Genomic DNA, 72,089 nt, shown 5'->3' on the forward strand with positions numbered 1-72,089 from the left:
ACTGGGCGCTCGAGCGGAGTCTTGTGTCTCAAGCTCGAGCGGGCGTTGAGCGTTCGTCGAGCGGAGATTCCACCCATCCAGCACTTTTGACTGTTTTTGCAGAACGCTCGAGCGGGTAATTCTACGCTCGAGCGGGTACCTTTGCCTGCATGTCCGCTCGAGCGGAGTGACCTACGCTCGAGCGTGACCCCTGTTTTCTGAAAAATTCGAAAATGCTTTTAAAAGTACATCTTTGCATCCTCATCCCATTCTAGGCATTCTTAGGCCTAGTTTAAGGCATATTGTTGAGGAGATAGATGTAGAACACACCGAGGCATTAGGGATTAAATTATGATATTTCCCAGCTGTGAAACTTAGAGTGTGTTCAATCTGTTAACTGTATAGGGTTGGCATTTCGAGGAGACGCTCTAGCCTACTGTAGCCCAGAACTCTGTGAGTAACAATTGTGTAAAGATATGTTCAACTGATTACCTTTGAATACTGAACTGAACTGTTTACTGAACTGGTATTACTGAATGAATGTATGTCCTTTATTTCTGAACTGTACTGTGGCATCCTTAGCACCTACTGTTTACTGTTACTGTTACAGAGATCTCTGTCGGTTCCCTCGTGGAGCCACTACTGTTTACTAACTGATGGCCATCATTACTGTTCGGTCTTTTAAGACCTACTGTTACTGATATGCTAATGGATGTACCACATATGACTGTTTACTGTACTGAGCAACTGAAATACTGATTGAAATGAACTGTTTTCATTACTGTAAGGACATTCATTCTAAACCCCTTTATGCTTTATGTTATTCACTGGGCTTTACTGCTCATATATATATGTAGGTGTACAGGCACCGGATCAAAGCTAGAGGCGTCAGGGTTATTCCAGTTTTGTCAAGCCAACCACCGTGCCTCACTGCGAGGTTCCGAGTTCGCCATGCTATGGCTTGGGGTGTCTTTTCCCCCGCTGGTCCCTGTTACTGTTTTGTATTACTGTATAGACTGTTGTTCACTGAACTGTACTGTTATCAAGGGATTAGATCCCTGTACTGAATGTCTGTAAATGCTTGTGTAGCCTGTACTGTTGTGACTATATGAATGCATAAGAAAAATCTTTTTGGCATACAGACTGTCACAGCTCAATGGACATTATTTATTTACTGTATTGGCTTCCGCCAGGCCCTGTACTCTGTTTTACTGTACTACTGTTCTGTAGGCCTTCGGTAATCTCGGATTACTGGCCGGTTACGGTGCTAAACCCATAGGGCCGGGTTTGGGTCGTGACAGAGTGGTATCAGAGCGATACTTAATCACGAGTTATACCACACACACGTGTCCAAATGAGCTATAGGGTGTCCTAGAAAAGTAATTAGGGCATCTCATGAGCATGATAAGAGTGTGATATGACTGACTGAATATATGCTAATGTGGTAAACTGTTAAACAAATGACTACTTATGTTTAAAACTGTTATAACTGTTTATAGCGAAATGGATAATGCAAACACTGCAAACGAAACTGAAACCTCATCCTCTGAGGCCAGAATGGCCAGACTCGAACACATGATGGAACTGATAACTGCAAGACTGGACCAACAACTGAATCAACAGCCCCCACCTCCTCCTCCGGTTGTACCGGAACAAAATGTGAATGTGAATGCTAATGATGGGGATATAATTGCTCTGACCCAGAAGTTCAGCAAAATGAAACCGCCATCCTTTTAGGGAGGCCTTGAACCGTTAAAAGCTGAAGCTTGGGTTCTGGAAACCGAAAAATTATTTGAGGTTTTTCCGTGCTCTGAAGCACATAAGGTACTGTTGGCCACCTTCACATTGCAAGAAGAAGCTAGAAAGTGGTGGATGCTCATCCGTAATGAAAATACCGTTCTGACTTGGGCTCAATTCAAGGGAGCCTTCTTTGAAAAATACTTCCCTCAGTGTGTTAGGGACAGGAAAGTAACTGAGTTTGAACAGCTGAGATAAGGAGCAATGTCTGTGGCTGAATATGAGACGAAATTCACCGAGCTTGCTAGATATGCACCGCATATGGTGGATACTGAGTATAAGAAGGCCAGAAAATTTGAAGGCGGCCTTAATGTTGCAATTCTTGACCGAATAAATGTTCTGAAACTACCGAACTATGTGAATGTCCTTGACCGAGCCTTGATGGCTGAATCGAACATTGAAGCACTGAAAACTGAAACACCATTGTCTGAATGACGGGGTAAAAGGCAGAGTTTCAAGTTTAAGAAAGGAAAGCATAGTCCATTGAACAAGAAACAGAATACGGGGTCAACGACTACGTCTAGTCAAGGAAACCGTACAATACCGCCCTGTTCTGAATGTGGTAAAAATCACAAGGGAGTCTGTTACAAGATATTAGGAGCCTGTTACAGGTGTGGCAAGGTGGGCCACATGGTTAAGGACTGCCCCTCTACTCCACAAGCTAGTAGTGAAGCTACACCAAGCGTAGCGGCATCAACTGTTACACCAAAACCGAACCCCAAAGCTACCGGGAAAGAGCCTATGAGGCAGGGCCGAGTGTTCGCCCTAGTACCGGGAGACGTCCAGAATACCGAGACCGTTGTGTCAGGTATTCTCTCTATTTGTACTCAAAATGCTTATGTACTGATTGATTCGGGGTCTATGCATTCTTATGTGTCGCATGCCTTTTCTCGAAAATTGAATAGACCCTTAGAACCTATGAATTATCTGTTAGCTGTATCATCACCCGTTGGGGGATCTATGACCTGTGCATACATGTACCCTGCTTGTGAAATCATTGTTGGAGATGCACATCTGTTTATTGATTTACTGCCATTGAATATTGATCATTTTGATGTTATATTGGGGATAGACTGGTTAACGAAATATCATGCCACCATAGACTGTGTAACAAAACAAGTAGTCTTCCGTCCACCTGGTTTGCCTGAATTTGTATTTAATGGGGTTGGAGTAGTACCTCCCCCGTATCTGATTTCATCTGTGAAAGATGTTAAACTGATTAGAAAGGGCTGTAAGGGATATCTGTGTTCTGTACTGACTGTATCTACTGATGATAATGCTAATGTGAACTGTATTCCTATAGTCAGAGAATTCCCAGATGTCTTTCCAGACAATTTGCCAGGAGATTTGATTGACAGGGAGATTGAGTTTACTGTTGATGTGGTTCCCGGAACACAGCCGGTTTCTAAAGCTCCGTACCGAATGGCTCCAACTGAATTGAAAGAACTGAAAGTGAAACTGCAAGAACTGTTAGACAAAAAGTTCATCAGACCCAGTACCTCACCATGGGGTGCGCCTGTTTTGTTTGTAAAGAAAAAAGACGGCTCACTGAGATTGTGCATTGACTATCGTGAACTGAATAAGGTAACTGTAAAGAATAAATACCCATTATCGCGTATTGATGACCTGTTTGATCAGTTACAGGGTGCTAAAGTATTTTCGAAGATTGATCTCAGATCTGGATACCATCAGTTGAAAGTTAAATCAGATGACATTAATAAAACTGCTTTTAGAACGAGGTATGGACATTACGAATTTTTAGTTATGCCTTTCGGAGTCACGAACACACCAACTGCATTTATGGACCTCATGAACAGAATTTTTAAACCATACCTTGACAATTTTATTGTTGTATTTATTGATGACATATTGATTTAGTCCAAGAATATAGAAGAACATGAACATCATCTGAGACTTGCCCTACAAACCTTAAGAGAACAGAAACTGTATGCTAAACTGTCTAAATGTGAATTTTGGCTTGACCATGTTATGTTTTTGGGGCATGTTGTTAGCAAAGATGGAATTTCTGTTGATCCACAGAAAATTGAAGCTGTAGTGAACTGGCCTAGACCGACAAACGTGACTAAAGTCCGAAACTTTTTGGGTTTGGCTGGATATTACAGAAGATTTGTCAGAGATTTCTCCAAAATTGCTTTACCGTTGACTCAACTGACTCAAAAGGGGATATCATTTGACTAGACTGACCAAAGAGAATCTGCTTTTCAGGAGTTAAAAACTCGATTAGTGACTGCACCTGTTCTGACCTTACCTTCAGGTATGGATGGTTATGCTGTCTTTAGTGATGCTTCTCAAAAGGGTTTGGGATGTGTTTTAATGCAGAATGGGAGAGTAATTGCTTATGCTTCCCGACAACTGAGACCGCATGAAAAGAACTACCCGACCTATGATCTGGAACTTGCTGTAGTGGTATTTGCCTTGAAAATTTGGTGTCACTATCTGTACGGGGTGACATGTGAAGTATATACCGACCACAAGAGTTTGAAATATTTCTTCACACAGAAAGAACTGAACATGAGACAGCGGAGATGGCTAGAACTGATTAAAGACTATGACCTGCAGATTTTGTACCATCCGGGAAAAGCCAATACCGTTGCCGATGCATTGAGTCGGAAATCAATTGGAAACTTAGCCTGTTTACTCACTGGACAGAAAGAGCTGCTTTGTGACCTTGAAAAATCTAAAATTGAAATTGTTTTGCGAGAACAAGGCGGAACCTTAGCTGCTATTTCTGCTCAACCAGCACTGATCGAAGAAATTAAAGAGAAACAACAACTGGATGACTTCTTGAAGAAGATCATCGAAGAAAGGGAAACTAAACCTAGACCGGGTTTCAAGGTTGAGAATGATGTATTGAAATTTCAAGAAAGACTGTGTGTACCGAACGATACTGAATTGAGAAGAAGAGTTCTGCAAGAGGGCCACAATTCAAAACTGTCTATCCATCCGGGGAATACGAAAATGTACCAAGATCTGAAATAGAATTTCTGGTGGCCGGGAATGAAGAAAGAAATCGCAGAATTTGTATCGAAATGTCTTCATTGCCAATAAGTTAAAGTCGAACATCAACGACCCGCAGGCTTATTGCAGCCCTTACCCATACCAGAGTGGAAATTGGAGCATATCACTATGGATTTTATTGTGGGATTGCCTCGCTCCAGTAAAGGTATGGACTCGATTTGGGTTATTGTTGATAGACTGACTAAATCTGCTCACTTCTTACCTGTTAAGACAATTTATAATGCGGACAAATTGACTATACTCTATATTGACGAAATTGTTAGACTGCATGGAGTGCCTGTGTCCATTGTTTCTGACAGGGATTCGAAGTTTACATCGAGATTTTGGCAAAGCCTACAGACTGCATTGGGTACTGAACTGAGACTGAGTAGTGCCTACCATCCTCAGACAGATGGCCAGTCAGAAAGGACCATCTAGACTCTGGAGGATTTACTGAGAATGTGTGTCCTTGATTTTCAGGGAAACTGGGAAAGCCATTTACCATTGGCTGAATTCGCCTACAACAACAGCTACCATTCGAGTATTGGTATGGCGCCTTTCGAGGCATTATATGGCAGAAAATATAGATCTCCGATTTGCTGGGCAGAAGTTGGAGATGGGCCTTTACTTGGGCCCGAAATTGTATATGAAACGACTGAGAAAGTGAAACTGATACAACAGAGACTGAGAACTGCGCAGAGCAGACAGAAGAGTTATGCTGATGTCAGAAGACGAGATAGAGAGTATGAAGTGGGTGATCACGTATTTGTGAAAGTGACACCAATGAAGGGCCAGACTCGTTTTGAAGTCAAAGGCAAGTTAGCACCGAGATACGTCGGACCATATGAGATTATTGAGAAAATCAATCCGGTGGCGTATCAAGTTGCGCTCCCTCCTGAAATGGAGCATATGCATAACGTCTTCCACTTTTCTATGTTGAGAGACTATCTCCGGGATCCTTTCCATGTAATAGAGCCCACTCGTGTAGTGCTGAGTAATGACTACACTTATGAGGAACGGCCTATACAGATTGTAAATAGACGGATCAAGAAGTTGAGAAGCAAAGAGATCCCGCTAGTGAAAGTTGACTGGCAGAACCATGGTGGCGTGTATGCCACTTGGGAAAGGGAAGATGACATGGCTAAAAGATATCCTGAACTGTTTCCACTGAATCTTGTCTTCTTCCAGAATGAAGGTAACTCGAGTTTAGAGGACTAAACTCTTTATAAGGAGGGGAGACTGTAACAACCCTCATACTGTTTACCGATTAATGACTGACTGATTACCGATAAACATTGATTACCGTTAAACTGAACTGATTATGACTGATAATTGGATCGGTTAAAGTACTGAACTGACTGACTGAAAACTGGAACTGAATTGACTGAGTGTGTATATTAAATTGTATTCTATCTGTTTGATTGATTATTTGCACTGTTTGTGTTTTATGTTTAAACTGCTAATTGAAGGCCTTATCGGCGGCCGAATCCGGAATTGATTGAAGTTTTATGATCATCATAATTTGTGTGATTTTATGGTGTAATTATCTGAAAACTGATTAGGTATGATTAAATTAGATTAAACATTGATCAATTGCAAACTTTGACTTATTTACCAAACTTGCCACTAAATGGGCCACTATCTCACACATTGAGCCTTACACTTGATCATAACATAATTCCCTCAACCCTTTTCTTGAGCCTTGCCGACCTAGAGAGTAGAGAGGGAGAGATATTGGATTTTTCACCTTGAATTGCTTGGAAACTTGAAGAATTGCTTGGTAATTGAAGTGTAGATTGCTAAATTGAACCTCTAGACTTGCATTCAAGGAACCTAGGTAAGGATTTCATCTTCTCATTCTTGTGGTTGAGCTAAGTCTTGCATGGTCCATGATAAATTGTAGAGCTAAGCCATGTTTTGGTTCATACATGTTGACATAGAGCATAATTCATGCATGCATGTTTGAATTGTTGGATTTTGAGTTGAGTTCATGGCAAATTGTTGCATGCATGTCCATGTTTTGAGTGTAGGCCATGATTTCATCATGTTTTGGAAATAATTGGCTCTTTAGAGCATCAAATTGAAGCTTTAAATTGGTTTGAATTCATGCTTGTTTGCATGTTCATCTTGTTCTTGAAATTGATTTGAAATTGAGTTTGAACTAAACACCCTTGGGCTTTGATTCCTCAAATTGAGCTTTGAACCATGTTATTCTATGTGTTTATAAAGGTTTTCCAGAAAAATGGGCCCAAGAGGATTGGTTTTGATGCATTTGAACTTGAGTTTGAGCTTGGAGGTGCAATCTGGGATTTTCAGATTTTGCACTCCCGCTCGAGCGGGGTAAGTGGCGCTCGAGCGGGGAATTCGAGCATCCAGCATCTCTGTACTGTTTTACTATCCGCTCGAGCGGAGGACTGGGCGCTCGAGCGGAGTCTTGTGTCTCAAGCTCGAGCGGGCGTTGAGCGTTCGTCGAGCGGAGATTCCACCCATCCAGCACTTTTGACTGTTTTTGCAGAACGCTCGAGCGGGTAATTCTACGCTCGAGCGGGTACCTTTGCCTGCATGTCCGCTCGAGCGGAGTGACCTACGCTCGAGCGTGACCCCTGTTTTCTGAAAAATTCGAAAATGCTTTTAAAAGTACATCTTTGCATCCTCATCCCATTCTAGGCATTCTTAGGCCTAGTTTAAGGCATATTGTTGAGGAGATAGATGTAGAACACACCGAGGCATTAGGGATTAAATTATGATATTTCCCAGCTGTGAAACTTAGAGTGTGTTCAATCTGTTAACTGTATAGGGTTGGCATTTCGAGGAGACGCTCTAGCCTACTGTAGCCCAGAACTCTGTGAGTAACAATTGTGTAAAGATATGTTCAACTGATTACCTTTGAATACTGAACTGAACTGTTTACTGAACTGGTATTACTGAATGAATGTATGTCCTTTATTTCTGAACTGTACTGTGGCATCCTTAGCACCTACTGTTTACTGTTACTGTTACAGAGATCTCTGTCGGTTCCCTCGTGGAGCCACTACTGTTTACTAACTGATGGCCATCATTACTGTTCGGTCTTTTAAGACCTACTGTTACTGATATGCTAATGGATGTACCACATATGACTGTTTACTGTACTGAGCAACTGAAATACTGATTGAAATGAACTGTTTTCATTACTGTAAGGACATTCATTCTAAACCCCTTTATGCTTTATGTTATTCACTGGGCTTTACTGCTCATATATATATGTAGGTGTACAGGCACCGGATCAAAGCTAGAGGCGTCAGGGTTATTCCAGTTTTGTCAAGCCAACCACCGTGCCTCACTGCGAGGTTCCGAGTTCGCCATGCTATGGCTTGGGGTGTCTTTTCCCCCGCTGGTCCCTGTTACTGTTTTGTATTACTGTATAGACTGTTGTTCACTGAACTGTACTGTTATCAAGGGATTAGATCCCTGTACTGAATGTCTGTAAATGCTTGTGTAGCCTGTACTGTTGTGACTATATGAATGCATAAGAAACATCTTTTTGGCATACAGACTGTCACAGCTCAATGGACATTATTTATTTACTGTATTGGCTTCCGCCAGGCCCTGTACTCTGTTTTACTGTACTACTGTTCTGTAGGCCTTCGGTAATCTCGGATTACTGGCCGGTTACGGTGCTAAACCCATAGGGTCGGGTTTGGGTCGTGACAGTAACTCCTGCATTAATGGGGTTTGTAACTCCTGCCTTTATTGCAGAGGTTAATGGTGCATTTATAACCAGCCATAAAGGCTGGAGGCTTCTCCTCTCTCCCCTATACGTGTATAAATTGAGACCCTCCTGTCAAGTCTCCAACACAGAAATTGTTTCTTCTATTTTTTAGTCAGTTTGTTAGAAATTTCTACTGTGAGAGAGTGTTGCCACTGTTTTTGTTCGCTAAGCTAGACAGAGAGTGCTTCTGCCGTAGCTGGTTTTTGACTGTCATATCCTGGGAGATAGATGCCGGGATTCCTCAAGCACTCGACCCGTGAGGTGGCGAAATCTGTTTTAAGGAAACTGCTACCGTGCAGGCTTCGGTTTGGTTTCTTTATCATTTTATTGTTTTGTGTATTTCTGTTGAATTTTAGTTGTAATTATCAGCATATGTTCTTAGTATATAATTTTGATTTCTTCATAAATCTATTTCTTTAATTTCACAAAGAAGAACAACAGATCCACCACCGAAGTCAGATATGAAGGAAGGAGATGAAGATGAGGAAGAACAAGGGAAGACAACTATAGAGAAAGAGGAGGAGGAGACGACTATGGGGAAAATAGCAAATGTTTCACCAAATTGATTGCAATTGGTGAATGAATCTAAACCATTTATTAATTGAGCTCATCAAATCCATTCATGAATGGCTCCACAACAACCCAATCTCTCTCCTCAAACAGAACCACAACCAAAAATTCATGCCAAAATGAAACTTTCTCTAGCAATCTCAGCAATGTAAAGAGAATCTATGAACATGTAATAAAGTTCTTGATCTGAACAAGTAAGGACTATTGAATCTCAAATGAAATCAATCAAAACCCCAATACTCAACAAAATGGAAATCCGAAACTCATCGAGGTGTCGATCAAAGAGAGTAGTAGTGTCTCTCTGTTTGAACACCCAATCACTGTTGGCAAAGTGTGTCTAGAGATTGTTGTTTTCATGGAATTGACTTGGGGGTTTTCATATTAGGCAGGTAGTGAAACCCTACGCTTTGCACTGAATTGTATGAACACAGTTGCCAGTCGACCAGCTGGAGCCTCCGGTTGACCTTTGTTTTGATGACAGTACCATTGAAGTGACTGATATCAGATAGAGGAATTCCTGTTTTTTTTACTCAAATTTGATGAATTATTTAGTGAATCATTGGAGATGCTTTAAAGCCTATATTTGAGATTGCACAAAATATTTAAAACTTTTAATGATATATATTGTTCTATTAAGTAAAAACTTAACTAAAAACTTTCCGAATTTAAAACTAATGTCAATGATGTTACATTAATTAAAAGTCTTTAGTGATGGGCAAAGCAAAAAAAGTTCATTATATATCTGACATAAAATTACAGTTGATGAAACCTAATCAAATCATAATTATGAACAAAAGAGTAAAGGTTGTGTATTTTATTTTTCATTTGTATTTGTATTAGATCAAATAAATGAAAGGCAAATATATTAGAATATTCTAAATAAAATGACATTTTTTTTTATTTGGCCCCCAAATTATCTGATGTGCTAGAAACTTTCCAACGCAATCAACATTTATTTTCTCTAAAATAGATTATAAAAACTTATTTAGTAATTTTTCATCTTGAAAAATAAGAAAATTTAAATTTAAATAAAAAGTTACTATTTAAAAAAGTAAACAACAATTTTAAAATTAATATCTAATGTTAAAGATTTTGAGGACTCATTATTTTAAAGAATAATACTAGGTATCATGAAAAAACTTTCATGAAAATGATCATGAAAAATTTATGACCATTGGATTACACTTAAAATAAAGCACCACACACTAATTAAGGTAATTCAAGAATCATAATTCTTTCATCATTTTCATGAAATTTTTTTCATGATCCCTAACTTTTCTCTATTTTAAATCAATCCCAATATGTCTTTTGTTCACACATGTTCTTAAGAATAAATAAATTTATATAAAGCGACAAAAATGTAGCATTCAAGTGAGGAACGCAATCCAATTACTATAAATTGAATATTTGGTTGGTGACAAATATACAGGGTGTTTAATGCTGGTTGCAGTCACAATATAGATTTCAAGTGAGGAATGCAATCCCAGTACTGCTAGGAATTACGAAAAAATATTATAAAAATAAATATGAAAGATTTTGTACGTTTATACTTATAATAAAACATCACATATTAATTAAAGAATAGAAAATTTTCATGATACATTTTATAATATTTTTTCATAATCTCTAATATTATTCAAATTGAATATTTGGTTGGTGACAAATAGAGGTGTTTAATGCTGGTTGCAGTCCTTTGCGATCATTGAAACGTGGACGGAAAAAAGAGTAATTGTTTAGTATGGTTTCATATTATTTATTATTTATATTAACTAATATATTAATAGATAATGCGCTATAATTTTAAAGATTTTGAATCTTTATAATTTATGTAATAGATGGAGTCATAGTTTTTAAGATAAATTACATTGACACCCCTTAAGGTCTTTAATACAAATAGCCCCCTCACATTATAAATTACATTCTCCTCCTAAGATTTTAATTTTCATTACAGTTTAATCTTTTAGTTAGTCAACCTTTATGTCAACTAACAAAAATATATATATATATATATAATAATTTAGTTTTTGATATCTTTTTTTTTTAAAAAAAAAATTACTAGATGAGTAAAGAAAATATGGAAGGAATTATAAAAATTTATTTAATACTAATACATATATTATTATACTATTAAACATTTAGGTAATGCTATGGTACACAAGTTTTTGTGGTGTTAATTATTATAAATATTATAATTCGATCCTTTTCAATCATAATTAAAAAAATAGTTATAATTAAACACCACATAAGGTATAACTAAATACCTTTTGAATCATAACACTATAATAACCCATAACCAAAGACCACGACTGAGGCATATAAAAATTTTTTAAATGGTAACTTGTTTGTCAATTTTATATATGCAAATAAGGATAAAATATGCATTTTAAAAATTAATTTCTTATATTAATTTTTCTATTAGTTGACTTAATAGTTGACTAACAGAAGGATTGAATTGTAAAGAAAGTTTAAATCTCGTGGAGGGGGATGTAATTTCCAGGACGTGAGGGGTGTATTTGTATTAAAGACAAATCTCAAGGTTGTCAATGCAATTTACCCTTGTTTTTAAATAAAAATGTCATAATTATATTGGTACACTAATTAGTATACAAATTGATACGTTTAGGACCACCATTATCAAATTATTTTTTAAAAATCCAACAAAAAATTACTGAGTCTACTGTTTTAAGAAAACTTATTTAATACTCCAAAAGTATTGAATAATTCTTCTCGATTTAACCCATCAATATCACTTCATAAATATTAAGGGATGTTTTGGGAACTTAACTAAAAGTCAAAAGTCAGTTTTTAACTTATTTTAGGTCACATCAACTCTCTACTTTTTTACATTTTTTCAAAAAAAATTAAAAAAACTAACTTTTAACCAATTTCTTACACCTAGGAGAGCAAAGGTGATCATTGCAATGTGAACAGAACACTTCTCATCAAATTTTGCAAGAAGAAAATTGATTTGTGAAAAATAAAATTATATAAAAAATATATTTAAAGTAATGTGTCAATAATATTTATGAAATAATTAAATAATAATATTATTTCAATTGAAAATTATGTGAGCCGAGTATAAAAATTGCACATTCGACAAACAGAGCACATCTGAGTCCATCACGCATGGCCCAAATCCAACTAGGCCCACCAAATTGCAGAAGTTTAACGCGGAGCAACCTCTTTGCTGGTCAGGCAATACGCCGAGGAGGTGATATAGACAAAATTAGCAAACATTCATGCCTCGTATTAAAATGGGCCTAGGTTGTCCTTTTTTGGATGTCAAATTACGTAGGAAATATATTTAAAATAAACTATTAATAGGTCCTAATAGTTAGACTTAATTCTCATCAAGTCCTATTGAAAATAAGTCCTAATGAATCGTCGTTAAAATAATTTTTTATGATTATTTTTTACATATGTTGCTAAAAATTAACAATTATGACTTTTTTTTTGTCACAATTTTTATAAATTATCGTTAAAACTTACAATTAGTGATATTTTTCAGTAATCAAATTTTCAAACTATCGTTGAAAGTTAAAAATTAATAATGCTTTTTCGTATTGATTTTTTTAAACTGTTACTAAAACTTATAATTAGTGGCATTTTTTATGATAATTTTTAAACTGTCGCTAAAAATTAACATGGCATTTTTTAATAATAATTAATGAAAAATGTCATTAATTATTATAGAACTTGTTAGATAATAAGTGCATCTATTAGGACCTCTGCGTACCTCCAAATATTTGCAACAAATCTCTATAAAAAGAAAGTAAATGGAAGGAGAATGTATGCATATTCACCCAAACTTACTTCATTCCCTAAATATCTAGGAAGCACGGATACGGATATGGATACGGGATACGGGTACGATACGATACGGATACGGCGATACGGCAAAATTCAAAAAAGTAGGATACGGATACGGCGGGGATACGTTCAAAAAAAATATATTTTTTCACAATTTTTAGTAATGTAGCATACACAAAAATAAAACTTCAACAATTTTTAGTAATGTAACATACATAAAATAAAACTTCAACAATTTTTAGTAATGTAGCATACATAAAAATAAAACTTAAAACAAAAGACAACTTGATAAAAAAAGAGAGATTCCTATGAACTAAGAGTCTTCAACATCAATAAGTTCAACTTGTTCCCCTTCATCAGTGAATATCACAGCTTCCATATCTGGTTCATCAAGAGAAAGGCTTGCAATTTCAAGTAAGCCTGCACCCTCCAATGAATCAAAAGCATCTCCACCAACATCCCATAACTTAGATTCTCCTTCAATGTACTGTCGACTTCTCCTTGATAGGAGACGAAGATTATTGTGCACAAAAACCAAATCTTCAGCACGTTGTGGTGTCATTTTGTTTCTTTTCATGGAATGAATAAAGGAGTAGGTGCTCCAATTCCTTTCACAGCATGATGAGGAACATGGCTGGCCAAGCAATTTTAATGCTAAAGATTGAAGCATAGGAGCAGGAGACCCATGTGTAAACCACCAAATAAGTGGATCCAATACTCCTCTATCAATCTTTGAGTCAAAATCTCCAAACATATTCAAACCTCCTGAAAACTTGGCATATTCCACATTTACAACCCGTCTCTCCTCTAAATTTGGAAAGTATTTCTTGAAGCACTTGTTTCTCATACTTGAAATTTCTTCATCCCTATGAGGAGGGACACGATTGGGATTTTCATCAAGCCACGTTGAACTATAATACCTAGATTACAACATTAGAAAGTTTTAAAATTAAATTATGTTATTCATATTAAAAGACAAATGTCAACAAAGAAATGTAATTAGTAAGAGTATGAATTAAGCTATTACCTTGGATTCAAAGAATGTGCAAGGCAATGAAGAGGAGTGTTACTTTTGGACCACCTCTCAACTAGTATATTGTGCACAACGGAATAAAAGATTGATTCCTCATGATCTAGCTTCCCTTCATGCCTAAAGATGCTCGCCTTCACCTTTTCAATCATGGTGTCCCACATTTCATAGACTAAGTGAAGGCATGGTTTGTCAGTGTCACAAAACCTAAGCATCTCATAGATAGGCAATGTAAAAGTCAAAATATAATCAATCTTATCCCACCACACATCATTCAATAATTTTTCCTTCACAGATGCGGCTTTCCCAACATCGTCTTCTTTGTAAGAAACCCACTGGTCACTAATAACCATTGATTGGAGGCCACGCTTTATAAGTTTAAACCTTTTGAGCATGATAATGGCAGATGCGAAACGTGTATCTGCAACAGCAAGCAACTTCAAGGGTACAAATTCATTGAAAATAGCTAGCTGCATGGAATGGTTCATGATGAAGTTTTTGATAAACATCACATCATCAACACAAAGTGTGATCCAGTGACATTCATCATAAGCAAAAGCAGTACCCCCTGTTTCCTTTGGAGCACAAATGTTCTTAAGAGCAAGATTCAATGTGTGAACTACACATGGTGTCCAAAAGATATTCAGGTACTTACTTTCAATGAGTAAACCAGCTGCACTACACACGGGAGCATTATCTGTAATGACTTGAATGACATTCTGATGTCCAACTTCTTCAATTGCTTGACTAATTAAGTTGGAAATAAAAAACTTGTATTTATGCTCGCCTTCATAATTAACAGCTTTCAAGAACACTGCCCCAGCTTCTGATGCTCCCATAAAATTAATAAGGGGCCTTCTTTGAGAATCAGTCCATCCATCTGAAACAATACTCAACCCTTTTTCCTTCCATGATGCTCTAGTTGGCTCCAACAACCTCTCTACATTAGCCCTTTCCTTTTGAAGCAATGTAGTCCTCAACAAGTTATAACCGGGTGGTACATAACCAGGAATTGGATTGTTGGCAGCAAATTGAAATGCACTAACATAATATGGGTTCCTTGATAAATGAAAAGGTAACCCCGCTGAATAAAACATGCGAGCAATCTCAGAATGTAATTGTTCACGAATAACTGGGTTGAATGCCTTTTCTAGAGCAGAAGTTCCAGTAGCTTTTCTTTTTCTTGGCTCATACCCCTCCATCCTAAATCCTCCAATATCTAAAGCCCCTGAACTTGTTGAAGTAGATTGGGTGGAAGGTGGTAAAGGAACTTTTTTAGGCATAGCCATCTTTAACCTCTTCTCAGCTTCTTCAATTTTCTTTTGCATTTCAGCAAGGTGTTGTGGAGTCACTTTGGGGCACACTCTAATCCTATTGCCAGAAAGTTTTAACAAATGTGCCTTGACCCTAAAGTATGACCCCCTGTACTCTTGTTGACAGTAATTGCATTTAAACCTAGTATTACCACCTCCTCCCAATTTTTCTAGTTTTGTAACATAACACCAAAGAGGAGCATGATCATCTTCTTCCATTGGTGTACCACTTGTTGAACCTAAACTTCCCGTACCTGAACTCATTTCCTAAAATTTATGGTAAACAAATAAAAAAAAAAACATTAATGTAGCATCACCCATAACAACCATAATGCATCATCCTCATCCATAACAAAAAATTCATCGATTCAATTAAATTTCAACAATTTTAACAATATAGCATCACCCATAACAACCATAATGCAATTCAATCCCAAATTAAGGGGGAAAAAATTTACAAAGTTCATTTATTTATCAATAAATTTATTTATTTATTTATTAATAAATTTTTTTTACCTTATTTGATTTATTAATAAGTTTACAAAGTTTATAATTTTATAAGTTGACAAATTTTATTTTTAATAAGTTTATTTATTTATTACTAAGTTTTTTTTATCTTATTTTATTTATTTATTTATTTGTTTGTTTTATTCAATAAACTTATTCAATTTGCAGAGTCTACATATAAGAGTTTTTTTTTTTTTTTTTTTTTTTTTTTTTTTTTTTTTTTTTATACGTGATTTGTGATTTGCAGAGTCTACGTATATAAAAATAAATAAATAAATAAATAAACATCCAAGTCCAGAAACAGATCGACATCTCGATCGAACCAGAGTCGAGACAGACAGATCGAGTGAGATCGAGAGGGAGAGGAAGAGAGAGAGAGTTCGTGACAGACAGAGGAAGCGAAAGGGAGAGAGAGATGGACGAACCTGATCGGGATGAGATCGATCGGCAAGCTGTTCGAGACGATCGGCGAGCTGTTCGCGACGATCAACTGTTCGCGACGATCGGCGAGCTGTTCGAGACGATCGGCGAGCTGTTCAAGACGATCGGTGAGCTGCTTCTCCTCCTCCTTCGCGGCTGCGTCGAATTCGTAGGTAAGACAGAGTTTGGTTTGTTATTTTTCATTTTTTTGTGTTTAATTTCATCTTTATTTTCATATTTTACAATTTCACCCCATTTTAAGTTTTTTAAATTATTTTTTTGCCCCCGCCGTATCCATACCGTATCCATTCCGTATCCATACCGTATCCTCCCGTATCCGAGACGTATCCAAAATTCAAAAATTAAAAAAAAAATACGGATACTCCATTTCCCGTATCCGATACGTATCCTCGCGTATCGGGCGCGTATCCGTATCTGATACGTATCCGATACGCATACGTGGCCTATTTCGGAGTATCCGTGCTTCATAGCTAAATATCTAACATATATTTGATCCAGAATTTGACTTAACCGTTAGAAAGTTAATTTCGACACTCTCAACGGGAATATTTATTATTTCAGGCACCAAAACGATGATGAAGCAAAGGTCTACTTAAGACAAAATAATGTCATAAAATCACTCCTCACAAAAATGAAAGAATTATAAAAAAATCATCTTATTCAATATAAAAAGTCTATACCAAAACTTTATTTATATATTACTTTGAGCGTGAGGCCGTGCTACAGTTTCAATATAAAATATTTCTACAAATTGTGTTTGGTTTATGAATTTGAAAAGTAGACTGTAATTATATTTTGTGTCTAAATTTTTCTCTTTGCGAATTTTTTCTCCAATTAATAAAAATATGAACATAGGTATACGTCATATCAGATATAAGTATATCTTTTCATTTACAGTTAAAAAACAATTCTTTTCGATAATTCATCTATGTAAGTTCTTTGAATAACATGGCAAGTGATAATAAGTATTCAATGCGATCTTATCTAAACGTTACATATAAACATATTAATATTGATGGTTTGATAATAATATGCATTCAGTATACATCTTATAACATAAATTTAACCCAAAAAATTTTGATAACATTATAACATTATACATTATATTTGTTTACAAAAGATAAGAAGAGGAAGAAGTATTACCTAGCGAATTACCTTTTTAGAACACACGTTCTGAAATATGGTACACTTTCGTTCCAAAACATTACATTTGGCGGTCCAAAACAATCCCATAGGTTTTTCCTAATATATTTCAAGGTTTCCTTCGGTGTAAAAGAAACAAGCCTAAATTACACTCATCTCCCTTGAGGTTTGAAAAAATACAGTTAGCCCCACACTTTGTCGTACTATGTTGGCTGATAGTATATTGTATTCACTACAAGAAATCAGCTTTTTAGGGACAAATTTATTTCGTCCCTAAAAGTGTAATATTTGTTGGAAAAAACTTTAGCCAACAAATTTCCTCCGTCGCGAAGTTTGTCTCAAATAGCCCGTCCGGAAAAGTCAAAAATTGACTTTTAGAGACAAAATTTTGCATTTGTCACTAGAAATAGACTTTTAGAGACAAATATATGTGGTTACAAAAAGTTTTGATTTTGAGACAATCAAAATTTGTCTCTAAAAGTCTAATTATAGTTCAAGGCCACCGTAGTAGTTATGGAGACGAAATTAATTTTTAAGACAACACAAATTGGTGTCTAAAAGTTTTAATTTTTGGAACAAATGATAGTGGTCTCTAAAAGTTTTAGGTTTTTTTAGGACAAATGAAAGTGGTGGTTAAAAGTTTTAATTTTTGGGACAAATAAAAGTGGTGGCTAAAAGTTTGTTAAAAAATTTTTGAGACAAGTAAAATTGGTCTCTAAAAGTTTAATAATTTTTTTTTATTTTTTTTTATTTTGTAACAATTATTCTAAAAATACTAGTTTGAACATCAACTTATATTCCTTTCTTGATTTCTCAACAACCAAATAGAAAATATATATCACCAGACCATCCGCTCATCTCCAAATTAAAATTCAACTACACCAAAAAAAAAAAAAAAATGCTCATCACATTCAATAACGAACAAATACCATGCTCTAATTCATTAGTATGTAATATCTTGATTGTATATCTGATAGAGATTTCAAAAGTACCATTTCTAATTTGTAGCATTCAACTATTCAATGAACAGATTGTAATTAGAGTTATATCTACCTACATAACAAAACAACTCAACTCATCGCATCTTCTTCTCAATGGCTTCGTTGAAATGGCATTCAAAATCTAACAGAGAGCTCCTAAGCTTTAAATCGACGCAAGCTTGCAGGACCTGCATAGAATAGGCCAAACTCTCAAATACATTACCAATTAAAAATTATCCAATGATAGACGAAAATGAAAACTGTAATTATGCAAATATATATATATATATATAGACGAAAAGGAGAACGTTTTTCTAAATAGCCTGCCACACTCCCGAGTGAGATACATGTGGGCCTCACACAAATGGACCCCACTGTTTGTCTCTCATGTGATCTGTTCTTCAAAAAAATTTTTGTCTACTTATATTTTCTAAGGAGTAATGCAAGTGACCTCTAAAAAATAGTCCCTAAATTTACCCCTAAGGTGGTATACATCAGTAGCCACCTTACCACAGGTCCACAGCTGGTATATATGCAGCAAGTTATATATAATCAACAATTAACAATCCAGAATGGTCCTCTTGTTTCAATATTATATATTATCAACAATATATTAATAATGAACAGACCAATATCACAATCCAGAATGGTCAAGTAATATAAGCCAAAGTCAACCAACAATCTAGTGCTTTGATTATTAATTCCAAATATAAAAAAAGCTACAATGTGGACTAGGTTCTCAACAATATTGATTGAAATTCAGCAATTAACAATCATGGTTATGTTAAAGAAAACAATTAGCATTTGAAGAATTAACAAACCTTGATTTGGAATTTGGTTTTGGGAACATCGGTGCATTTGGGCCAAACCTCATAAAGAATCAACAGGAGTTCCAGCATCCCTCCATATTTTTGAAAAACCACAAAACAAGAACCCTGCTAGGAATAGTGAGAAAGATTAGTATTTAGCAAACAGAGAGCTTAACAGGACAGTGAATTACTATCGGGAAGATGAAACAGCCTACAGCTAAAGCTACATATTGTACAATAAACAAGTAATGGAAGCTTCACTAATCGTCTGTACGGCCCCCCTGAAACAGGTTACCTGTTTGGAAATAAATAACTCGGTTATAATCCTTAATGGATACATGACACGGACCAAAAACTAGTAACAAGCATGCTTAAATAATTTTATAGACCAGGCGTAAAGAAACATAACCGGATTGTGGGGAAACTATAAATGTTCACACCGATTCACCATTCATAACCCACATAAACAATTTTCTAGTTTCATCGTAACTTTTTGGTTTTCAAGTGGGATCAAACACAGCAAGAATGGCAGTTACAGAAACAAAACATGTTGAAAAGGCCACCCAAAAGCACCTATACAAAAAAATCATATAGTCAAAAAAATCAATAACTTCTTGGTTTTCAAGTGGGATCAAACACACCGATTCAACTTATTCTTGCCACATCTCACCTATTATTAAATGCATAAGTCGTAGTACAAAGTATTTCTTTTATTATTAAACATTTCTCATCTACCGGACATATAGAATTGGAGATAGCAGGTTGCACTTGTTTGTTGGTAGGCTTTCATCACTTTCACTTGCAGACTAGCAGAGTGAAGTACTAATGTAGAATTGTTTTCTACTGACAATTTGAGTCCGTGATTGTGAAAATAATGCTTCCAAAACTTTCGCATGCCAATCATAATAAATCATATAGTCAAAAAATAAAATATGCATATTTTTCTTAATGCGTAAAGTAGTCTTTCCCATAATGCAAAAGCCTCTCAACAGTTGATCCAACAAAAATCTACAACTTCTCTCAGTTGTGTTAACTCTAGAATTACAAAGATGCATTTCCTTTTCTTTCATAAATTCCTTGTTTAAAGATTCAACAAATTCACAAGCATTCTGCAAGGTGATGTTTATTTTACATCAAACTCGGCATTTAACTTCGAATAGGAACACAATTACTGTTCATACCATAGCATATTATGACACGGAGCTTAGGGCACTTCATATTTAAACCACTATGTTTGACAAAAAATGAGACAAGATTGACAAAGTTACCTTATAGTCCTTGTCAGACCACTTTTCGCACAAGAACTTCCACGCCTCCTTTTCCATATTTTCAGGTGGATCTGCAAGGACAGATTCCATTGTAGGGAAACTTCTAAAGCGTTGTCGTAGGTCATGGCGATAGCTCTTATACCGGTTGTGCATCAAATTGAGGATAGATTCAATAGCATAGGGTTCATTGGTAAACTTAAAACCTTCCTGTCATACCAAACAAGAAAAAATTAAAGCACATTAAAACCTTCCCTCAAAGTTATTTATGGTGCTTGTTAATTATTGTGCCAGAAACAAATAAATGGTACAAATAGTGCTATCAAAATGCTTGATGAAATAATGTGGGAAGAGGAAATTTACTGGGGAAATAACTATCTAGAAAATAATTTGGAAAGAGGAAATCTAAATCTCAGCAATTGTACCACTTACCTGAAGGCATGCAACCAATGTTTCTTTATCCTCTTCACTAATATCAGTCCACGATGGCACATTTTGTGGCGCAAATTGCCTAGTGACAATCCCTAATTCACTAGTAAATTTTTCAGATGCTTCACCATATGGTCGTCCACTAACCTTACAAATCTGAATAGGTAGTCGCACCCCTTGATTTTTAAGCTTGGCCAATTTGAGGCTTCGTGACTTCCCCGTCCTCTCTTACCCTTGGATGTGCCTACTAGAAACAATGAAAAAGTATCATGTAAATATATAGATTGAAAAGACGAGACCACCAACCAAAACAAAACATAAACTTAAAATATTTACAAACCATTAGTGCCGCAATGTGTGCTAGAAGTATCCGAGTGTGAAACTTGTGACGTAACTTCATGTACCGATTCTGATGTAAATGGGTGCAGCGTAGATGATCAAACTGATTTAATGGATGCATGGGGTCCAGGTGTTGATTTAACCATCAGTGTTGCAATGTGTGCTATAAAAATGGATCCTTGTCTGTCCCTGGTTTCATATGATCATGAGCAAACAAAATAAATTCCCTCACCCCATCAATTTACTAAGGTGACCTTCTATTATGAAGTTGCATCCAACTTCTATCCATGGTGCAAAAGAACTACAAGGAAAAAAAAAAAGGGAGGGGGGGGCAAAAGCTTAAAAAATAGGATATACTAAAAACAGGAAATATGATGCTACAACTGGGATGAAATCCACAAACCATCGATCAGAGTCTCTGAGAGCAGGGATGAAATCAACAATGAAATTAGGGATGAGAGAGAGAGAGAGAGAGAGAGAGAGAGAGGTGTGGAGAGGAAATGAAATCCCGATTATAATTGTGCAAATAGTGAAAACATAATAAAAAAATGGATGAGTCAGGTTTATTGGCAACCAACTAAAGACGTCTGCAAAAAGGCATTAACTCTTTTACAACCAAATGGCTTTGTCTTAAAAATATAATAATATGATTAAGTATTTCTTTTTTTAAATTCCCTTATTTTGTCCTTAAAAGTATAATTTTTATAGACAAATTATTTTTGTTCTTAAAATTTTGTCTTTAAAACCTTGATTTCTTGTAGTGATTCCATTATGATTTATTAGATAATCGAAAATAGAAGAGGCAATTATTATTTTCCTCAGCATTAAGCATGAGTGTATATCATGACTATGTTCCCCTCATGTCATAACTAATCCAACAAATGCAAGAATACATTATTTCTTGGCAAAAATACAATATTATATGAATTGATACACATACATTGAAGAACAAATCAAGCATCAAGAGAATGCCTAATGCAGTCTATTCTTGACAAATTTCATTTCTTCCATACATTAAAAAAACCAAAGTATTAGGAAAGAATCTATTTCTAAACCCCAATTTTATGCCTTTTAAGATTATCCATAAGTAGCAATGCATACCATTTCAATTGTTTACCATCTGTAATTGATTTTCAACCTCAAACAACACTACACCTAATTCACAGCAGAAGAAACACAACTTAAACCAAATTTGTTGAGGAACTTTACTGATGCTGCAGTATATTCTGTAATTACTTCCAGCGCATATCACTTTCGGCAAAAGAATGAAAACCAAGCATTACCAATAAGCATTCAAGTCCAGTTACAAGTCAAAATGGTCTCTTACCTCCACAGGACCTTTGCGTGTGGGGGTCACGACATTATTGATGTAGATAATTGAGATATATATCTAAGATTATGTATAGAGCAACAGATAAACATAGTATATTTTTATTACGAGATATGAAATAAATAACAATAATTATATGCAGTATATGTATGTGTATCCTTGTCCATCTCTTTAAATATCCAAACAACTATTGACTTATTTGAAAGAAATACTCCATTAATTTCAATTTCTAATTGCCTAGGTAATGTTTTAATTCCCTGTTGTAGACAAAAACTACATACACAAATACATCTCTTTCTTTATGGCAAGTAAAAAACATTTTAGAATACACTTGAGGATACAGATCAAAACTTCACATGCATGAAATATTTGATTATTTCAAATAAATCCAACTTGATGTGAAGTAGTAATTATTGTACATCACAAGTGCTATATAATTGAAAAAGCTCAAGCCGCCATCTTTAATGTGATACCAAGTCACTGCATCAAACTTCTGCAGAAAGTATAGGCAGCTTACTAAAACATGCTCCAGGAACAAGTCCCCCAGTCATCAACAATACAAAGTCAATGAAACAAAGAGTATCTGTGGGTGTCTTGGTGGCGTGAAATCAATTATCTTCTGAACTTTTCAGTGTTCAAATCAATATCTAAAATTTTTCCATATACAAAATCGTAGAAAGCCTACTGTTTTGAGTGTTCCCTTTTAAGTGAATAAATCTTCCTTCTGCAAAGATGAACCTTGAGAGCAGTCTCAAAATGTAAAGCTCAAAAAGTTTTGTTTTTCCACTTCCTGTTGGTGCTGAAATGACCATATTTACATGGGATAGGAAACATGCCGAAAAGCATTCACTTTGCAGCAAGTTAAAATACTTGTATAACAAATACAAATGCAAAAACAATACCAATTACACCATGTATAGCAAAAGAACAATATTTTAGTTATTGTGGGTCAATTCCCTAAATCGCATTTAGGATCGTACATTGTTGATGTTATGAACATTTAGATAGACAAATCAAAGAAAGCAAAAATTATTGCATAAAATTAGCATGCATCCATCTCAGTTGTTGCATGTTTATAAAACTTAACAAGACCAGTTAATAATTGCAAATCAATGTAGGGAAAAATGTGAAGCAAAAGGATGCCCACATCATGATGTTAAAGAAAAAAGTGATCACATGCAAGCAGTTAGAGAAAAAAGTTGTAATTTCTTCAAATGTTTTATGAACTCATTTTGGTTCGTTGAATATTTTGGTCCAAACCAATAACACATCTAAAATCTCAATCTCTCATATAAATAAGGAAAATGGTTTTTTTCAAGTATAACTTCTCCATAGAAAATGGTGAACCATCAAATTCCAATATGAACTTAAAATTACCTGAAACAAAAAATTAAATGGAAAGAAGCAGGTAAATCTGAAGCAGGTAAATTTGAAACAGACTTTAGTGCATATGGATCCATAAACGAACTCATTTATCAGTCCACTGAGGAAACAAAATGATAAACATCTCTATCTGGAGTCCAGCACAGCATAAAGAGCCAATGACATTTAGACACATGGCAGGTGAAGGACGAGCCACATCAGCAGACAAAGATCTGCAAAGTTATTGCCACTGCATATCACCATTAATGCAGCCTATCACAACATTTATTACGACAACATCTCTCCGTCGGAACAGGACCCCCTTACCCTGAACAAGGTAAGTTATAGCATAGACTTTCGGCGAGGAGGGCAGGTCGGAAGGGACAGCGAAATGATTACCAAATGATATAAGCAAACGTTGAAGACAAGAAGAAGGTTAAACTTTTCTATCTCTAATCTCTCTCTCTATACTCTACTTCTCTCCCTAACTTGCTCGTCGGAGAGTTCACTGGGGGACTACCCAGTTCCTCGTTGAACTTGTTTGCAGGTTATCTGGTGGGCTTGATCATTTGGACATGGGCTTGAGGAGCTTGGACCAGTCTGATCCATTCACTGGAACAAACAATTTCATCAGTTGGCGCCGTCTGTGGGAACTGATTCTTATCCGGACGCCAGTTGTGCTCATTGTCACCGGAGACCCTGTCCTAGCAACCTTTTCCTCCTACCCATCCAAGTGTATGGTCATGACTAGATCCATGGCTTCTCACCATAATGCTGCCGATCATCAAACCGATCCTCCCAATCCAAACAACCCACCACAGTATATCATTGAGCTTACCAACAGCATGAACCGCATGGCCGAACAAAACCAGGCCCTGATAAATGCTTTACTCCAAAGAAACCTTCCGATGCCTCCTCCACCACCTCCAGCTATTCTACCCAACCAAGAAAGAGCCCCGAGCCATACTGTTCCGCAACCCTATCCACCCAACTTGGAAGGTTTGCAACCTCCTCTCCCGTATATAAATCTACCACCTTCACCCCTATACCCTTCGGTCGTGGCACCAGCCCCTGAAGGGGAAGCCAGCAGCGTCCAGCCTCCATTGACTGGCCATGGTGACCACATTCCCCTTTGGGACGCTAAACTCCGAGCAATGAAGCTCCAGCTCCAAGGGGTCATGCAGAACATTCAACATAAACCCTCTACCACGGCAAGCTCACCATTTGTTGCCTCCATCCAGGACAAACCTCTGCCCGCCAAGTTCAAGATGCCTACCATTGACTCTTTTGACGGTACGACAGACCTAGTCGACCATCTGGAGACCTACCGTACCCTCATGATCCTCCATGCCTTCCCTGACGAGATCATGTGTCGGGCTTTCCCCGTGACACTGAAGGGGTTAGCTCGACTGTGGTTCAGCCAGTTACCAGTAGACTCTGTCTCCACTTTCCAGCATCTCAGTGACTCCTTCCTTAGCCATTTAATTGGAGCCCAGTGCCAACGCCGCCCTGCAACCCAACTTCTCAACATCCGGCAGATCGAGGAGGAGTCGCTGCACAGTTTCGTTACCCGCTTCAACACTGAAGCCCTGCAAGTAGCGGAAAACGATGACAAGGTCATCCTCACGGCTTTCATGGCCGGGCTACGATCATTCGATTTCCTCTTCTCCCTCTTCAAAAACCCCCCGACCTCCATGGCAACCCTACTCTCCAAAGCCCAGAAATACATGAATACTGAAGATTCACTAGCCGCTCAGCAGGATCCAATATCTAAAAACCCGACCACCAGAGAAAAGAAAAAAGACTCAGAACCCAGAAACACCCAGTATAACAGCCAAACACCCCACTATACCGACCGACCTCCTTGCGCTGACCAGTCGGCACTAGCCCGACCACCCAGTCGGTTCGAGCAGCATACGCCCCTTAATTCTTCTATGGAACAAGTCCTCCACCAGATCCAACAAGACTACCCCCTCAAATGGCCCCTACCCTCACGGACCCCTTCCAATCGGAAAGACCAGTCCAAATATTGTTGTTTCCACCAGGACCATGGCCATAACACTGATGACTGCATCAACCTCGAGGATCAGGTCGAGACCCTCATTCGCCAAGGGCGTCTCAGCCGGTTCACAGACACCTGCCTACAGCAAAGGCAAAGAATCGAGCCCCTCAGAAACAACCACCGGCGTACCCCACCCCGGTAGCCAGCCCAACCTAACCAAGGCCATGATCGCCCCCCAGAACAGCCTCGGCCGCCAGGTAACCCCCCTCCGCCAGTTGGTGAAATCCGAGTCATTTCAGGTGGCCTTGCTTGTGGCGGACCATCCCGTTTCGCTCAGAGGGCAGAACTCAAGAAGATAAGGCAAGGCTCGGACAGAGCAGTTGCCATGGTAGACCGACCCTCCAAACAGCCCAAGCAGTGGACAGAGTCCATCACCATCACGGACGCCGCCTGTACAGACATCCGTTATCTTCATGATGACCCTCTCGTCATTTCTGCCCTCCTCTCCAACTATAAGGTCAGACGGGTTCTCATCGACAACGGCAGTTCTTCAGACATCATATTCCTCAACTGCTTTCGCCAGCTCAAGATTGGGGAGGAAAGCCTGTCTTTCCTCTAAACCCCTTTGGTCGGTTTCACTGGCGACCGGGTGACCTCCATCGGCTCCATCGATCTCCCCTTCACCATCGGTGAATACCCACGGCAGACTACCAAGTTGGTCACTTTCCTTGTGGTCGACTGTTCCTCTGCCTACAACATCATCCTTGGCAGCACCGCCCTCAACGCTTTCCAAGCTATCACTTCAACCTACCACCTCGCCATAAAGTTCCCTACCGACCTGGGCGTCGGGACAGTAAGGGAAGAGCAGACTGTAGCTAGGGAATGTTATGTCGCCTCACTCAAGGAAGTCAAGCTGAAGGAGGCCATGATCATTGAAGGATTTGACGTCCGAGATGAGGACGAGCTGGTTAGAGGAGAACTGGTGGAGGAGCTCGTTGAGGTTCCTATCGATCCCACCAACCCTATGAAGATTGCCAAGATCGGCAGCCAACTATCTCCCCAAGCCAAGGTCGACCTTACCGCCCTTCTGATCGAGCACAATGATGTATTTGCCTGGACCCATTCAGACATGCCGGGCATTGACCCTTCTTTCATAACTCACCGCCTAAGCATCGAACCCCATTTCCGACCTTACCGCCAGAAGCAACGCATCTTCCATCCAGAGCGCAATACACTTATAGCCGCAGAGGTTGATAAGCTCCTTGAGGCCCAATTCATCAAAAACGTGGATTACCCTAAATGGTTGTCAAACGTGGTCCTAGTCCGCAAGAACAATGGCAAATGGCGACTCTGTGTCGATTACTCTGACCTAAACCAAGCTTGTCCCAAAGACAGCTATCCTCTTCCCCGCATAGATCTGCTGGTCGACGCCACGGCCGGTCATCAAATGCTCAGCTTCATGGATGCTTTCTCTGGGTACAACCAAATCTTGATGCACCCGTCCGATCGGGAACATACATCCTTCATTACTGACCGAGGTACCTACCATTACCGCGTGATGCCATTCGGACTGAAGAATGCTGGGGCCACCTACCAACGGTTGGTCAATGCCGTTTTCCATCATCAGATAGGTCGGAATATGGAAGTCTATGTCGACGACATGCTAGTCAAGAGCAAACTCTTTATTGATTATCTGTCCGACCTGCGAGAGACCTTCGCCACCCTACGCAAGTACCCAATGAAGCTCAACCCAGAGAAGTGTGCCTTCGGCGTAGGATTTGGGAAGTTTCTGGGTTTTATGGTTAGTTAGCGGGGCATTGAAGCTAACCCCGAAAAGATCAAGGCCTTGATTGAGATACAGTCACCTAGAACGGTTAAGGAGGTTCAAAGGCTCACTGGCAGAGTTGCGGCCCTCAACCGCTTCATTTCCCGCGCAACAAATAAGTGCCTACCATTCTTCAAAGTTCTTCGGCAAACTTTTGAATGGACAACTAAATCTGAAGAAGCTTTTCAGCAGTTGAAGCAGTTCATGGCAAATCCCCCCTCCTTTCACAAGCAATTACGGGCGAGCCCCTCTTCCTCTATTTAGCCGTCTCAAGCACCGCAGTCAGTGCAGCTCTTATCAGGGAAGACGACTCTGTCTAACGGCCGGTCTACTACATCAGTCGGGCTCTCAAGGGAGCAGAGCAGAATTACCCGCTGTTAGAAAAATTATCCTTGGCCTTGGCCACCGCCTCCAGACGGCTCCGTCCTTACTTCCAGGCCCATTCCATAGTGGTTCTCACCGACCAACCCTTGAAGAAGGTCATGTAACAACCAAAACTTTCTGGCCGACTCATGCAGTGGTCAGTGGAACTCAGTCAGTTTGACATCTCCTACCGGCCTCGAACAACAATTAAGGGACAGGCTGTCGCGGATTTCATCCTGGAATTCACTATTCCTACCCCAACCGCTGCGTCCCCACCCCCCCACCAACCCCTACCGAGCCAGAAGACCCGCATTCATGGACTCTCAACGTGGACGGATCATCCCGCAGGGAAGGTAGTAGGGCTGGCCTCATTCTCACCGCCCCTGAGGGCGGCTATTTCAAATGTGCTCTCCGTTTCTTGTTTAATGCCAGTAACAATGAGACCGAATATGAGGCATTGATAGCAGGACTCCGCCTCGCCAAGGACATTGGAGTCAGCCACATATGGGTGTTCAACGACTCCCAGCTTATCGTCGGCCAGATTACGGGGGAATTCGATGCCAAGGAAGACACAATGCGGGCTTACAGGGATATGGCCCTCCCCCTTGTTCGCCTCTTCAATACCTTCCACATCAAGCACATACCTCGGGCAGAAAACTCCAAGGCAGATGAGATGGCTCAGTTGGCCTCTGCAGACCAGTCCGACCTCAGCCACGGTGTCTGTCTCGAATACCTAGCCCACTCGGCCATCTCACCCGACTTACAAGAAGTGCAGTTCCTCTAAAACGAACCCATCCCTTGGGCCTCCGACATCTTCCTATTTTTGACAACGGGAGAACTCCCAGATGACCAACAGCAAGCCGCCAAAGTTAGGGCCCGGTCGTCCAATTACATCCTGGTCAATGGCGTCTTGTACAAACGTGATTTTTCACGCCCATACCTGCGATGCCTCAATTCGGTTCAAGCAACCTATGTAATGCGAGAAATCCATGAGGGAAATTGTGGTAATCATTCGGGCGGCAGGTCTCTGGCCCACAAAATACTCTGTACTGGTTATTTTTGGCCAACTCTCAATCAAGATGTGACTGATTTCGTGCTCAAATGTGATAAGTGTCAACGTTTTGCTAACATCCCCCATGCTCCTCCTACAGAGTTGATCACACTTTGCAGCCCTTATCCGTTCGCCAAATGGGGGATCGACTTGGTCGGTCCACTTCCCACCGGCCGAGGTCAGACCAAGTTCGCGATCGTCGCCATTGATTACTTCACCAAGTGGGTAGAGGCAGAACCCCTTGCCATCATTACCGATCTGAACATAACCAAGTTCATCTGGCAGTCGATCGTTTGTAGATTTGGCATCCCTCAGGCCATCGTCTCCGACAACGGCAAACAATTTGACAACGCCAAGTACAGGAAGTTCTGTGCCGACCTCCAAATTCAACCATGTTTCTCTTCCCCCGGTCATCCCCAGGCCAATGGCCAAGTCGAGGTCACCAATCGTTCTCTCCTGAAGATCATCAAAACTAAGCTCGAAGCTGCTAAGGGACTTTGGGTTGAGGAATTACCAAATGTACTCTGGGCTTACCGAACTACAGCTCGGACTCCCATTAGGGAAACCCCTTTCCGTTTAACATACGGCACTGATGCAGTTATTCCAGTAGAAGTCGGTCTGCTTACTCCCAAGGTTTTACATCCGGATCCAGCACAAACCGAAGAGCTCCGCCGGGCAGACCTGGACCTAATCGAAGAACTCAGAGAGACCACCGCTGTCAGACTGGCCTCGTACCAGCAGAAAATGAGAACACACTACAACCGGAAAGTCCGACTAAGGGAGTTCGCTGTAGGGGACCTTGTCTTGAGAGAAGCAACTCTTGCCACCAAAAATCCGACTGAGGGTAAACTGGCAGCCAAATGGGAGGGACCTTACGTTGTGAAAGCCAGACCACGTCCGGGCACCTACCGACTTCAGGACATGGAAGGTTGAGACCTCCCTCACCCAGGGAACGCCGAACACCTGAAACGTTAGTTTCAATAAGCTCCTACTTTCGTATCGCTTAGTTATCATATTTTCTTTTCGGCAAATTTACACATTCTTGATATCTCCTTACGCAATGTAACTTTTTAATTAACTGGGTTACACTTCCCCTGCCATCAATTATATATCTCAGGTATCTGTATGGTGTCGTAATGACGTTTTGATTGCAGTCCTCATGAAAAGCCTCAGCCAGACTGAGCATCATAAAGCCTCAGCCAGAATGAGCATTAAAAAGCTTCGTCCAGACCGAGCACTAAAAAGCCTCAGCCAGACTGAGCATCATAAAGCCTCAGCCAGACTGAGCATCATAAAGCCTCAGCCAGACTGAGCATGAAGCACTCGGCCAGACCAAGCCTCAACCAGCCCAAGCATAACAAGTCTCAGCCGGACCGAGTGCCACAATTTCAAGTTCAGACTGAGTTCCTTACGACGTCAGTGAATCATAGCTTAGCCCCAACTGAGCACGCGTACAGGGCTCGGTCAAAGCCATCTATGCATACTTCATTCTTGTGGAATTAGTAGACACACTTAGTCACAATTCCAGGTCCAAGTCTTTACACCACTCTTTGCTTAGTCAAATTCCAAAGACGTTCTTACACGTTTTCTTTACAAGTCAGGTTATTTTCTTCTCAATCAAACTCTTACAAGTCAGCTTGTTTCCTTACAAGCCAAGCCTCACTCTAATAAACCACTAATCTACTTCAGCAGTGTGGCAAACACAACCTTATAATTTTATTACATTTTAAATTTCACTCTGCATTGAGAAGTTCTTAACTTTACTTTGCATTGAGTCTTTATTACAAGTTCAATTTCACTCTGCATTGAGGAGTTCTTAACTTTACTCTGCATTGAGGAGTTCTTAACTTTACTCTGCATTGAGTCTTTATTACAAGTTCAATTTCACTCTGCATTGAGGAGTTCTTAACTTTACTCTGCATTGAGTTTTTATTACAAGTTCAATTTCACTCTGCATTGAGTTTTTATTACAACTTCAACTTCACTCTACACTGAGGAGTTCTTAAATTTAGTTCTTATTACAAGTTTAACTTCACTTTGCACTTCACAACGAGTTATACACTCGCTTCGCCCACGCCTCATTCATTTCAGCTGCACAAGCACAGACAATCAAACGAAAACATAATTGCAATTTTATTTATTCAGAAATTTGTACATGAGTTCATTATAGCCATTCAAAACAAAAACAAACACAAAAAAAAAAAAAAAAAAAACTCTTAAGTACAAACTTTCTTCACTTCACTCATTCCTCCTCACTAGAGACAAGGTCTTCTTCTTCAATACCCTCATCCGGGGGGGTCTGGGCCACATCATCTTCACCAATTGTTACACTACTGAGGTCTAAGTCTGGAAACAGTTCTTCAGTCCTACGTTTGAACATTTTCCAGCCACTGTCCTAGAACTCAGTCATTTCGTGTTTATAGAAGTCTGACTGCTGGAAGCTCTCAATCACTTCCGCTTTAGTTCTGCCCCCAGCGGTCGTCCTCGATGGGTCCGCCCCCCCAAACTCCTCCCTCGCCAAGCTGCTGGGGACCGCGGCATCCACTGCCATCTAAAACTCAGCAGACCCCTTGAATTGATCCACTACTGCCACATACAGATCAGGGTAAGCCGCCCTTTCAGAGGCTGCCTTCGCCCTCTCTTCGTCCAGCTCCTTCTGCAGGGTCGCCGTTTCAGAGGCTGTCTTAGCCCTCTCTTCCTCCCACTCATTCTCCAGGGACGCCCTTTCAGCAGTTGCCTTGGACTTCTCTGCCTCCAACTCCTTCTTCAAGGTCTCCCTCTCAGCAGTCACCTTGGCTCTCTCTGCCTCCAACTCCTTCTGAAGGCTCTCCCTCTCTTCCAGTGCCTTTGCACGCTCGCCCTCCAGCTCCTTCTGCAGATCGCTAATCTTCACATCTGCCTCATCCTTCTGCTTGACCAGCTCTTCATTACTGCTCATCGCCTCTTCATGTCGTTCGACCGCGATCGCGCAGGCTTTTTAGGCCTCATCCAGCCTCTTCTGCTCGCCAGCCAGTTGGAACTCGAGCGACACAACCTGGCGGCGTGTGTTCTCCTGCTCCACCTTGGCCGTTTGCAGCTCAGCGTGGGCACTCTCCCAGTTTGCGCTCTCCTTCTTCAACCTTGCAAGTTGAGCCTTGGCCTCATCTGCCTTGAGCTTTGCAGGCCCAGCCTTCCTCAGCAGAGCCTCTGCTAAGGTAGTTACCTCCATTTGAGCGGAGCATAACCCCGTCAGCAGTTCAGCCTCATTGAATCTGGCTGCTGAGCGCAAGGCTGCCTCTTCTACAATCCCCACAAGGCGGTCTGCCCTTGCCCTGGCTGGGCCTTCTTCTCCCTCCAGCCGCCCAGCCACCGCACGAGCATGGTAGATCGCAGTACTCAGACTGACTCCCCCTCCTTGGAGTACAGGAGCCCCCTAGGGTTGTTCTTCCTCCCTTGGCTCAGGGCCAATTGCCCCACCATCTACTTGTACTTTAGGGGCGACCCTCGCGACCCCCGCGGCGATCGCCGCCACTACTAGAACGACTTCCTTGCCCTCTGAGGCAATGTCCACCACTTCTGGGGCAATTACTCTTCCTGGGGTCTCCTTCACTTCCCCCCCCCCCTCTGCTCCCTTCGCCATACTGGTCTCTTCTGCCCTTACTTCCCTCTTTTTCTTCTGGGCAGGCTCTTCTTCACTCCTCCTCACTCTCCTCTTCTTCTTCACTACACCCAACACCTCCATCTCCTTCAACGACCTCTCCTTCAAAGGATCTATTGGGGGCGGTTGTGGCACAAATTCACCTAAGTTTTTTTCCCTCAAGGGTTTGGGTTGCGGTCAGATCCTCTCCCTTGCAACCAGCTTTGGCGGTCGGTCTGCCTGAGACTCTTTGAATTTTTGGGCTTTGGAAAGGATGGTCTGATCCTCCGCTTCTTGAGCCTTCCTCCTTGCCTCCAACTCCGTTCGATCAAGGTCCCCACCACTCGGCTGGGGACCCAACCTTGCCTCAAACAAAGCCGACAACTGAACGAGTTCGTCCCACCTGGCCCCTTCCTTCTCCCTCCATTCCTTTACCCTCTTCACCCTCTCCTCTGCTGCTGCTCCCAGCCTTGGCTCCACAAACTTGGTGGGCACTTTCCAAATGGTGCGCACTCCAACCCCTTCACTGGCAGATACATAGAACCACCGTGGTCTCCACCCCTTGATCGATGACGGCAGCCCCGCCACCAGCCATTTCCCTGCCGCTGCCTGCAGAGTGACCCAAGTCTCTTGCTGCCCTAAGGCCTTGTAACATGCGAAGAATTCGTCCACTGTCATGGCCGCTCCTTCGTTCACTTTCGGCCACGCACTTGCACATGCCAGTAAGATCTTCCACGCATTGGGCATTAGTTGGCTCGGCACTATCTCCAAACGATTCAGGACATCTACCACCACTTGCGGCAGGGACAGCCTCAGTCCTTCCTTCAATGCTTCCTTATAAAGGGCAAACTCCCCTGGCCTGGCGTCGGATAGCCTCTTCGTCGACATCGGCAACAACAACTCTATTTCAGCAGGCACCTGGTATTTTTCGTGAACGGCCTCCAAATCCGCTGCAGTAACCGTTGATCTATCTGCCTTTGTATGCCAGTGATTTGGTTCTGCCTGGCTGATTGGCTTTGGAGCTGCTATCATAGTGGAACCATGGGGTCGTACCACCGACTCCCCCACCCTCTCCATCCTATACTGCTGTGCTAACTCCACTGCATCATCATCACCAAGTGGATCCACCCTGACATTCGCAGTTTCTTCTTGGGTCATTTCTGTGGTATGCCTGCGAATCGCTTCGGATGCAGGTGCAAGGAAGTTGAAAAAGTGTTGCAGAGGTGTATCGCGAGCAACAAAGGAATTCACACTTGCAATATTTCAATTTTTCATAAACAAGTAGGTGAATCGAATAATGCCAAAAGTCCACGGTTTGCCTGTATTCCAAGGATCCCAATTAATTTTCGCCAGTTTGAAAACTTTTCAAATCATCCGCCAAAACTGTCTTTTCAACACCCATAATGACCTATCGTTTCATTTCTGATCTAGCACCTAATCTCTCTCCCCCCCCCGGTGGGATATTGCCACGTGTACGACCACGATCAACTGTCTCCTCCCCTTACCCAGTCTTTTCCACTTCAAATCACCACGTGACATGCTGCCTCTCGAGCCCCACACCCCTCCACCTCACCCTCCGCGGTCGTCCCTCCTCGTGGTCGACCCTCCCACTCGGCCAACCTCCGCGGTCGGCCCCCTTCGCGGTCGGCCCTCCTCGTGGTCGACCCTCCCACTCGGCCAACCTCTGCGGTCGGGCCCCTTCACAGTCGGCCCTCCTCGTGGTCGACCCTCCCACTCGGCCAACCTTTGCGGTCGGTCCTCCCCGTGATCGGCCCTTCTACTCGGTCGCCCTGTACGGTCAGACCACCTCTCGGTCGGTTCACCTCCTCGGTCACCCCTGCCGGTCGACCTCCATCCTACCAATCCCAACACCCTCATCTACTTCATTAATATTCCCTTCGTTGGACTAAAGCTGCACTCGGGAATGGGGGACTACTGACATGTATAAGCCCATAAAGGCCACGAATCACTATGAACAATCCAAGCCCATCACTTAGAGCCCAATGCATAACCCAGCTGGTGAAGTCTAGGACAGCTGGAGTCCAACATGGCATAAAGAGCCAATGACATTCAGATACACAGCAGGTGAAGGACGAGCCACATCAGCAAACAAAGATCTGCAAAGTTATTGCCACTGCACATCACCATTAATGCAGCCCATCACAACATTTATTACGACAACACCTCTCCGTCGGAACAGGACCCCCTTACCCTAAACAAGGTAAGCTACAGCATAGACTTTTGGCGAGGAAGGCAGGTCGGAAGGGACAGCGAAATGATTACCAAAGGATATAAGCAAACGTTGAAGACAAGAAGAAGGTTAAACTTTTCTATCTCTAATCTCTCTCTCTACACTCTACTTCTCTCCCTAATTTGCTTGTCAGAGGGTTCACTGGGGGACTACCCAATTCCCCGTTGAACTTGTTTGCAGGTTATCCGGTGGGCTTGATCATTTGGACGTGGGCTTGAGGAGCTTGGACCAGTTTGATCCATTCACTGGAACAAACAGTTTCATCAAGAAATATATAATATAGAAAACGGATCAAAGCGATCCATGAAAATTTATCAAAGACTATCAAAATCCAATTACCCAAATCTGGCTGGTAAACTTTTTGTTCATTGAGACATATTGACAAACACTTGATGTGCATTTATTTAACATATACCTAGGAATGAAAACAATGTGGGTAAATATTGTGCAACAGACATATAAATAATAGGCATCGAAATACAAATGTAATTACCAGGATTTGCAACAGCAGGAGCAGAGCTTTGGATGATCAAGTTCGACAGCGTTACGGCAGCAACAATGCCGACAATGATCTGAAGTTGTGAAATTCATTTTCTTCTTCATCGTCGGCGTTGGTGATTTGAATCCAACGTGATAACCCAAAATATGCAAGAAAATTTTGCAGGGAGAAGGTTTGGAAAATAGTGAGGAGCACCGGTGGGTGAAATTTCTAGGAGGAATGGTGGTATTTGTTTTCTTCCTATATTGTGTATGTGGATGAGTAGAAGCCCACGAGTCTAACCCAAAATCTGCAAGGAAGGAAGGAAGGAGTTACAAATTTATAGCAAGAATGATGACATTTGTTTTCTTCTACTATTGTGTGTGTGGTTAATTTGAAATCCAAGTGTCCAACCCAAATCTGCAAGCAAAGAGGTGTCGCAAACCAAACAAAGCAACAGGGTTACACCAAAGCGTTATACCATTCTTACCTTCTTTTTATATAGATAATAGATTACTCTTCATAAATGAAACAAACATTTCTTCAGAAGAGACAAATGTAATTGGAAACATTTCAATCGATCCGCGTGCCCGTCTGACATTTGAAAAGGGAAAAAAGACGCATTTGCCAATTCGTCTTCAGAAAATTACAATTCAGTGCATTTGAAAAAAGAAATTTAATTAGTGATAAATTTATCAACTTTAATAATTAAAATTATAAGTTTTTTTATAAATTTGAAAATATTTTTTCAAGAGACCACTGATTTATAAATGGTAAAGAACTAGTGTAAAATTGTAAATAAATTTTATATGTTAAGTGATTTACAAATAATGAATTTGTATACAATACTTTTTTAATAATCATCAAAATATGAGTAACGTTGATGTTGTTTTTGACCCACAATGATATCATATAATAAATATTAATTTTTGATTTGTGAGACATTCAATCAATCCTCTTATCACATCATTGTAAATAAATTTATTAGTTTAAATTGTAAATTTATAACATTTTTGTATATTATACACAAAAAATTATACAAAATAAATTATTAAAATGAAATCGGTGATGAACCACATATCCCTCAAATTCAAAGCCCAACCATATAAGCAAAAGATTTTACAAAGAAAAAAATTTGTGTCTTTCCAACCAGAAAAATTCTAAGGAAAATGAGTGGAAGCACTAATTAGTGTCACCACTAATGATATGGCAGTGAGTCACCCCACTGCCACAATGTTGTTGTGTCTGTTTTTTTTTTTTTTTTTAAGATAGATGCCACATCGTTAGTGGTTTGTTTAGAGCACCACTTTTAGTGGTCTCTAACATTGTCCAAATTCTAATATACCTCTCTTTAAAAAAAGTGTATCATATACACCCTTAGTTAGATATATACTAGTAGTCACCCGTGCGATGCACGGGATTTTACAAAGTGAACATAATAAATTTAAAAAAAAATTATGCTATTTAGTTGTATTTTCTAATATAAATAAAATATTTTTATTTAATTTGTGTATATAAATCTTATTATACATCATTCAAAATTTTTAATGCTTCACAACATGAAAAATTAAAAAACATATCATATATAACATATATCAATTTAATAATTGCAATCAATTATTGAAATGAATTTTTAAGATATCATATATAACTAATAATTAGATCAATAGAGACTAAAAATGTATAGTAGTAGTTATACCAAATATTATGGGACAAATGATATATTTAAGAAACATGCATAATATATACATGTATATATTTATTATGGTGAGTTAAAATGAAGTGATTGATAATTGTAATATGCAGGAATTATTCAATAGAAATTCTTTTCAAGTACTATCACAAAATGCATTCGAAGATCTATAAATGTAGAGCAACTGCATGAAAAAGTTGATAGATCTAAGTAGATTTTATGTAAAACCATATATAGACCCTATGTAAATTTATATGAATTTGAACATGTTGCTTGAAAAGATCTATCATTAAATAATACAATAGAATAAAGATGAAAAAAAAATTACATGAAATTTTATGACTTCAAATAGATTTCAATTAAAAAAATGATTAACCTCGAGATATTGCTTGTAAAGCTCTATGTATATTATAATCTTCCTTAGAGAGGAAAAATAAATAAATTATTGGAGTTAGGAGATATAAAATATTAATACCTTAAAGAAATTTTTATGACCACCACTGCGTTTAGAGGAAAAAAAAAAAAAAAAAAATGTTGTTGAGGGTTTGTTTCCAATGTTGGATTTTGTTGGTGGTTGTTCAAATTTATATGGAAACTTTAATTTAAAGATAATGTGTTTTGGAGGTTTAGTGTTTGAATTCAAATTTAATTTTTTTTGATAAAGATAAGGAGCTAAAGATATCATAGAAAATTTAATTTTAAAATTTTAACATCACATTTAAAAAAAAAAATACAAATCAATTATTTTATTAGCAAACATTTATCTAATAAATGCGAACACTTATCTTGTTGTTTATTTATTATTTTTGATCTTTTTCATCTTAAATCATTGCATAACAAATAGATAATAAGTTAGTTAAGACAACCAAAAGTGGAGTAACAAAAGCATACTAAAATTATAATTAATCAAAATGACTAACATTAAATAAAAGAATGCTATTTTTTCATTTTTTTTCAATCAATAAGAGATATTATGTTAATTATCCCACACAATATAATGAATTAAAATAAAATAATTTTTTTTCTTTAATTTTATGTTGATTCACTAAACATAAATAGGTTTGAAATGCATTAAAATTGAACGGACAAACATAATGAATAGAAATATTTAAATTATTCAAAAAAACCGAACATTTTAAATATGAGATCGCTTACTTTTGCTCAGGCTTTGAATCTGCATAAAAAGATATTTAAAAAAAGAAGAAATTTGTGGTTTAGGTCTCAAAAGAAATGAGATCTTGAAAATTAATTTAATCATAAGTTATTTCAACATGGCAATCAACAACCAAATATAATTGATGATTAAATTTAAAACATAAATCCATATCCAAATAAATTTTGATGATCTCTTCGCTTCCAATATAACATCTGCACCCAAAACAATTAAATACAAATGGTCAATAAGTGGAAGAGTCACAAATTAATAGTAGCACTTCAAAGATAGAATGAAATCTCAATTAAATGACACATTATTAGCCAAAAAAGAAAGAAATAAAAAAATACAGATTGTAGAAAAAAGAAAAAGAAACAAAAACATAAATAGAATTTACAGCAAAAATAAAATAATAATATTCATTTACATAAACTCCCTTTCCCACAAAGGCAAAAACTCATGTAAGTACACATTTCAAATGTAAAGTTGATACAATTGAAAAAACAAAACAATCACTTGTGACTTGAAATTTAAAGCAAAATTTTTTAGGCACCGTGAAGGAGAGTTGAAAAGGGCACAATATTGATTGTATATATTTTTTTTTTCTTTTCAATGTCATGTTTATGGTTCCTTTTTCAAGCACTTGTTTTTATATTGCAAAAGATTAAACTTAGACAAAAGATATACTTGGAATTATATCATATTTAAAATTTATATGGATAATTAATTGACGATTTTTAAAGATAAATAAAGTTCAACTTGGAGATAAATTTTGAAAAGATTAAGTTGGAATATATGAAAATCTACAACAATCAAGTTCAAATAGAAGATAAACTCCAAGAGATAGGAAGTTCTGAAGAAAGTAAAATTTTAAGTTCAAATTTAAAGATAAAATAATATAAACATGAGAAAATAGAATAAATTAAATAAAATTTCAACTTTGAAATCTTGATATTATCTATAGGCTATGAAATTATTTTATTTTTTAAAAGCAAACGTGAATCAGATAAATGCTAACATTTTATTTTATTTATATATATATATATATATATATATAAAATAAGTGGGAATAAGAGTTGTGAGAGTTGTGAGTTCTTTTTTATTATTATTATTTAAATTTATGTGATACGGTGATAAACATGTAGGGTTCTATATACATATGTATATCCACAACTCCAATGAAAGATATTATTTGATTTTTTTAAATATTTTTTTAGATAACACAATTAGGAGAGGAAGTGAGAATACTTGAATAGTGAGAAGAGGGGTAAAGAGATGTGCCACCTATTTATTTTATTTTTCCAAAATTATGAGAATTTAGGATTCAAGTTTTGGAGTCTTTTGACCTAACAACTACATTTGGCTATATATATAGTATAGATACGGTGATAAACATGTGGGGTTCTATATACATATGTATATCCACAACTCCAATAAAAGATATTATTTGATTTTTTTAAATATTTTTTTAGATAACACAATTGGGAGAGGAAGTGAGAATACTTGAATAGTGAGAAGATGGGTAAAGAGATGTGCCACCTATTTATTTTGTTTTTCCAAAATTATGAGGATTTAGGATTCAAGTTTTGGAGTCTTTTGACCTAACAACTACATTTGGTTATATATATAGTATAGATATATATTTGAATTATACTTAATTTTTTTATTTAACTATAATATTATTTTAATTATGACAAATAAATTTTTTAATCCACATATTTATGACGACGAAAACGTGTTGCCATCCAAGCGGGAGCCAAATAACAACGGGGGTTAGACAAAATGCCACATTCCACAACATGGGGGGGTTAGGAAAGACATTTTGCAAGGGACGAACGAAACCACATATAGGAGTAATTTCACATCAGTGCATATTTAGAAAAAATATTTTTAAATTAATAATAACTTTTATAAATATTAAACAATATAATTATAATTTTTTTTATTAATTTGTAACTAATTTTTGAAAGGATCTCTGACAAGCGATTTCTCCTTTTATATATGGATATCGATAGAATTCATAAACGTGTAATTAAGATCAATGAGATAAAAAATAAAAAAAATACATGTGCATACAAAATTTTAAAATTTAAAACAAAATTTAGATTATATTACTGTTGCTTTGATTTCAGTATGATAAGAAAATGTTATAAAAGAGGTATATAAATATATAGGGACTATTTGATATTGTTTTTTTAATTACTTATAACTTTTATTTTAAAAGTTTGTGTTAAATTATTTAGTACAAATTCTACTTAACTTGTCATCCAAAAATAGTTTAAACAAATTGAAAAAAGCTGAATGAGAGATATATTTAGCTTGTATTTTTAAATTATCAACTTCTAATTTATGATAAATAAAATAACACCAAATAGAACTATAGAGAGAGAGGTATTTGGAAAAGCTTTTGAAATATGATTCCACCCCTTTCCCTGAACTCTCTGTTTAGATAGAGTGTTCAAAAATTAATTCCACACCACTTTTGAAAACTCGTTTCAGGCGGGATTTGAATTTTGAAAATTTTCCTACCTGGTCGTTCTCCCGAATGTTCGGTTGTTGTTTTTTCTTTTTTGGCAATTGATATCTGTAATTTTTTATATATTAAATAAAAAATATTTTTCGAATTTTAAATTTTTTTTATGAGTTTTAAATAGAATTTTGAGTTGTGTGTTTAGTTATGAGTTGTAAGTTTTTGAATCAAATATTATATGTCATATCACTTATTTTAAACTCAATTCAAAACTTTTTTCAAAACTCATAATCAAACAAAATTTTCACACTCAAATCATAATTTCAAAACTTATAAACTCAAAATATAACTATATTCTCAAATCATAATTTTAAAACTCTACCAAACGCATCCATAAGTTCTCACACATAAAATATGAACTCATGTGACAATAGAAGCATACCCACAAAAATATGCACACATAAAAGAAATATATAATATTTAACGTGATTTGATTCAAATGCTTGCATCATGAGAAGATAAATTCACTTTATATAAAATATCTAATACATATGAAATTGAGAGAGAGATTCATAATCTGGCTTTGGGCCGTGGTAATGATCGGGCTGAAAGAGGTCCGAGCGTGTTTTGGGCCGACTGACCTGGGCTGATCCAGGGTCGGTTTGCTTAGTTGAAGTCTAGGGCCCATTTGGCCGAGATGATTCTCTATCAGCCCAGACTCTATTGTTCGCTCGTTTAGCTCGGTGAGTAAGGTCCTCTGCAGACCGGCCTAACCTAGCAGGAGCTCGGTCATAACGGAGTGCTACTGAGCTCGGTCGTAGTAGAGCTCGGCGAGGAGCACTATTTGTCTCGCTAAGTAACACGGTCGTAAGAGGCCGGGGTAGTGTCGTCGGGTTGCCCGTTCGCGCCAATGTCGTTCGGCAGTTTGATTAGGTGGTGTTTAGCTGAATTTGCGCTGACACGTGGGAGAGCGTGATAAGAGAGCAGCTCCACATGTTAATAGGCGAATGGATGCAAAGGTGAGCGCAGAAAGTATATAAACGTGACTACGCCCCCCCATGCTGGGCACGGAACATCTTCTGGTGAGAAAAACATTAACCCATTGTTTTCTCTCTCTTCTCTCTCTCTGAGTATGTATTGACTTGACTGTCAGAGGGGTTTTCCGGCAACACACCGCCAGGTAGCTCACCTTCGTTGTGTTTGCAGGTCGATCGGAGGAAGGCGCAGCTTGGACGCAAGGAGTACGGGTGATACCGGATATTTGGCTCCCGTACAATTGGTGCCGTCTGTGGAAAGTTGCGCAGACACAACCTTGCCCTCCAAGCTCATCGGATCACCCCCCATGGCAAACAACGACGAAGTACCATTGTCTGCCATCGATGGTATTACCCCAGAATCAGTCCGATAGAGAGATGGACTTCCCGTCATTCCGAACATGGTGGACCTGGAGACTTCTCCAGGAGGACTTCTTAGAGATGCACGAGATAAGCGCGCCAGGAGCTTTGGACACTCACGGAGTCTAGATGGACACCAGCGGCGAAGAGAGTCGCACGTTCAACGCCTAGAGCACAAGTTGAGAGACCAAGACGCCGTCATCTAGAGAATGGCGGCAGAGATAAAAGCTCTCAAACGGCAAATCAAAGGAAAGGGTGTTGCTAGAGTGGGAGACCACGGTGAGTGCACCCAACCTCGCCGCTCCGGCAGCCGGAACTAGCGGCACACGCCCTCCCTTTCCATCACCAGAAACTATGGGGTTGGAGACTCAGACCTGCTTGTAGAGAAGTCCAGCGCGCAAAATAGTAGCTACCATCCCTCACGTCCGCCAACGACATCGAGATATTCCTACTCCGCTTGTTCGGAGGACTTGAAGGATGTCTTGAAGGAACGTGCGACTCTTTGGTTCGAAGGACTTGAAGGTCCTTCCGTCGGCGAACAAGCGGAGTCATAATGCCGACGGAAGGTCCAAAGGTTGCTGGCGCTCCAGCGGTTATCATACGGAGGTCATGCCAGTGAGGAAGTCATAATGCCGCCACCTCGTTCAGCCATGCCTGTCCTTTTGGACAAAGATTTGGCGAGGTTGAGCGCCACCCCCTTTTTCCTTGAGATAGAGACCACACCGCTCCTAGCGGGCTTTCACAATCCCAAGTTTACGCTTTATGACGAAAAAAGCGATCCGTATATGCATGTAAGCCATTTCCAGCAGGTCATGACTGGATACAAGCGAAATGATGCTCTCATGTGCCTTATTTTCCCATGGAGTTTTGGTGAGTTGGGCTTGAAATGGTTTGAGAGGCTCCCGGAGGAAAGCATCGAAAGGTGGCAGCAGTTGGCGGAAGCATTCGTGACTCGATTCAAAACCAACACCAAAACGCCAAAGGAAATGGACCACCTCCTTAGCGTCAAGATGGAGTCGAGCGACACCTTCAAAGCATACAACACCAAGTATTGGGAAACCTTCAACGAGATCCTAGATTGCACGACCAACCTGGCAATCACCCAATATAAGCACAGTCTCCCGGTCGGACATAGACTGAGGGACTCGATCACGATGAACCAACTGACTTCCATGGGGCAGCTGATTCAACGCATCAATGAACACATCCGAGTAGAGGATGATGCGGCGGCGTCCATCGCGAAGGCGAATCCCATGGCAACGGACAAAAGGGTGGCTGGAAAGGTACACGCGGTTGGACAGGAGACAAACCGTCCAAATGACCATGCAAGGGAATCCGACCGTGGTTCGGATCATAGAAACTGGGATAAAGGTCGACACAATGACCGCGATGACACAACAGATGCAAATAGAAAGTTGAATGCTCGGACAAGCATCACCACGATTTTTAAAATTCCGATCTACCGCATACTTAATGAAATTCGCGACGAGGATTACATCCAGTTTCCCGCTAAGTTAGGTGATGCACAAAAGGGCTTCAATCCGCGGTACCGCTGCACATTTTATAGGGAAAAGGGAAATCGGACGGAGGACTGTTTGCCCTTGAAGCAACACTTGGAGGAGTTGGTGGCAGCCGGTCACTTGGACCGTTACATCGATGGGGGCGTCAGGGCCGCACACTGCACACTGGCTGAGCCAAGTGGTTCGGATGACCTAGAGGCACCCCCCAAGGGGTGGTCAATGTGATTCCACGGTATAGTAGAGCTAGCGCGGGTATGCAAGCTCTGTGGGATGATAAAAAAGGCAGAACATATGAGGGAAGTTTTATCGGTCTAGCCTGCGATCAAAAAAGGCAATACCGAGGAGAAAAATGTAATTAGCTTCTCAAGTAGGGATCTTGAGCGCATTCAAATACCGCACAATGATGCCCTGGTGGTCACCCTTCGCGTCAGGGACTTCGATGTTAAGCGCATCTTAATCGACCAAGGCAGCTCGGTTGAGATCATATACTACGACGCCTTTAAGTAGCTCAAACTTCGAGATACAGACTTGGCTCCGACAACTTCGCCATTGGTTGATTTTAACTCACAGCCAGAGTGGCTAATGGGAAAGATAATTCTGCCGGTCAAAGCTGGATCCATAGTCAAGCAGGTGGAGTTCTGGGTATTGAAGGTGCCATCCACATACAATCTGATCTTTGGTACGGGATGGCTTCACACTATGCAGGCGGTAGCGTCAACCTACCACCAAGTCATGAGGTTCCCCTCGGCTACAGGGGAAGTTGAGGAGATTTGGGGCGATCAAGTCATGGCAAAGTAGTGTTTTGTGGCAGTGAACGGGAGCTGAGCAGCCAAAGGCTTCGTGCAAATGATCGAAGGTCCAAAAGACTAGAGTGTCCTGGATGACATGGGCAGTAGGGCCGAGGAAAAGGCTGTCGAAGAGTTGGTGGAGGTACGGATCGACAAACAAAAGCCTGACAAGTTCATTTTGCTGGAATCTAGTCTCATCGCCCAAGAAAGGACCGAAATGGCGGAGTTCTTGGTGGTGAATATCGAAGTCTTTGCATGGATGCCATATGACATGCCTGGCATTGATCCAAGCTTTATTTTCCACCAACTCAATATTTTCCCGGATGCGCATCCTGTCATTCAAAGAATGAGGAGATTAGCCCTTCATCACGCCAAGGTAGTCCCGGAGGAAATGAAGAACCTACAAGAAGTAAGGGTCATCCAGGAAGTGTACTACTCTCGGTGGGTTTCAAACACGGTCGTAGTACCCAAAAAGAATGGGAAGTGGCGGGTTTGCGTTGATTATATGACCTCAAGACAGCTTTCCTCTGCCCAGAATAGACCAGCTAGTGGATCTTACAGCCGGACATAGCAGGCTCAGTTTCTTGGATGCCTATCGCGGTTATCACCAAATCACCATGTATGCACCTGACCGCGAGATAACTTCTTTCACGACCCCAAGGGGATTGTTCTACTATAGAGTCATGCCTTTTGGTTTGAAGAACGCCGGGGCAACTTTCCAGAGAATGGTGACCAAGATGTTTGCCCCTCTGCTAGGCCGCACGATAGAGGCTTACATCGACGACATGGTGGTCAAAAGCAAGCAGCAGACCGACCACTTATCTGACCTAGCCGAGATGTTCGCCATTCTCAAACAACACAAACTTCGCCTGAATTCGTCAAAATGTGCCTTCGGCGTGGGATCAGGGAAATTCCTAGGCTTCCTAGTCACAAACCGAGGCATCGAAGTAGACCCCTCACAAATCAAAGCCATACAAGAATTGAAGCAGCCCAACTCAGCAAAGGGCGTGCAACATCTTACCGGTGTGGCAGTCGCGCTTAACCAATTCATAAGTCGGTCGTCAGATTGTTGCCGCCCTTTCTTTCGAGCCTTGAAGTCCAAGTTTTCATGGGACGAGGAATGTGATTGGGCCTTGGCCGAGCTCAAGACATATTTCTCTTCTGCCCCGCTCTTGGTAACACCCAAGCTCGGTGAAGAACTCTACCTTTATCTGGCAGTTTCTCAACATGCAGTTAGTGTAGTGCTTGTCCGGTCTGAAGGCATCCAACATCTCCCCTATCTTTTACGTGAGAAAAACCTTGCTACCGGCAGAGTCGAGGTACTTGCCACTGGAAAAACTTTTTTTAGCGCTAATGATGGCCTCCAGGAAATTGGCGCACTACTTTCATGCTCGCACAATCGTGGTGTTGACCGAATTCTCTTTGAAACCTTATTTGAGCGAATGGATTTCTCCGGTCGAATTCTGAAGTGGGCAGTCGAACTAGGACAATTTGATGTTAAGTTTTAACCTCAAACCGCCATCAAAGCCCAAGCCTTGGCTGACTTTGTTGCTGAATTCTTGCCTAGAATTCACCCGGTATGCCTGATGGATCTTATCGCGGTAGCCGGGGTGGCGAATGTAAGCCCAACAAAAATTGCACAACAGAGAGATGTTGGCGACGTGGAACTTATGAGCCCATCCACAGAACCTTCAGTCAAAAGTGTACTTCAGCCCGGCAATGCTACGATGGACGTGGGAATAACAGATCAACCTGTTGGGTTCGGCGCGGCATCGCCAAGGGGGGATGAAGACGTGTCTGTTGAAATAGTCAGCAGCGAGCTTGTAGCCAAGCAGCCGAGCGACCATGACCCCATCAATCTTCAAGCCTCCCAGGACCCCTCAGAATGTTGGAAACTCTTCATTGGTGAAATGTGGAAACTTTTTGTAGGTGGCGCCTCAAATCGGCATAGCGCCGGGCTGGGCATAGTTTTGATCTCGCCGGACGGTCTAACTATCGAACACTCTGTCACACTCAGATTTTCGGCATCAAACAACAAGGCTGAGTACGAAGCACTACTTGCCAGACTTAAAAGCGCACTCCAATTGCACGCATCCGAGCTAATGGTCTACAGTGACTCCCAACTCGTTGTAAACTAAGTGTCTGGAGTGTACGAAACCAAAGATGACAGAATGGCCAAATACTAAGCTCTAGTGAGAAAACACATTAAGGAATTCCAAGCAATAAGGGTCCAACAAATTGGTCGTGAAGAAAACAGCCGAGCGGATGAGTTGGCTGGTCTAGCTTCCATGTTCGACAGTTTAACTCACAGTCCTCTCTTGATTGAGTTTCTTCCAAGGCCTAGTATTGAGGACTCCGAGCAGACGGAAGTACTCTGCACCGAGCTTGGCCCTTTTTGGATGGACCTTATCATCCTTTTCATGAAAGAACGAACCCTCCTGACCGATAAAAGGAAGCACATAAAGTCCGGGTGAAGTCAGAGCGGTTTTGGCCTACCGTGATATTTCGCAAGGATACTGGTGGTAGTGCATGCAAGCAGACGCACAGAAATATGTTAGAAAATGTGAAAAATGCCAAAAATTTGTCCACCAAATTCACTAGCCGCCCAGAGAACTTCTCCCCCTCACAAGTTCTTGGCCTTTCGTAATGCGGGGGCTGGACATAGTGGGACCACTCCCAACAGCGCTAGGCAACCGAAAGTTCTTCATTGTGGCAACCGATTACTTCACCAAATGGGTTAAAGCCGAGCCCTTAGCGACCATCAAAAAGAAAGATGTCAAGCGGTTTGTTTGGCAGAATATGATAACGCGGTTTGGTGTCCCCAAGGCTTTGATATTTGATAATGGCACCCAGTTCGACCGGCGGCTGTTTAGAGGATTTTGTGAGGACTTGAAGATAGAATTCTACAATTCCACCCCGGCCTACCCTCAGTCCAACAGCCAAGCTGAAGCATCAAACAAGACCATTCTAGATAGGTTGAAGAAAAGGCTTAAGAAGGCTAAAGGCAAATGGGCTGAGGAACTCCCTAGTGTCCTTTGAGCGTATCGGACGACCCTGAGACACTCGACCGAGGAGACCCTTTTTACCCCAGCATATGGCATGGAGGTGGTCATTCTATTGGAGATTGGCATGCCCACCATCCGCAGCCAAAATTTTGAACCCGAGCTGAACTCTGAAGCCATTACCCTAGAATTAGACCTAGCTGACGAGTGCCGAGAAAAGGTGCTAATCCACGTGGCCGCATATCAACAAGAATTGTCCAGAAAATACAACAAGACAGTGCACCCCAGACCGTTTAAAGTTGGGGACTGGGTTTTAAGGAAAGTGATGGGCAACACACTGGTGCCAGACGAAGGCAAACTGGAGGCAAACTGGGAAGAGCTTTACAGAATAATCGGTCTGGCGGGAAAGGGGGCGTAACACTTATTGGACTTGAATGGCAAAAGCGTACCTCGACCATGGAATGCGGCTAACCTTAAACTGTACTATTTTTAGTATTTGTCTTTTATATGTAATTTTTTGAGAAAGGACTTGTTCCCCTTTACTTCTGAATGTAATACTCCATTTGCCAATGTAATAGAAATGAATTATTTCTGCTTAGGAAGTTTGTTGTGTTCGAAAGAATGTAGTGAATGAGGGGCATGCTCTTCCAAAGGCCGAGATGATTTACCCCGGCTAAAGGAGTTGATGATTTGCTCAACTCTAAGCTTTCAGCTGCGATGATTTACCCCGGCTAAAAAGAGTTGATGATTTGCTCAATTCTGAGGTTTCAGCTGAAATGATTTACCCCGGCTAAAAGAGTTGATGATTTACTCAACTGCTGAATTTCAACCGAGATGTGTATCTCGGCTAAGGGGTTGACGATTTGCTCAACTTTGGCTTTAGCCAAGGTGCTGTACCTCGGTTAGAATAGCACAGATTTGGTAAACCGTTATGTTTTATCTCGGCAATTAGAGTTGATAATTTGTGCAACTCTCGTATTTATGCCAAGATGACAATTTGTTCGCTCTATCCGACTGTCATATATCGGGAAAAAATAGTGCGATTGTAAGATGGACAACAACAGACATCGACTGAACAAAAATAGTGAAATATAAATTTTTCATTGATGAAGAAATGAAGTACACATGGTAGGGCAAGCAGCCCGATTACCAAAAAAAAAAAAAAAACTAAACTAAACCAAGGGGGAAAGATCAGCGAAATCGTCACCAGTGCCCTCCTCAGCAGCCTCCAGATCAATCGTTGAGGAGATTTCGCGGACGCCCGGCCCCACCTAGCCGGCCTCCTTTGGGCGGCCTTCTTTCTCGGCATCCTCCTCGGCGTCATGCCCGACCTCTTCCTCGACCTCCGCTTGTAGTGCATTGAAGACTTCGTTCGCGTATGGCACCATGTAGGCCGGAAGGAAGGCAGCGAGGGGAGAGATAAACACCCCGGTTCCATATCCTTGGCCGAGCTGTTCACAAGCAGCCTTCCAACCAGACTTAAAGAATATGTCCTTGGTGGCTTCGACTTGCTTGGTGTAGTTGTCTTCGGCCTCATTGAAACCGAGATTGTTTGCCGCGTCTACTTCATCTTTCCTTGATTGCCTTAATGCTTCCAACTCGGCTCAGAGAGCGTCTCTTTCCTTCTCGGAGGATCCAAGTTGGCCGAGCAATTTGGAGTTGTCTGCGTTTGCAATCTCCAAAGAAGCCTTTGACCGTCCCAGCTCGATTTCCAGATACTTAACCTGACTGGCGGCCTCAGTCACCTTTTGCCGGAGTTTATAAATCCGGTCCATCATAAGATGTTGCTTCTGGATGGCCTACAAAAGGACGTGTTAGAGTTCAGATAAGAAGAGTAACCGTGAAAACACTTAAACCAATTTGAATAAACGTGCAGAGTTCATACCCGGGTCATAGACTTAACCGAGGACTTCACAAGCCGGGTGTCGGGCACGTGGCCGCTGCCGGTCGCATCGCTCGGCAGGAGTAATGCTTTTGTCAGGTCAAAAGCTAGGAGATGCTCTTTATCGCCTTTGACTGAGGTGTTGGTGGAGATCTCCTTACCTCGGTGCTTCAATTGTGGCTGCCATGAGGGCGTTAGCTCCGACGCCTCCACTGGTTGCTCTGTGCTCAGCTCGGCAACGAGCTCGGCTATTGGATTGGTGGATCGAGGCCTTTTTCTTGCTCGGTGAGTTTCCTTGCTGGTTTGCGCCGCAGTAGTCAACGCTAATGCAATTACCGTCCTAGATGTTTGACTGGCAATCGAAGCACCGGGGGGGAGGGGGATGCTCGGTGGATGTGGTAGTGATGAGATTTTTGATGCAGCTCCATTTGGTCACTTCCTCTACCTCGGTTAGCCGGATTAGAGGCACGTCTGGTAGTGTTGGATCGAGCAGTGGAGACGGTGCTCGTAGAAAGTCTGTGACTCTACTTCGGCGGGAAGCCGAGTATCGGTAGCTCGGTACATAACCGAGAAGGTCGTGGCAATCTCGGTGACGATACCTCAGCACGGTTCTGATGGCAGCCTCGTTTGGGTTGAAGTAATTCACTTGCAAGGCTTCGATAGTTGCAAGGAAAAAAGCCATTAGTGCAAAATAGTAAAGGAAAGTAATTTGACCGAGCAGTGAGCACAACTTACATGTCGAACTGAAGTTCTTGCTGATGTACTAGCCGGGCACATCGACCGTTTTATAATCCCTCGATCCCCAAAAAAGGTCATCATCGTGCATATATTTATCTGGGGTGTCGGTTACAAGCTTTTCCTTGCCCAGTCTAATCTTCAAGTAGTAATTAAGCCCGTCGCCTGTATGCCCGAGGGTGTATTGGCGTAAAATCTTGGCCAATCCCAGGTTTAGGCCAATTCGATTGTTCAACTCGGCTACCCCGTTTATTATTTTGAAGGTGTTGGTTGAAACTTGTGTTGGCGCTAACTCAATGCGCCTCAGGAACTCACACATTTGAGGCTGAACCGGGAAACGCAGGCCACCTTCGATTATAGAAAGCACGGTGAAGGGGCATTGGTCCAGCCTATCCCATGGGGTGGTGTCCTCTACGCCGAGCTCTAGGTGGACGTCTGCAGGGATGCCATACTCCTCCCAGAACACGGCTAGTACGCCCAGTGTGTCAACGAGGAAGCGGTAACGGACCATGTGAAGCCGGCTGGTTTTAGCATGGCTATGTTGGTTTGGCAAAGTTTTGTTCGATGGCTGCTCGGCCTTTGAGAGCCTCTGTGTTGGTGTCTGGCCTCCTAGGACTCTGCAGTAAAAGGCAAGTGATAGCACGGTCGAGCAGACAAGCTCGACTTTAGCTCGGTCACAGGAAATGCAGCAGCATCTCGGTCATTGAGAAGCTCGGTCGCTCAAGCGGACCAGATATTAACCCGGTCTAGCGGTCTAGCAGTCTAGCATTCTGTTAGCTCAGTTCCTACGCAAGTCTCACAAACTTGCAACTTGCTCGGTTTTGGTATTTTTTGGGATCAAATGAAGACCTGGAGCCCGGTTTGCCCCAGATCCTCGTGTGTTCATCACAGAAGATGATGAACAATTGAGGGAGAAGGGGCAAATGTGGTTTTTGGGGGGGCTACATCCTAAGTTAAACTACATTCGTAGTCTTAAAACCTACTGTTACCATGCCCTAGACTCAGCTATGAAATTTTAGACCCAGTTGTGCAGTTAGAACACGAGTAGTAGGAAAGGAACATAAGAGATTCGAAGAACTTACAGGTCTGGAGGCGTGAATCGGATCTTCAAGCGCGGAGGCACTCCTGAGCGACAACAGCGAAGCCAAATCCACCAAATGGGGGTGAGAATAGTGTTGGTTAGAGGGGGTTGTGCTGTAGCTCTGGGTCACTGGGTTGTCTAGGAGAGAAGATGAATAGCAAAGAAGAAATGAGAAGGGGCAATTGACGATGGTTATAAGAGGGGAAAAAGAAGCGCCAAAATTCGAACATGAAGAGGCGGCGGCATTCGCTGTTTGAGGCCAATGAGTAAATGACGCGTGTCTATAATGACGGCGGTGTCAGTACTGAAGAGACAGGTTGGCAAGTCGAGGTGCCAACCAAGCAAGTGAAGAGACCGAACATGCGAATTAGCGCGGTTAATGTCTTGTAGAGTAAGGCCGGGCAGAGGATCGACCCCGGCAGGAACATATAATCCCAGTCATGCTAGTGTAGACGGAATTAAAGGGCAATTGAAAGGGAGATTCATAATCTGGCTTTGGGCCATGGTAATGGCCAGGCTGAAAGAGGTCCGAGCATGTTTTGGGCCGAGTTGACCTGGGCCGATCCAGGGTTGGTTTGCTCGGTTGAAGTCTAGGGCCCATTTGGCCGAGATGATTCTCTGTCAGCCCGGACTCTATTGTTTGCTTGTTTAGCTCGGTGAGTAAGGTCCTCCGCAGACCGGCCAAACCTAGCAAGAGCTCGGTCATAATAGAGTGTTACTGAGTTCGGTCGTAATGGAGCTTGGCGAGGAGCACTGTTTGTCTCGTTAAATGACATGGTCGTAGGAGGCCAGGGTAGTGTCGCCGGGTTTCCTGTTCGCGCCAATGTCGTTTGGCGGTTTGATTAGGTGGTGTTTAGCTGAATTTGAGCTGACACGTGAGAGAGTGTGATAGGAGAGCAGCTTTATGCGTCAATAGGCGAATGGATGCAGAGGTGAACGCAGAAAGTATATAAACATGACTACGCCCCCCCATGCTGGGCATGGAACATCTTCTGGTGAGAAAAACATTAAACCATTATCTTCTCTCTCTTCTCTCTCTTTGAGTGTGTACTGACTTGACCGTCGGAGGGGTTTTCTGGCAACACACCACCGGATAGCTCACCTTCGTTATGTTTATAGGTCGATCGGAGGAAGGCGCAGCTTGGACGCAAGGAGTACGGGTGATACCGAATATTTGGCTCCCGTACAGAAATGATCAAAATATGCAAAACTCACGCCAATACTCAAACCCCATGTCAAGCCGTTGCTCACACTAGTATTATTATATTTTTCTCTCATCCATATACCACCATTATCCATTTCCTAACCATTCTCTCACCCCAATAGGAGAGACGCCTTCCATCTCTCTCTCTTAATCTCAACTCAACCCAACCCTACAAACTCATATTTATACATAAAATAAAAAGTAGTTGAGTAGATACACAAAATTAATACATGTTTCCTTGCCAAAAATATTTAAGACTCATAAATTTTTTTTCACAATTAGACCTATAATAATGTGATGTTATGTGTAAATTTTTGATTTAGTGGTGCTACATGTACCAATTAATGTACACATTAGTGTACCAACTAGTGTTATATTATTATTACTGACTCTACATATTATACAAATTACAAATATCTAAAACTTCTAAAATTATGTCATATCATCTGTTAATATACTAGCAAGTACATTAATTAGTGCATATAACATTATTCTTTTTGATTTATTACACATTTAATGACAAAGGCACAATTCTCTTATCACATTATTATGAGTTTTAAATCTAAAAGTGAGAATATTTAACATTACTCTTTTCGTTAGGATGCCAACCAAGTATCCAATATATAAGCAAATACATTTTTATACTCAAAATTTGGGGCAACAGTTTTTGGAGAAGAAGAGTAGTTGAGCCATAATTAATGAATCATTGTTGGGCAAAACATTCTTGTGGGGGTCGGATATTTGGAAGAATCAGAAGCGTACTCTAGAAGACAGATATTACTCGGCTCTTTTCTGCACGATCAGGAAAGCCGAATAAAACAGATGAGCCAAGTAGATACCGAACTATAGAGCTGAGTAAATAAAAGGATAATGAGTGAAAAGTGGACCTGGCCCCGAGGCCTAGGAAACGAGTATAAATAAAGGAACAACAGACTAAGAAAGGTATGTGAGAATTGTTGTGCTTAACTTAGAATATAAGTAATCTTGAGAGTTGAGACTGACTTGTCCGTCGGAGTGCTAATTCTGGCACCCCCGACCGGAGTGTTTATTCATTTTTAGGTGACTATCAGCGGATCACGAGCGTCCCCCAGGATTAGAAGAGTATTTCTAAGCCACTTCTCCACAATTGGCGCCGTCTGTGGGAATACTCAAGCATATCCATGGCGGGTGTGACGGAGGACTGTAGACACCCCATTTTTGACCGACCTTAAGATTCAGACGTCATCGATTGAGCACTCGGTGATGGTGCATATTGTGCTCATTTTGAGGTTTTGGAGTTTCAGCTGAAAGCCTTACCCCCAGACCTCGGGACCCTTTTGTGCTTTGCCTTGGTTTGTGAACCAAGTCTTGTTCTCTCTTCCCGAAGGGAGGGAGAGGTCTCGTAGACCATCTCTCAGTGGCCATAGCCTACTTTTCGTGGTCGTAGGCTACTTTTCCCGTTTGGAGACCGGTTTTTGGTTTTTGGAGCCGTCGCCGTGCGCCTCGGTTCGGGACCACTTAACTTTCTCCGTTTGGCATGATTTTTGGCACACACCTTGCTTCCTCTCTCTAGAGGGACACTGTGGCCCAGGAGACCACCTTTGTGGTCACACGCCACTTTCGATGCTTAACAGCTTGTTTTCGGAGCACCCGGCTGCGCGTTTTGACCCCCGAACCCTCGTTTTGCATTCGTCTTGGTTCATTTTCGGCATGGACCTGGTTTTCATTGTTTGGAAGGTGGTACAAGGGTGGGAGACCACCTTTTCTCCTTAGAGACCACTTTTCCCCTGCCGGCCGGTTTTCTTGTCAGGTAACTGGTCTCCCTCATTTTTGGGCCACAATTGTTGGTCTCCCACTACATCACTAGCTTGCATTCAGTTGGGAGACCACCAAATGAGCTGGCCGACCACCTTTCTTTAAATGGACCCTTTTGAACTGGTCGGCCGACCACCTGAACTGGTCGGCCTAACTCTCCCAGTTTTGTCTCTGTGAGTTGTTGCCAGTTGTGCCAGCTGGAAGACACAGATTGGATCCTCCATACACGTGTATGAAGGATCTTCAACCTTGGTTTTTAGCTTCTTTAAGAAGTTTTGGTCCCTTCTGGCTATAAGAGAGACCCTCCCCCTCCTTGAACCAGGTTCAGAACTTCTTGGAAGGCAAAACACACATCTCTATCTATATCTCCATATTTTGGGTTCAAAAGGGTCTTTTTCTTGCACCTTTGCACACAACCTAATAGCCTAACACCCTCACCTTGTTACCAAGCTACTGGAGGGTCTTGAGAGAGCTCAAGGGTTGGGTTTTTGGTCTAGAAACTTGCTGTCTTGCTGAGCTTTAAGGGTAACATACTTTCTCTCTTTTAAGGATTTATTTTTCTTCATCTTTCAGCTATACTTGCAAGCATATTTGAGCTTTGGTGTAAACTGAAAAAAGTCTTATTTTGAGGCCCTTAACATGTTTGTTTAAGATCATTTTTCTGTTGGGGGTCATCTATCCCCTTGCATGCTTCATTTTACCTGATTTTGAGCCATGCCTTAGAGCATTTGTGTTGGCCTTTGTTTGGCCTTTTAGCCACTGAAATCCAGTGGATTTTCAATGGCTAGCATGCTATTTTGAGTGCCAAAATCAGAGAGGGGTGACCCTCTCTCTCCTTGTTTTATTTTCTAGCATATTTGGCTTTACAAAGGTGCCCTTATTTGCATGCTTCCAAGCCATGTTTCAGGCCATTTTTGATGAGTTTTAGGACCTACATAGGCTTTGTCCAGAGCTTGTTTTTCCATATTAGATGTCCATCTTGCATGTGTAGAATAACCCTCTTCATCGCATATCAAAGGAGCATCTCATTCTTGCATGCATTAACCATGTTTCAGTGAGTTTTTGGGCTTTATTTGGCATGTCATACCTCTGAATTTTTCTGGTTTAGTGGCCTCTTGATTGCCTCACATGCTTGTAGTGCAAATCCTCTTTACTAGCTTACATTGCATGCTATTTTGGCCTTTGATTCTAGCACTTTTTGGCCATGCCTTAAACTGATTTTATGCATGTTTTGGACTGCCTTAGCTTTGTTTTTGGGCCTCATGGTTGAATGATGTTTGCTATGCATGGTTGTAGTTCAATACCCTTGCCTAGCTTTGAGTTTTGAAGCCTATTGCATGCTTATATTGAGGTGTTTGCATGTTTTAGTATCATTGTGTATGATATTTCAGAGCTTATTCATTCACCATTTTCCCATGTTTATCACTCTTTAAGCGCATTTGAGAGTTGTGCTTGTATGCCCCGTTTATGAGCCATTGCATGAGCTTCATTTTTGCGCATTTCAAGACATCATCTTAGTCCATTTTGCCACTGTTTTGGGCCTGCATAGGGATTGTTTGGGGCTGGTTTGGTCATTTGTGCATTGCTTTGCATACCTCTAGTGTAATATGCTTCACTAGTTTCGGTATTTGAGCCATCCAACATGCATTGTATGAGTTGTTTGCATGATTCGAGACCATCTTGTATGCCATTTCTGAGCTGGAACTTGTGCTATTGTATGCCATATTTCATCCTTCCAATGCTCTTGTAGAGTTGTGCATTGTGCCCTAGACTTGGAGCCATTGCACCTTGCATGTTTGTGCGTGTGTTGTTGTCTCATTTTCATCATGAATGGCCACTGATTTTGGTGTGACTGAGGCCCATTCATTTTGGTTTAAGTTTATTTTGCATTGAGTATGCCATTGTAGTTCATAGCATTGCGCATGTTATGTAGTTCGTTGCATTGAGTATGCTATTTGATATTCGCATTGTGTATGCTAGTCGCATTTCGTCATATTGTTGCATATGTTGTCTTACATTGAGTATGTGTGCATTAGCATTGTGCATTGTACATGCCATTAATCTTGTTAGGTTGTCCATGTTGCATTTCGTATTGGCATTGTGTATGCTACCATGTCCCTTGCATATTTTGCACGCTTAGTTGCATTGCATTAGGATTGCATGCTAGAGTTGCATTTGTGCCACGCCATGTTATTTGTTACATTGTGTTTGGGATAGGAGTTAGCCCAAACATGGGAAACGAGGAGCGTTTCATACTCAAAGTAATGAAACGCGCCTCGATTCCCAGTCGCCGACACTCTTGACTACACATGATAGAGTTTAGGCAATTATGTGTTCATATGTGCATTCATTCTATATTAAGTTGTGCAATTCGGTTCCTTGGCCATCATGCATCGAAATGCGTAACTGGTGGCCCGAGGGTCGAGAGCCATACTCCTTTGAGTTCATAGCATGATAGGGAGGGTGGTCGTGCACACTTTGTCTTGCAAATTCCTTGCTATGCATTGTCTGTCCTCTGCTGCAGCAAAAACAGAATCTTACAGGAAGGGATGACCGGTCGGCCACATTCAGTGCCGGCCGGCTAAAAATATCCAGCCGATGGCCCCATCTTTGGTCGATGACCATCCCTCCATGGCCGGTAGTCCTGTCTCTTGGCCGGTGACCTCCCACAGTGCTCAGGGAGTGGTTCAGAAGCAGCCTTGGGACTTGTGCAGCTTTTAGAGGCATGAAACAGTGCAAACAGAGGCAACAGTCGGCATGGCAATGGGTTTCCGAACGAGGCGCATCGAGCATGCATCATCCAATCATTTCGAGGCGAAGCTGCGGCGGCCTCTTTAATTTCATACTTAGATTGTTTTGTAATTAATTTGTTAATTACTTAAGGGCTTTGTAATATTTAATTAGCTAGGGTAGTTGATTAATTATTCGATCTATATTATTTATTCGGACCCTCCGTCGAGAGGGCCAACTGTTGTAATAAGTGTGCGTGTGTGTGATGCATGTCTTCCAACCCCACGTCTTTCTCCCTTTTATTTACCAGATTATGATGGTTAGTTTTAGGGCATGTTTCAATTAGCATCCTTATGCTCGCATGATTGCATCCATTCATCTGTCTTGCATGCACCGGGCTCGGCGCATCATACTAACTGCATTGTATTTCAATTCCAAGTTGAATACATGTTATCTGTAGCATCTTATATGCCATCTTAGAATAGCCGAGCCTATCTTAGTTGCCTTTTGCATGTGTTGCATTAGCCATCTTAACATGAACAAGGATCATGCATTGATTACTAACTAGTTTCCATTTTGGCTTGGAGTACTCGGTGAGTGTTTATGTTTTAGCATCCTTGCATGTGTGTGAGTGACTGCCATGATAGCATGCTTACCATGAGGCTATGTGTTTATGTGATATAACTGCCTAAATGCCTGTGGGTGAAGGTTGGGTTGCTTGAGTTGGAACAATTCGTCGATACCCGTGTTTTAGCCTACTTGCGAGTAGCAAACTTCAATCCATTTTCAAAACAAACGGATATGCGATGCTTTGTTCCAACTTAGGCGATCCAGTCTATACTTGTATGCTGTGCGCATCACATAGTAATTCTAGGCTAATAAACCGAAATAAGAGCACATGTGTTTTCAAAAACTCGATATCATGCTTAGTAGTGGCCGATTTTTGATTGGGCGAGCGGGGGTGCTCATGAAATGACCTTTCCCAATCGTACCCAAGTTCCCGAGCCGAGGTAACTTTGGTGATGACAGACACGTGGCCTTAGGTGGCGACTCTGTATCTGGCAAAGCAGTCCATGTTTGACACTTCTTTCTAAAAAATTTGTTTTCCAAAATGATTTTCCGGATTTGGACTCTTTGGTGATTTATCGGTCTCGCATTGCACTTTGCGAGATTAGATTCAGAACCGTGACATTTGAGTCCGAACTATAGTAAGCCCAATGAACAAAATGGGATTTCTCTCGGGACGTTCGGGGACGTCTACAAGGACCCTCCAATAGTCACTGATGAAACCACGTAGATAGACAATTTCACTCCAACAAACATGTATGGACTGGAGATTATCCCATCAGGACGCACTTTGAACTTCGCCTTACCTTCGACTCTAGGGCATGAGGCAATGCAAGCGATCATGGAACAGGCAAAGCAGAATGAGCAAAGGTTGGAGAACACGATCGCTGAGAACGAGCATCTCCATCAGGATTTAGCCTTGGAGGTGGCAAAGTCCAAACAAGTCGTGCACCAAGATCCGGAATGACCTCTGAAAGCAGGCGGTCGACGACCTCGAGCCCGGAAACAAGACACTGACAGCTGCTATGCTTTGAAAGAACACCTTGAGGAGTTGGTACAAGATGGTCGGCTCCAACAACGTGTCCAAAAGAGCACAACCAAAACAGTTGCATTACGGCGGGATTCACCCCCGCCTGGCGTCATTCATGTGATATACAACTTGTCAACGCCTCCAACCGTGCATGCAATTCAGTCACACCCAGTACCCCAAAAGCAACTAACGCCAGCAAAAAGGCCACGAGAAGCTCCAAGTATTACATTCGACGATTCTGATCTTATCGACATAACAGTCCCCCGTATTGATCCACTGGTCATTGAACTACGCGTAAACCGATTTACTGTTGAGCGCGTTCTCACAAACCAGGGGAGTACTTCGGAGGTTATGTATTACAAGACCTTCATTAAACTCGGCTTAAACAAATCAGAACTGTCTCTGGCTCCTTATCCACTATTCGGCTTTAACCCAAATCCAGAGTATCCGTTGGGGAAAATCACACTACCTGTTCGAGCGAGCTCCCGAACAATGGATGTGGAATTCTTAGTCGTCAAGCTTCCTTCGCCGTATAATCTCATCATGGGGCGAACATGGTTTCATACAATACGCGCCGTTCCAAGCACCTATCATCAGCTGCTACGGTTCCCGACCGAACACGGCATTGAGAGAATCCGTGGTTCCTAGCAATCGGCACAGGCATGTTATCTCGTTTTCGAAAAGACGCCAAAGGAGTTGCAAGTTAATTCCATTGAGGTGCCAGATCGAGAAAGACTCGACGCTGTCGGGCGACTCCCAAATGAGAAAGCCACGGAAGACCTAAACCGAGTTGAGATTGACGGCAATCCAGAGAGGTTCTTCATGGTCGGCGCCTCCTTGAGTCAAGCTGACCGACAGCAACTAGTATCCTTCCTGCTCGGCAATCTTGATGTATTCGCGTGGACTCCATATGAAATGTCGAGCGTAGACCCATCTATTTTGGAGCACCGTTTGAATGTTGACCCTAAGTGCAAGCCGATCATTCAGAAAAGCCGACGATCAGTCGCAGAGCACACTACCGCCGTCGTTGAAAAGGTAGACCGGTTACTTGATGCCGAAGCAATCAGGGAAGTGACTTACCCCACATGGCTCTCTAATACTGTGGTTGTGAAGAAGAAAAATGGGAGTTGGCAAGTCTGCGTCGATTTTATGGATCTAAACAAAGCCTGCCCCAAAGACTATTTTCCTCTTCCCAGGACAGACCAACTTGTAGATGCTACGACGCGTCATCAAGGTATGAGCTTCCTTGATGCCTACAGAGGTTATCATCAAATCGCTATGCATCCGAAGGATCAAGAGAAAACTGCATTCCTCACCCCAAGAGGTACCTATTGCTATAAGGTTATGCCTTTTAGGCTGAAGAATGCAGGGGCAACCTACCAGAGAGTGGTCACCACCATGTTCAAGGAGCAACTCGGCAAGACTATGGAAGTGTACATTGATAATATGGTGGTCAAGTCCAAGGAAGAGCATAATCATATAGTCGATCTGGAAGAGACATTCGACATCCTACACAAATATGAAATGAAGTTGAACACTTCCAAATGTGCGTTTGGTATCGGCTCTGGAAAATTCTTGGGTTACATTGTCAACCACAGAGGAATCGAAGCCAACCCATGACAAATCACAACAATCCTGGAGCTCGGCTCCCCTCGTTCAGTAAAAGAGGTTCAAAAGTTGATGGGGATGGCCGCTGCACTCAACAAGTTCATTAGTTGGTCCACAGATCGCTGTGGGCAATTCTTTCATACACTACGGCAGGGCAAGGCTTTTGAATGGTACGCCGAATGCAAAGCCACTTTCAACGGCCTGAAGACCTACCTCCGCTCAGTACCACTCCTGACAACACCCTCTGCTGGCGACCCCCTCATTTTGTATTTGGCAATTTCTGACTGAGCCGTCAACGCCGTACTGATAAAGAAAGAGCTGAAAAAGCTCGTCTTAGCCCTAGTCATGGCGACAAGGAAACTGATGCATTACTTCTAAGGGTATAGCATTGGGGTGCTAACAGATTATCCCCTCCGATCAGTACTACGTAGTGCGGAAGCATCTGGACGTGTTTCAAGGTGGGCTCTGGAACTCGGCCAGTATGATATTCAGTTTCTACCCAGAACCTTAATCAAGGGACAAGTGCTTGCCGACTTTGTCGCCGAATTCACTAGGGGCCTTGCCGACTTCAAGTCTGATGAAATTCGACCAAAGCCAAACTGGAGGATTTATGTTGGGGACATTTGGCAGCCGTATTGTGATGGATCATCCAACCAACGGGGCAGTGGAGCCGGAGTTGTAATCATGGCCCCCGACGGCGCAATAATTGAGTAGGCCGTCAAGCTCGGCTTCGAAACATCAAATAACGAAGCCGAATACGAAACCCTTTTGGTCGGTTTGCGGAATGCACATATCCTGGGTGCTTAGCGTTTGCTTGTGTTTTGCGACTCTAAACTGGTGATCAATCAGCTAAAGGGAGAGTACGCAGCAAGAAACGACCGTATAGCAGCCTACATGAAAACGGCCAATTCCTTGTTGGTAAAATTTGACCATCATGAGTTGAACTAGATAACACGTGATCAGAACACCCATGCAGATGCCTTGGCTTGCCTAGCCTCTGCAATCAACTCAGAGATTTAACGGACTATCGAAGTAGGTTTCATCCCAGAGCTAAGCATTGGCCCTTCGGAGGAAGTCCAGGTCAACGTTATAGAATCTACACCAAGTTGGATGGACCCCATTGTTGCATTCCTATTTTCTGAACAACTCCCAGAGGACAAGAAAGAAGCGCACAAGCTGCGAAACAAAGCCATGCGATACTACTTGGATCCGCAAGGAAGGCTTTATAAAAAATCCCTCTTTGGCCCATATTTGGAATGTGTGCATCCAGACAAAGTCGAGGAGCTTCTGACCGAGATACATGAAGGCACTTGTGGTGCCCATTCTGGCGGACGCTCTTTGGCCCATCGAGCTATAGCGCACGGGTATTATTGGCCGATAATGAGAGCGGACGCCGAATGTTACGCAAAAAAGTGTGAACAGTGCCAGAAAGTTCTCCCCGTTAAACCATTTGCTTGCTGAAGAGTTGAACTCTATCACCAGTCCCTGGCCATTCGCCTAGTGGGGGCTCGATATCGTAGGACCATTGCCGAGGGCCCTAGGAAACAAGCGATACCTGATCGTCGCAACAGATTACTTCACGAAATGGGTCGAAGCGGAGGCACTAACACATATTCGGGATGCTGATGTTAAGCGCTTTGTGTGGAGGAACATCATAACACGATTCGGCATTCCAAGAGCTCTTATCTCAGACAATAGCACCCAGTTTGATTGTGGTGTGTACCGAGAGTTGTGCAGCAAGTATGGTATCCGGCCTTACTTCTCTACGCCGGCTTACCCCGAAAGCAATGGTCAAGCCGAAGCCTCTAACAAATACATTTTGGACGGCATTAAGAAGAGGCTGGAGAAAGCCAAAGGAAAATGGGTCAAAGAATTGCCGAGTGTATTGTGGGCCCATCGAACTACGCCAGAAGATTAACCGGAGAAACGCCGTTTGCCCTATGCTTCGGAACCCAGGCGATCTTACCCCTGGAGATCGGCCACCCGACCCTCAAGTCGCAAGTTTTTGATACGGGCCAAAATGACATGATGCTGGCTTTGGATTTGATTTTAATCGAAGAAAGAAGAGACCGAGCCCTTGCGTCCATGGCACGGTACCAGCAGTAGCTGGCAAAGTCGTATAATCAACGCGTTCGGCTGTGCCGCTACACACCTGTAATAACCCTCATCACTGCTTACCGATAAACATTGACTACCGTCAAACTGAACTGATTATGACTGATAATTGAACTGATTAAAGTACTGAACTGACTGACTGAAAACTGGAACTGAATTGACTGAGTATGTGTGTTAATCTGTATTCTATCTGTTTGATTGTTTACTTGATCTGTTCACGTTTATGTTTAAACTGCTAATTGAAGGCCTTATCGACGGCCGAACCGGAAATTGATTGATATTTTATGATCCTCATACTTAATGTGATTTTATGGTATAATTATCTGAAAACTGATTAGGTATGATTAAATTAGATTAAAATAAGCCAATTAAAGAGTTGGGCTTAATTACCAAATTGCCATCCTAGTGGGTCACTTACTTAATACTTTGAGGACTCATTCTTATGCAGTACAAAACATTTGCTCAGCTCATTCCTTGCCTTTGCCGACCAGAGAGAGAGAGAGATAAGGGAGAGAGTTAGATTTCATCTCACTTTGATTGGTCTTGCTTGGAAATTAAGAGGATTGAAGTATAAATTTGCATAATTGAGCTTCCTTGCCTATAATTCAAAGACTTAGGTAAGGATTTCATCTTCTCATTCTTGTGTTTGAGCTAATTCTTGCATGGTCCATGTTAAATTGTAGAGCTAAGTCATGTTTTAGTTCATACATGTTGATATAGAGCATAATCCATGCATGCATGTTTGAATTGTTGGATTTTGAGTTGAGTTCATGGCAAATTGTTACATGCATGCTCATATTTTTACAAGAGACCATGAACTCATCATGTTTTTGAAAGATTTGGCTCACTAGTGCATGAAATTGAAGCTTTGAAATGGTTTGAATTCATGCATGTTGCATGTTCATCTTGTTCATGAAAATTGGTTTGAAATTGAGTTTGAATTAAACACCATTGGGCTTTGATTTCTCAAATTGAGTTTTGAAACATGTCATTCTATATGTTTACAAGTGTTTTCTGGAAATTCAGCCCAAGAGGATCGGTTTGGATGCATTTAAACTTGGTTTTTGGCTTAAAGGTGCAATCTGGGTTTTCTAGATTTTGCACCCTCGCTCGAGCGGGGAAAGTGACGCTCGAGCGGGGAATCCGAGCATCCAGTATCTTTGCACTGTTTTACAGTCCGCTCGAGCGGAGGATTGGGCGCTCGAGCGGAGGCATGTGTCTCACGATCGAGCGGGCATCGAGCGTCCGTCGAGCGGAGATTTCACCCATCTAGTACTTTTACAGTACGCTCGAGCGGGGGATTTAACGCTCGAGCGTGTACCTTTGTTGCATGTCCGCTCGAGCGGGGAAACCTGAGCTCGAGCGGGACTCTGTTTTTCTGGAAATTCTGAAACTGTTTTCTGATCACATCTTTGCATCCTCATCTCATTCTAGGCATTCTTAGGCCTAGTTTAAGACATCTTATTGAGGATATAGACGTAGAACACACCGAGGCAAATTAGGGATTAAGTTATTATCTTTCCCAGCTGTGTAGCTTAGTGTGTTCAATCTGTTAACTGTGTAGGGTTGGCGACTGGGGAGACACACTCTAGCATACTGTAGCCCAAACTCTGTGAGTAACGATTGTGTAAAGATATGTTCACAAATGATTATCTTCTGAACAACTGAACTGTACTGTTTTCTGAACTGATTACTGTTAATTGAATGAATGTATGTCCTATATTCTGAACTGTATTGTGGTGTAACAGCGCCCGCGTGGGCCTCGTGCTACAGTTCGGACTCAATTTGTGTCACGGTTCTTAATCTGAACCAAAGAGTCCAAATCTGGCAAATCGTTTTGAGAAACAGATTTTTGAAAAAGTAGTGCCAAACATGGACTGCTTTGCCAGATACAGAGTCGCCACCTAAATATTTTTTATGGGAGAATTTAGGAAACCCTGACTCGGTGCCGAAGGCCACATGTCCGTCATCACCGGAGTTGTCTCAGCTCGGGAGCTTGGGTACGATCGGGGAAGGTCAGCTATGAGCACCCCCTTTCGCCCGGTCCGAAGACCGGCCTCTACTAACCGTGATATCCGTTTTTGAAAACTTTATGTGTTCTTAAACCAATTGTTAGCCTAGAATTACTATGTTGTGCGCGCAACAAACAAGTATAGACTAGATTGCCTAATTTGGAAAGAAACATTGCATATCCGTTCGTTTTGGAAATGCTTTAAATTTTGCTACTCGCAAGTAGGCTAAAATACGGATTTCAATGAGTTTTTCCAACTCAAACAATCCAACCTCCACCCACAGGCATTCAAACAGTTTAACACATAAGCATTTAGCCGCATGGCAAGCATACTGTCATGTTAACATTCACACGCATGCGAGATGCTAAAGCATAAATACTTACATCGTACTCCGTGCCAAAACAGTAAACTAGTTAGCAAACATGCATGATCCTAGTTCATGTTAAAAATGGCTAATGCATCACATGCAAAAATGCAATCTAGGCAGGCTCGGCTAACCTAAGCATGGCATATGAAATGCGATCAACTATCACATAGTCAATTTTTGAATTGAAGTATAAATGCAGTTAGCGTGATGTACCGAGCCCAATGCATGCAATACAAATGCATGGATGCACGCATGCATAGCATAAGGTATGCTAAAATAAATGTGCCCTAATCTACCATCATAAGCAGGTAAATAAAAGGGAAGAAAGAAGTGGGGTGGGAAGAAAGAAGTGGGGTTGGAAGACATACATCACACGCACGCACACTTATTACAAATATGCCCTCGCTCGGAGGGACCAGATAAATATTACAAATTAATTAACTACGCAAGTTAATTAAATATTACAAATTAATTAATTAATTAACAAATTAACTAATCTAGGAAAACAGGTAAACCGCCTCGGGAAATGCGCCGCCATGCGCAAGCTGCCTCTGTTTTCCTTCTTTCACTCCTCTGGAGGCTGTCCAAACCTCAGGGTTGCATCCCTGGGCACTGGGAAGTACCACCGGCTGAGTGGAATCACCACCGGCACTGGTGTGTATCCATCGGCACAAAATTGAAGCTGTCGGCAGAGAAAAGATTGCCGGCCGGCACCTTACACTGCCGGTCGGCAAAGAAAGCCTGCAGAACCTGCAACTCACAGCAACAGAGGGCAAAACAAGGCATGGCAGCACAATTCAAGGCATGTATGCACCAACCATATCTCTTATCATTGTAATGACTCAAAGGGACATGTGTCTCGGTTCTCGGACCACCAATCGCGCATTTCCATGCATGATGGCCCAAGGAATCAAGTATGCAACTTTCATGTCAAATGAAATGCAAGCCAATCAAACAAACTAAAGCCCAACCTCTATCACATGATCAAGAGGCAAGGCATGCATGCCAATGCAATGCAACCTAGGCATACGAGCTAAGGATGCAACATGCCGATACAAACAAACATGCAAGGTGAGCATGCAAATAAGCAAGGGATGGTCTTAAACATGAATTAGGCAGCTCTAGTTAGGCCCAAAACAGTGGCCAATGGAAGAAGATGAAGTGCCTCGAAATGCGTGCGCACGGGCACGCAAACCGAGGCAATGGCATATGCAATCTAATGGCTAAAATGGCATATAGAATGCAACATGGACTTATACTAACATGAGAGAGCCTCAGCCACACTCACATAAGAGGCCGATGAATGAAAATGGAGTGCCTCGAAATGCGTGCACACGGGCACGCAAACCGAGGCAATGGCATACGCAATGCAATGGCATGGAAATGACATGCAAACATGCCAATGGGATTTTAGCAGCAAAATGAGGGGCAAAACAGCCCCGAAATGAGGCGAAAGTACGCCCGATGCATGGAATTCCTCCCGAAATGCGAAATTAGGCACCCGAAATGGCTTACAGCTATACAAAGCATGCATAATATGGACATGGAGCATGAAGACAGAAGCAAGACAGCTCTGAGACAAGAATTTTTACAGTTTATGACATGGCCAATCAGCAAGCAAAGATGGGGCTAAAATGGCATACAAAAACGGCCCTAAACATGCGATTATGAAGCAACTCACAGCTGCTAACTCCAAATAGGTTAGGTCCCTTCAACAACATTGAAGAGGGACCCAAAATATGCACATTTACAGAACTGTAAAAGCCCCAAAAACAAACATGGATAGGGCTAATCTCTTATGCAAGAAATGGGCCAAAAGGTGGCCAAAGAAGCAAGTATGCAAAAAATTCATCAAACAGCCAAAGACCCTTAATAAAACATGACAAGGGGGTCAAAATATGGCTGTTTTTAGTTCGGACCAAAGTCCAAAAACAGCAACATCAGGGGCTTCCAAGACATACAAAAATGGGACCAAAAAGAGGATATAAAGGGGAGTACAACATGGAAGTCCCAAACAGTGTTGAGCCCTTCTTCAATGTTGAAGAAGGGCTCAAAATAAGCCTATCTACAGTTTACTACATCCCCAAAAACAGATTACACATAGGCCAAAAATAACATGCAAGATTAGGGCCTAAAGGAGAGACAAAGAAGGAAGTGCTAGCTACTATCCTCAAACAGCAAGAGGTCCTCAATCAAACATGAAGAGGACCTCAAAATATGATGATTTGAAGTTTGGGTCGGAGCCCAAAGATGTAACCACAAGGAGCTAAGATATAGGCCAAAAAAATGCACAAAAGAGGGAAAATGAGACTCACCCTTGTAGAACCAATCTTTAGCAACCTTTGGACTGAGTTTGGGAGCTTTTAACCTCTGGAGGACAGCCTCAAGCTGCTGGAATGGGCGTTGGATGCCTTGTGCTATGAGTTGATGAAGAAATGGCCCAAGAACAAGGGTGTTTGATCACTATAACACTCCCAAATGTAGAGAGAGAGGGAGATATAGAGAGAGAGGGTGATATATATGTTATATGTATGTATTAGGTCTGGTTTTGCTGAACCAAAACAATGGAGGAGGATGGCTTCTTTATATAGGCAAGGAAAATGACATAAAGCTTCTCAAAGAAGCTATACAAAAGGGTCAAAGGGACCAAGCTTCTAAGAGAAGCTAATGCAAAGGTGCAAGCTTCTTGAGGAAGCCAAGACAAGGGGTCAAAGCTTCCTCAAGAAGCTTTGAGCAAAGGGTGCAAAAAAAAGGGTCAAAAGGTGTGCAAATGGTGCAAAACAGCCACACACTTGCATGGGGAGCAGGGTCTGTGCATTCCAGCTGCCACAGCTGGCATCCATTCAATCTGTAGAATACTCCGGAAGGTCATCGGCTAGCAAAAAAGGCCGGTCGGCTACTTTAACCTGCCGGTCGGCACAATAAATTGCCAGCCGGCACAAACAGAGTGCCGATGGGTGGCCGGTGAGGTCAAAAAAGTGCCGGTGGATGTGCCAATTGAAGCCCCGGAAGTTAGCTTTCCAATGGCGCAAACCTTGCATTAAAATTCCTCCTGTGCAAAAAGTTATGCCCTTTTTCGTGAAGCCGCGCAGATTCGATCCAACCGGGATGATGCCCGACTTCAACTGATCATATCTCCCCCACCCGGACTTGGCTCCAGGAGATTCTTGAGTGCAAAATGAAGCCCCGGAAGTAAGCTTTCCGACGGTGGTGGCCCCATAGCTAAACTCCAAGTGTACAGACAGATAAGCCCGATTCAGCGAGGGCTGCTCGACTCGCTTCTATCCGGATTCATGCCGAACTTCTCCCAAGCTAGTTTTCTCCTCTCCTTTCCTCTTTTCTTCAACTCCAAAACCCTAAACAAAGTGTTTTGAAAGATTTGCCTCTCTTCTAGCCGAAGAAACTGATTCTTTGCCCTGCACATCTCTCAACACCGAGCAAACCATCAGTAGTGCCCAAGTCTTAAGGGCGGTCAAAAATGGGGTGTCTACAGTTGCCCCTCTTTGACAGAACTCGAAAGTCATAACAATGACGGGAGTGAATGTCAAAGCCCAAAGACGGCCCATTTTTGACAAGGTCGAAGACTTGGACAAACAAACAAATAAAATACCGATAAATAAATGGTTGTGCCCACAAGCTGCCTACGTATCCCTTTGCAAGGAATCAAACCAGCGTAGTTCGGGGGCAGGATGCAAATGATATGCAGGAAGACTTTGATAATTGGACTTATACGCTACGCGAAGCCGGTTTTGAAAGTTGGACTTATACGCTACGCGAAGCCGGTTTTGAAAGTTGGACTTATACGCTACGCGAAGCCGGTTTGTATTCAAAACAATGCAATGTACTAACAAGTACAAGTGAGGTGCGCAAGATAGCGTGATAGAATGCATGCAAAATGCAAGTAAGGTGCACAAAACAGTGCGATGCGCAAGAAAGCGCGAGTGATTTGAAATGCACAAAACAGTGCGAGTGAGATGAAATGCACAAGAAAGTGCGATTGAGATGCGCGAAATAGCGCGAAATGTAAACTGCACAAAACAGTGCGATGCGCAAAATAGTGCGAATGATAAACTGCACAAAACAGTGCGATTGAGGTGCGCAAAATAGCGCGAATGTAGCTGCACAAAACAGTGCGATGCGCAAAATAGCGCGAAGAAAATACAATGCACTAACAAGTGCAAGTAAGGTGCACAAGATAGCACGAACAAATGCAATGCACAAAATAGTGCGATGCGCAAAATAGCGCGAAGGAAATGTGATGCACAAAACAGTGCGATGCGCAAAATAGCGCGAAGAAAATACAATGCACTAACAAGTGCAAGTAAGGTGCGCAAGATAGCGCGAACAAATGCAATGCACAAAATAGTGCGATGCGCAAAATAGCGCGAAGGAAATGAAATGCACAAAAATAGTGCGATGCGCAAAATAGCGCGAAGAAAATGTAATGCGCTAACAAGTGCGATGCGCAAAATAGCGCGAACAAAATACAATGCACTAACAAGTGCAAGTAAGGTGCGCAAGATAGCGCGAACAAATGCAATGCACAAAATAGTGCGATGCGCAAAATTGCGCGAAGGAAATGTAATGCACAAAACAGTGCGATGCGCAAAATAGCGCGAAGAAAATACAATGCACTAACAAGTGCAAGTAAGGTGCGCAAGATAGCGCGAACAAATGCAATGCACAAAATAGTGCGATGCGCAAAATAGCGCGAAGAAAATGTAATGCACAAAACAGTGCGATGCGCAAAATAGCGCGAACAAAATGTAATGCACTAACAAGTGCGATGCGCAAAATAGCGCGAAGGAAATGTAATGCACAAAACAGTGCGATGCGCAAAATAGCGCGAAGAAAATACAATGCACTAACAAGTGCAAGTAAGGTGCGCAAGATAGCGCGAACAAATGCAATGCACAAAATAGTGCGATGCGCAAAATAGCGCGAAGGAAATGTAATGCACAAAACAGTGCGATGCGCAAAATAGCGCGAACAAAATGTAATGCACTAACAAGTGCGATGCGCAAAATAGCGCGAACAAAATACAATGCACTAACAAGTGCAAGTAAGGTGCGCATGATAGCGCGAGTGAATGCATGTTCTATGCAAATGAGGTGCATTTTCTATGCAAATATGGAAGAGTGCATTTTCTATGCAAAAGATACGAACATTTTCTATGCAAGAGATACGAGCATTTTCTATGCAAGAAACAGGAGCATATTCTATGCAATATTGAAAGCAAATTCTATGCAGAATCGAAAGCAAGCATATTCTATGCAATGGAAGGGCATCAAACATGTACTCTGGTGCCTCCGATTTACCTTTCGGAGGACTTTGTAACACACTCAGCTCAAAAAGGGCACACCCTGTTTATGTTGGCAAGAGATAACATCTGTTGCTGCTTTAATTGCCATTCTGACTTGAAGCAGGCTTACACTTGGGGTCGAGATACACTCATACTCTAGAAAAATGGCGAGGTCTGGGAAGGTGCACTTGAAATGCAGTCTCGGATCTTGCCAAAGCTGGAACACCCTAAGATGCTCCGAATTTTCCTTTTTCTTTTGCTTTGCAGTCTGGAACCTACATAGCTTTAGATAGGTCCTCGTTCTACTGTTCACACTTATCGGGGGTGGACCCTGCAGTTTTATGAAAGAACGAATACTGTTTTGCACAAATGTGGAGAATGGCACAGCACTCTGAGCACAAGATGATTTTTTTTGGAAATTGAGAAATGAGTTTTCGACCAGGTATTGAGCCTACGACTGAACACAACGAAAAAGACTCAACAACGGAAAACAAAAGGTAAACAACCTAAACACGTCGAGACACGCTCGGAACGACTCAAAGCAAGAATCGAGACAAACAAAACAGAAGACACGACACACAGACGTGCACAGGGAGCCTGTTTCACCGGGTATTATTCCCACCCTTTCTTATTTGTGATTCTCACATCACTCGGCTCTCAAGCTCGGTTTTTCTCTCAAAACCCTTTTCTCGCTTTTTCTCTCAGCGCACATCTCTCTATTCTTTAATCTCTCATTTTTCATCCCTCCCCTGGGTGGTTGATGGATAAGCTGGAAATTGTGGGCTCTTGCCCCTGGTATTTTACCAGACTCTTGTTCACAACAGTGAATTCCTCCCACAGAGGGGTTGTGCTACAACTGGGTGTGTAGCAAATCTGCAGCTAACATCGGTTGATGATGCTCTTACTGGGGAGTTTGGACGTGATTAGATCTGTCCAAACAAAGGAGTGGAATATCTTGATCTGTTCCCGTTCGTGCTTCGCACTTGGCTTGATACCTCATTGCGTGGAGGATGTGAGAGCCTTCTGCCCTTTTGCGGTCAGCTTCAGTGGTGCCCTTTTCTGGCAGGTAGAGTGCCCTTCTTGGCAAGTATGTTGAAAATGGGGAAAAGACAGGAAGCCTGACTCAATTGTGCCCCTAGTTCATCATTTTGACCATTTTTTCTTTTGTTTTCTACGAAAACAATTTTTGACCAATATGAGAGTTAGATTAACACACTTGTTCGATTTTCTGATTTAAAATCATGCAAGTTAGGCTGTGAGCACTGAAAATTTTCCTTTTTTGGGTCCAAGAAATGGTCCAGTTTTTGAAAAAGATGGAACAATTTTCGAGAAAAGTAGTCAACTTCAGTAAAAATTCTCAAAAACTATTTTTACAAACGGCCAATGCTTAACAAGCACGGAACCCACTCTTGAGACGCACAACCTCGGATTTGGAGGAAAATTGGCCCCTTTCTCGAAGAGAGCTACATGGCAACGGAAAGTTGCCCCTTGTTTGCACGGCACCGCAGCGCGTTGAATGGCAACGGAAAGTTGCCCCTTGTCTGAATGGCACCGTAGCGCATTGTAATCAGTCCTCAGAGCGATGATTGCAACCGAACTCCCGGATACAGAAAAGACAAAGATGACTAGAACCATCACATGGACACAGTTGAATTTGAAGTGTTTTACGGCTGGACTTCAGAATGAAGTTGCCTACGTATCCCAATGATGGGAATCAAGCCTTACGTAGTTCGGGGTTAAGGTACACTCGGGTATTTAACCTCTCCTTTTTAGGCTCTAACTTTTGCCAAGGCGCCCGATACGGGTTTTCGACCTTGCGAGCTTTGTTTTTCTTTTCTTTTCAATTCTTTTCATTTCTTTTCTTTTCATTTCTTTTCATTTCATTTTTCTTTTTTGTTCTTTTTTTTTCTTTTTGCATTTTTTTGCTTCTTCTTTTTTTGTATTTTTTTCTCTTGCTCTAACTTTTGCCTGGGTCGCCCTTCCGGGTTTTCGGCCCAGCGAGCCTCTCAAGGGTAAAAGTGTAGCTTGGTCCATGCCAAATGGTTTTGAGATCCTGAAATCATCTGAATCCAGGAGAATGGCTGCTGATTTGCAAGAGGACTCATCTTCAGCTCTTTGATCGTGTCTGATATCTTTGCGCCTAGTTCGAGGGGTACTTCCGTTCCAGCTTTGCAAGCTTCTTC

At 41.6% G+C, this 72,089-nt stretch overlaps 2 protein-coding genes across 3 annotated transcripts; both read right to left on the reverse strand.

Moving 5' to 3' along the window:
• Positions 1-12,953: 12,953 nt before the first annotated feature.
• Positions 12,954-15,833, reverse strand: LOC114292301 (uncharacterized). Its single transcript, XM_028236220.2, has 2 exons — positions 13,953-15,833; positions 12,954-13,845 (listed from the first exon to the last, which is right to left on the reverse strand). Exons 1-2 carry the CDS (start codon positions 15,530-15,532, stop codon positions 13,239-13,241), a joined length of 2,187 nt encoding a protein of 728 aa, XP_028092021.2. The 5' UTR covers positions 15,533-15,833; the 3' UTR covers positions 12,954-13,238.
• A 2,298-nt stretch (positions 15,834-18,131) lies between these two features.
• Positions 18,132-35,916, reverse strand: LOC114319981 (uncharacterized). 2 transcript variants are annotated; one of them, XM_082896046.1, is made up of 6 exons: positions 35,475-35,916; positions 21,183-21,370; positions 20,846-21,086; positions 20,417-20,623; positions 19,161-19,274; positions 18,132-18,527 (listed from the first exon to the last, which is right to left on the reverse strand). In XM_082896046.1, the coding sequence occupies exons 4-6, from the start codon at positions 20,567-20,569 to the stop codon at positions 18,435-18,437; spliced, it is 360 nt and encodes a 119-aa protein (XP_082752172.1). In that variant the 5' UTR covers positions 20,570-20,623; positions 20,846-21,086; positions 21,183-21,370; positions 35,475-35,916; the 3' UTR covers positions 18,132-18,434. The 2 variants fall into 2 exon arrangements, with proteins under 2 accessions (XP_082752172.1, XP_082752171.1); XM_082896045.1 differs by having other exon boundaries at positions 20,846-21,089.
• Positions 35,917-72,089: the final 36,173 nt, after the last annotated feature.

This window comes from Camellia sinensis, chromosome 11, assembly GCF_055761805.1.
Source record: "Camellia sinensis isolate YWXY chromosome 11, ASM5576180v1, whole genome shotgun sequence".
In the NCBI taxonomy this organism is placed as follows: Eukaryota; Viridiplantae; Streptophyta; class Magnoliopsida; order Ericales; family Theaceae; genus Camellia; species Camellia sinensis.

Coding starts and splice junctions, on each gene's coding strand:
- LOC114292301 (XM_028236220.2), bottom strand. CDS start 15,532: ATGAGTTCAGGTACGGGAAGTTTAGGTTCAACAAGTGGTACACCAATG. Junction 13,846..13,952: donor GCACATTCTTTGAATCCAAG/GTAATAGCTTAA, acceptor GTTGTAATCTAG/GTATTATAGTTCAACGTGGC.
- LOC114319981 (XM_082896046.1), bottom strand. CDS start 20,569: ATGCACAACCGGTATAAGAGCTATCGCCATGACCTACGACAACGCTTT. Junction 19,275..20,416: donor GGTCTGACAAGGACTATAAG/GTAACTTTGTCA, acceptor TATTCCTAGCAG/GGTTCTTGTTTTGTGGTTTT. Junction 18,528..19,160: donor AAACCAAATTCCAAATCAAG/GTTTGTTAATTC, acceptor TATTCTATGCAG/GTCCTGCAAGCTTGCGTCGA.